Raw genomic sequence first — 72,089 nt, 5'->3', positions numbered from 1 at the left:
AACTGCATCTGAATTCATTTTAAAAGTAGTTCGTGTTAACACTTTCTTTCTAAGAAGGTCTGTTTTTCACTTCAAAAGTCATAGTAACAGTTTATTGCAGCTATGTTTGTATGTAAGAAGAAAGGCAACCGAAAAGTACATGTAACTAGTGATGGGACGGTATTTCAGGAACGGTATTTTGGAGCGGTATTTTTGAGGAGCGTACCGCTTCCACGCGATTTTAAAATACCCGTTACAGAACGTTACTGATATAAACTAAAGTAATTTATTGGGATACACGACCAACACGACAAAGGCTAGATAATTGAAAAGAGGCTTCCTTTTATCTTTACCGAGCTTTCGGAAATTTTATTTTTCCTTCTTCAGAGGTAACTACAATATTGAGAAAACAAAAGTTACAATAGTTAACAAACAAACAATTGAACAACTTACAAAAATGGATTGCATAAAGGAACTGAACCAAAGCTAAACATGAGGTCGCAAACTTTGAGCACTAGACATATCTTACAAAAACTATACTTCTAATAATTCACTAAAGATGAGTAATTAAAGATCAAAAGATACTAAAAATCATTACAAAGTTAATTTTGAAACCATTAAAATAAGTATTACTTACAATGAGAACACGTTAAAATTTTTCGTTAAAAGTTAAGACGCAATAAGTCACGTAAGTTTTTTATACCACAAAAACTGGAAAGAAACAGGGCTGGCCAACCGTCGTCACGGCAAAATACCAAATACACTAAAAGTAACCGCTAGGTGGCGTTGAGAGGGGGAATAAAATTGAAAATATGAAAAAGGAAACAAAAACCGAAAAAGAACTAGAAAACCAAAGAATCACCCTCAATCGATGTTTGATCCCTTCTACCCCAGTCCTTCATAACAAGGTAATTGTAAATAGAACTAAGGTTCTGGGTGTCAGTTCTGAAGTTTAAGGAATTAACCTCTTTATTGATGTAAAACATCTCTAAGAACAATCTCTTTGAATAAATTGATTCCTTATCAACAATCTGAGAATTCTCAAAATTAAAATGGTGACCACTGAGAACATGGTGATGAACCAACGCACTCTTGTTTTCATCTCTAGATTGACAATCACGTTTATGTTGTTTGATCCTAGCATCAAAATACTGACTGGTAGTGCCTATGTAGGTTTTTTCGCAATTATTGCAAGGAACCCTATAAATAACATTAGATTGTAAACGTTTAGGAACCAGATCCTTAGTCCTTGAAAAACAGGTGGATAAAGGCAAAGAATTGCATTTAGCAAACCTAACCGAGTCAAACCTCAGAACTGAAACAAGTTTATCAGTCAGCCTGGGGACGAAGGGAATCTTAACAAAGTGGGTCCGGGGGCTAGGGAGGCTAGATATGTCGTGTTGGTCGTCACCCTCAGAAGGTTGACTAATATTACGATGGTAAGTACCATTATGATAAAGAATTCTATTAACTAGACCTATCGGATACCCGTTGTTGACAAATATATCCCGGAGCTTTTTTAGGTTAGAGTCAAGAAAGCGGACATCAGAGATGGATCTGACACGGTTGACCATAGCAACCACAGTGTTCAGTTTCTGATTGAGAGGATGGTTTGAATGAAAGTTGATATATCTCCCCGAATATGTTGGCTTAGTATACCAATTTAAACTAATTTAAACTAACACTGTGGTTGCTATGGTCAACCGTGTCAGATCCATCTCTGATGTCCGCTTTCTTGACTCTAACCTAAAAAAGCTCCGGGATATATTTGTCAACAACGGGTATCCGATAGGTCTAGTTAATAGAATTCTTTATCATAATGGTACTTACCATCGTAATATTAGTCAACCTTCTGAGGGTGACGACCAACACGACATATCTAGCCTCCCTAGCCCCCGGACCCACTTTGTTAAGATTCCCTTCGTCCCCAGGCTGACTGATAAACTTGTTTCAGTTCTGAGGTTTGACTCGGTTAGGTTTGCTAAATGCAATTCTTTGCCTTTATCCACCTGTTTTTCAAGGACTAAGGATCTGGTTCCTAAACGTTTACAATCTAATGTTATTTATAGGGTTCCTTGCAATAATTGCGAAAAAACCTACATAGGCACTACCAGTCAGTATTTTGATGCTAGGATCAAACAACATAAACGTGATTGTCAATCTAGAGATGAAAACAAGAGTGCGTTGGTTCATCACCATGTTCTCAGTGGTCACCATTTTAATTTTGAGAATTCTCAGATTGTTGATAAGGAATCAATTTATTCAAAGAGATTGTTCTTAGAGATGTTTTACATCAATAAAGAGGTTAATTCCTTAAACTTCAGAACTGACACCCAGAACCTTAGTTCTATTTACAGTTACCTTGTTATGAAGGACTGGGGTAGAAGGGATCAAACATCGATTGAGGGTGATTCTTTGGTTTTCTAGTTCTTTTTCGGTTTTTGTTTCCTTTTTCATATTTTCAATTTTATTCCCCCTCTCAACGCCACCTAGTGGTTACTTTTAGTGTATTTGGTATTTTGCCGTGACGACGGTTGGCCAGCCCTGTTTCTTTCCAGTTTTTGTGGTTTAAAAAACTTACGTGACTTATTGCGTCTTAACTTTTAACGAAAAATTTTAACGTGTTCTCATTGTAAGTAATACTTATTTTAATGGTTTCAAAATTAACTTTGTAATGATTTTTAGTATCTTTTGATCTTTAATTACTCACCTTTAGTGAATTATTAGAAGTATAGTTTTTGTAAGATATGTCTAGTGCTCAAAGTTTGCGACCTCATGTTTAGCTTTGGTTCAGTTCCTTTATGCAATCCATTTTTGTAAGTTGTTCAATTGTTTGTTTGTTAACTATTGTAACTTTTGTTTTCTCAATATTGTAGTTACCTCTGAAGAAGGAAAAATAAAATTTCCGAAAGCTCGGTAAAGATAAAAGGAAGCCTCTTTTCAATTATCTAGCCTTTGTCGTGTTGGTCGTGTATCCCAATAAATTACTTTAGTTCCTAACAGTAACGACCGTTACTACTCCGAAAGTTACTGATATACTTACATATTTCGAGAAACGATATTTTGGAGCATTATCCTAATGGAACATACCATTCCTGCGCGATTTTTAAACTACCCGATTCTGGGGTAGGGAATATATTATTTTTTCTAACTCGCTATGAAACCAGCTATGTTTTTGCTCAAGGTCACGGTATTTTGGAACGGTATTTTTGTGTAGCGACCGTTCCTGGAGCGCGACACGGTTATGAGCGGTATTCCCATCACTACATGTAACACTTTGTACGCCACAGTCAAGCTCTGTTTCTGCAGATGGATCATGACCTATCAAGATGGATAGTTCATGACTAAAACGGTAAATATATAAATGAGTTAAATAAATTACAATTAATAAATATTAATAAAATAAATAATAAAATATAAATTATAATAAAGAAATTATAATTCATGCTCACGAAAGAAAATTGTTGGATTTTACACATATTGGTTATGAATCTTGTGAATTGATACGCAAATTAGTAAATAATTTTCAAAAGCCCTTTAGATCACTTTACACTTTTGGACAATAGATAGATATATGAGGTACTCTATTAATTTATTTAATTACTTTTCAAATTGAGTCAAAAACGAATGAGAAACATTAATAAAAACATCCTACAATCCAACATTACTTGGAAATGTATTCTAATAGATCTAATTCGATTGCATGTGTGATAACTAATAAACAGAATTGCTGTTGTGTTAAGGAAATCATTTCATACTTCAATGTACAAAACTTTTAAACTTACAAACAAATGAAAAGGCAAAGGCTTTAAATATTTGTATCATTTCTCCAGTTACTAAAACATAGCCACATCAGCTATAACTGCAAATCAAGATCCAAATCCATTTAGAAATAATGAAACGGAAATTTTAAAAATTATAATAAGGCAAGTAGGTTAAGTAGATAGAATAATTTTATGAAGGAGTACAAACAATTTGTACATATCACTGTAACTCGGCATTCTACAACATAAATGGTAATTATTTACCGTAATACTATCAAACTTCGGGTAGTCTCCAATGTCTCTCTAAAAACATCCCCTTATTAAATAACGTATTGAAAAAGGATCTAGTAGTTAAGGATAATTTAATATCTATAATACTCCGGTTTAGGTTATACAAGTTTGTTCTCAGAGATAATCTTGAAAAAAAGTATCACCAGATTAGAATACATTATAGTTTAACATAGTTTCTTATAATGAAATAAAAAGCGTAATTTACGATGATGATTGTTTATTTAATTATTTCGGTGCGACAATTGTTTCGACCAATATGGTCTTCTTCATAAGCACGACGTCAATGGAGAGATTAAATGTTGAGACCGAGAAAAAATGTTGAATTAACAAACGAGTTACAATAACTGTCGCAAAAAGGGATGTACATTTCAAACAATATATTTTCTCGAATTGAAATGAAACTGTTGTGTAAATTAAAGTTTGTAGGGGAAAATATATACATAAAATATATATACGCTTCACGGAAAAGCACCGTTTTATTTGTCAAATTTCTTTTTTCATTCATTTTTTCACAATTTTTGTTGATTTTTTCAATTAACTGTTTCTTTTTGTTTAATTAATTTGTTTGTTTCCTTTTTACGATGATCCTTGTTTAGAAAAATTCATAACCTCACTTTTCAACGTGTTTTTACAATTTATTCCCCCACAAACTTTAATTTACACAACAGTTTCATTTCAATTCGAGAAAATATATTGTTTGAAATGTACATCCCTTTTTGCGACAGTTATTGTAACTCGTTTGTTAATTCAACATTTTTTCTCCGTCTCAACATTTAATCTCTCCATTGACGTCGTGCTTATGAAGAAGACCATATTGGTCCAAACAATTGTCGCACCGAAATAATTAAATAAACAATCATCATCGTAAATTACGCTTTTTATTTCATTATCTAAATTGCGATGAAACTGGAATCCCAAATCGCTAAATAATTTCTTATGGCACCGCTACAGCGTCATTTTTAAGTACTAGTTGTCTGAAACAATTTATTATTATTATTATTGACGGGTTGAATGGAGCTAACCCCCTTACAGTGTACCTCAAGAACTTTACACAGGACAAAAACGTGTAGAAACATTCATCCTTAGTGTAAGCATATCCATTTGCCTAATACAAAATCCTATTTAAGTACTTTTATTGTTATGTTTTTCTTTATTTGATTACAATTGAAACTTGGCGGTTTCAAAGCCGGCGGTGTGTATATCGGTTTATGTTTTATCTTACTTTTCCTTTCAATTTAATACCGTGCTAAAAAGTTAACCTAACTTCCAGTTGACTTACTAAGTGGTTGACGAATTTAGCCCAAAAGTTGATACAGCTCTATGTCTATCTATAATTTCATCATCACAGTTTATTGAATTTTTGAATTATCGTATTCACATACAAGTAGACCTAACGCTAAAAATAGTCAAAAAGCCCGCAACACGTAAAGATCCATCAAAATCTCAATGTCGAATTTTGCATGATTTGGTTTGTGGTAAAAATCGTTTACGGAAGTGAAATATTTCATTCTTCTTAATCTTAATGCCATCACTAATTGTTCTTCTTCACTAGACTACTTCACAAGAATATAACACACGCTATACTTCGTTAACATTTATGAAACTCGACATTTTATACAGATTTTCTTTATCCACCTATACTTATTGCTCATTATTTTCACAAATTTATTGTAACTCTAAACTTAATTGCACTTCAATCCTTCTCAATATAAACCTTGACATCACTAAAAATTTTAATTCAAAGCGAATACTCTCAGTAAAAAATAACCTTTCAGGTTAAAGACACCTGAATTAATGATGATTTATCATATCCATTCATCGATAAATTTAATTCTCCTCAGATCGACGTTCTATAATCCATACATAATTTTCTACGAATACATATGCATATTTTAATTTTCTATAAATAATTTATTTGTACATAAAGACGTTTTATTTGTGCGAACGTAAATTGTTCTCATTTTAATTCACATATGCGTCAAGAATTCTGTTAAAACTGAACTTAAAATAATATAATTTTCAACATTGTTCTGTTTTTGGATATCTTTGCTATATTCCCACATATTACGCAGAGAGAGAGGTAACGAGTCGTAACCACAGAGAAAAGAAAAGAGTAATAAAAGATGAGTTCCTCATCTCGACAATTATTACGCGCGTATCTCTCGCAGTAGCAACGTAATGGCCTCTTCTGCGATACAATTAATGCTGTCTAAGCGGCGACTCCAACCTAAAATATGCCCGTACATTACTCGTTAAAAGCATTCTGTCTTTTCCCTTAACGTGCGACATCCACTGAAACGATTCACGGAGCCGCATCCGCTCGCTTTTATTAATTTCGATAGCTTCTACTGGTCACTTTGTTTCCGTCTAGATGGAATTAAACTTGTAATGTGCGAGATTGCGACCGGGACATCGCTTGATTCAAATGTAAAAGTAACGTCTCTACAAGATATCTAAGGTTGCTAAGACGACGAAGACTCTCCGAGATAAATTACATCGGGAGTCGGGTCGTTCCATCACGGACGTGCGCCTACTTGTTCGCTACGTTAATGGCAAGAGTCATGCAAGCTTGTCAGAGGTTTTGCTGAAAGACTTGGCCATATTTCATAGTCTACCTTAACGTTTTTATCATAGCGGATTCTTGTTCACATTAATACTTCTAATTGTCCCGCAGAGGCCTCTTCTCGGTGTTAGGTAATGTACGAGTACTACGATTGAAGAAAAAGAAAAACTTATACCGCGTGATGTATTAGAGTGGTGTGTGCCGCCAAGAGTGGAGAATAATTGTTCCAGTTAAATTAAATGCAACTTCCAGTAAGTAATATCAACTCAAAATCTGGTATAGTGTATTGTACATGTAACAACTATAGTCCAAGTTTAGTATAACAAAGATGAGGGCGTGGAAATGTCAGCACGTTGAATGGCGCTTTGGCAGTAGGTATCATTCACCAAGTTGGGTAACAACGACGTCCGCATTATATCGGTACACGAACTCATATTTTGACTGTTAGTTTCTACGTCGGTTTCTACTATAAATCTTTATAGTGTAATTACGGTGAAATTTTGCAATAGCAAGGTTTAATAAAATAAGAAAATATCCTAAGGAAATATGTTGGATTTTTGGTTATACTTGTATATTTAACAAGAGTTTGGTTATTCATGAGATAATAAGATTATTATAGTAGCGAATTCATTAGTAATTTAAGATTTTATCTATAATCAGTAGTTTTTGACGTTTTATTTATCATTTATTTTGTAGATCATCTGTTAAGTTTAATATAAAATATTCATTGTGGTGATAGACATTATCTTTTCACTTAATATTACAAATATGTTTTTAATTCTACATGTACATATAGAAAAACACTTATAATTATAAAATAATAATAAATACTGATTACATACTATTATTATTTGTATACTAGTTAAAGACGGGATTATAGAAAATATGCCTATGCAATTATTTTTTATGGTTCTTTTCTTTTTGGGCTTTTTACAAAATTTATTTAATTGCGAAAAAAGTTTTTCCTACCACACTGCATATTTGTTTCGTAAATGAATTTGTGCTTTATAATTCTTCGTTATGCCGTGACGTGGGATTCCCGTGTTTTCTGTGATTCTGAGTCGATTGAGTTGAGTCGGATTTGAACTTTGTAGTTTTGAACTCCGTTGTGCTGCCTAAAAATAAAAAGTATCAAAAATATTAAAAAAAATATTATTGGATATAATGTTTATGATATCGCACCTGACATAATATGGCGCAACTCAAAAATTGAATATTTTAGTTTTAATCATAAAATACCATAAAAAGGTGCCCTCTATCAATTGCCGCTTGTTTTCCTAGAAACTTTAGTGTTAAATGTGCGATGTATGTATGTGGACGATATGTAGCAAATTTAATAGTCATGAAATTAATTATTAACACATTTAAGCTGCATATATATAAAAGCTGCATCCGACATGAAGATTTTTTATCCGAATGTAACTCATTTCAGTTGCTTAGGGCACGTACTTAATAAAATAGCTGAAATTATAAGGTTGCAGTTCCCGTTAGTAAATAAATTAATGAAATGTGGCAAACAAATACATATAATATGTTAAAACTCCTTTAACGGTAGAATTGTTTAAAGACAGGTTACCACATACCCCATTACCTCCATAACCAGTTCTATATACCTTTGATAGTGTCAAAACATTAATAAATAAATTTCAAACTACAGCTAGTAATACAATACAAGATTGTCAGGCTGTACTTAAAGAAGTGGAATTACAAAATAATTTGCCGTTTATAAAAACCAATTATAGTTATATAAATGACTATAAAATCACTTGAGAAACAGGATTTACCTTTAGTTAGTGCAGTACAGATGATTAAACATTTTCGAGTCATTACGTATATTGTACCAGGGCATATTGGTATAAATAATTATATAGTTATTTACATCATAAGTCCGGTAGGCGACTCGTTTGATATTCCAGACTCGGCTCCTTCGTCGCCTCGTCGGTAATATCTGACTCGTACTGTTACAAGACCTACCGGACGTGTATCGTGTAACATTTTGTTTCATACTGTCGAGTCCGGTTAAACAGCAATTACGCTGTAAAACAGCTACTTATTTTAAGAGTTAAAAATGACGTTATATTTTGAAACCACTTTTCTATGACAACGTTGATGCAACAGTTTGTTGTTATATTGAATTTGTATTGGAACTGTCCGGTATGTGTTTCTTAGTAACACTTACCGACTGGATTCGGGGTAAGTTATAGTGGTAGACAAGAAGGTGGATTTGGAGGAAGATATGGTGGTAGTCAAGAAGGTGGCTGTGTAGGAGGCCGTTGTGGTAGTCAAGGAGGTGGATTCGGAGGAGGTTACGGTTTTGGCGGAGGAGGTGTAGACGGGAAGATTTAAGATATCGTGGAGGTTACAAAACCCGTATATACTAAAATCTTTTAAATCAACTGAGATTTTTATTTGTATACTTAAAATTATGTTAGCTTTATTTAGAAATGACAATTAAAACATTATAAATATTACTTACTATTTGTGCATTTTTTAAACAAATACATACATATACAGAAAAATATTTTTGACGTTTAAATGTCAGTGTTTTTCTTACTTTATTATTGTTTTATTTAAAACTTTGAAACGTCGAGTGAACGAGCGTTAATGCGATAGAACTTTATTCAAAAATTAATTCGAAAAGTCGTATGTAGTTCGAGAAGAGAACAACGAACTAAATGTTTTATTAAGTTTGTAAGAAAATCCGCATGTGAGTACACGACAGATGACTAGAGCAACAGATATGATTAGAAGCTCACTAAACTGAACTATAAGGCCTCACAACTACCATCAAGAATTTCATGGAGATGATTTTGCTAACAGAGTAACAATCTGTACGACAACTTAAGATGAAACAAATGAAAACCCTCTCTTCGTATCATCAATTCTATTTACTGATGAAGCTACTTTTAAAAGCAACGGGTTAGTAAACCGACATAATAATAATGCATATTATGCAACCGAAAATCCTCCATGGCTAAGGCGCGTGAATAATCAAAATGTATGGTCATTAAATGTTTGGGGCGAAATATTTAACCGTAAAATAATTAGGCATACTGGCGCAAATTTGCAAAACTTTTTTAGAAGAAGAGTTGCCAGAGTTTCTAGAAGATGTAGATTTAGAAACTAGACAAAAAATGATATTTCAACACGACGGGGCACCTGCACGTTATTTCAGGGATGTTTTTCAAAAGTTTTTAAATATTGTATATGGAAGACATTCGATTGGTCGTGGAGGTCCAATACCGTGGCCAGCAAAATTACCTGATCTAACTCCCCGCGACTTCTTCCTTTGGGGATATGTCAAAACCCAAGTGCTACGCTAACATTCCAACGACGAAAGAAGATATGATAAATAGAATAAGGGAAAGCTTTAGAAATATCTCTGCTGAAACACTAGATAATTTGCAAGCCGAATTCGTAAATCGGCTTCATCTATACATAAAGCACAGATAGCAGATATTTGAACACTTATAAAGTTTGGTTGAAAATTATTTATCATCTTATATCATGGCCTACTAATGAAAAAATGAACAGTATCTGCCATACTTTGCATCATATTGATTAATTTCACAATATCTCAAAAACTACAACTAGGTATAGGGACATATAGAGAAGATTTGTACAGAATTAAATTCTGTATCTAATTAACTAGTCAAATATGGGGTGTTCCATTTAAAATGTTCGATTTTTTTGCAATTGCATATGGTAAAACAGTAGTTACATTTTTGTACAAGCTGTATAAGGTAGACCGATGTAGTCAATGTCGCTCTATTTAAGGATATCCAAGCAGCAACTGTCACAAATTTTAACTTTCTAGCTCGATCAATCGCCAGGAAATTCAGATTTGAAGGGCACAGTATTAATTGCTAAAAAAAGCTTCTAATTAAAATAACTCAAAAACTAAAAGCACTAGGTATCAACATGTCTTATCAACGTCAACTTAGTTTTGTGTGTAGAATCAGAATACGCAATAAAAACTATATCATTCCGTTTAAAATAACATATGTTTATTCCAGTATGTCGTTATGGAACAGCCTGTATGTATAAAAATATTTTTCGTTGATAGTGTGCTAAATTTCCTACAACTTTTGTCTAAGGAAGAACTACGTATCTCGGCTCCTTAAGGCTCCTTACATAATGCCATTTATGTACTTTGTTGCTTACGTGGGACAGCCTGTATATACAGGCTGGTCCATTTAACGTGAGACAAGCGATTATCTTGACAACGGTTCATTTTACATAAAAATGAACCAAATGAAAGTTGTTCTGTGCGAAGGGGGAAACCATATGACGATAACATTTTTGACTTTGACCTTATTTTCAAGATTATATGAAGGTCACAACCAATTTTTTAAATGGCACCCTATATATTGTATTGTAAAATCTAAATCTGTGGATAAAAGTGAAGTAATTAAAAAAAAAAATTAAAAAATTTTACGGCAAAACATCTTTTGAAAAGCAAGAACAAATAAGATTTATGAATTTTTAAACATTTTCCTACCCGCTTCGATATATTGTTCTTAATTCTTAGAATACTATTTAAGAATGCTCAACAAAAAAAAAATCCAGAAGCGGTACATCGGGTGACCTGGCTCGTCGGAAATACCTTTGGAAAGAGGTCTAAAAGGTTCCGACATTTCTCCGCCTTTGTCAATTTGATAATAGAATAACGCATAAAAAACAAGAGTTCGTGGAACTGCTTATGTCGGCATTTTCAGAATATCGCTTTCAGAGACTTAATTGGTTGAATTGTTTTAAAATGTAACAGGTAAAACTAAATTTGCATAAAAACTGCTTGGCAACAAATTCTGAATTCATTCCATCGTTTTACATTAAGGCAAAGTGTTTAAACTAAGTCATTAAATCATGAATACTCTAAGTATGGCAGAAAAAGTCGAAATGATTTTTATTTATGGAGAAAGTGACAGAAAAGTTGCTGATAGTATAGCTTTGTACCGAGAACAATGGAAATGTGGAATCAAGAAAAAAAACTCGGCGGGCAACCGTAACTACGGAAGAAAAGGAAATTGCGGTATTAGCTAGCGTTGTGGTAAATCCTCAAGTTAGCACTCGACGATTTGCAATTGACACCGGAATATCGAAGACCAGCATTTTAAGAATATTAAAGCACAACAAGTATCACCCATACCATATTTCATTGCATCAACAGCTTTATTGAGGTGATTTTGAAAATCGATTAATATTTTGTCAATGGGCACAAGAACGAATGCGGTTGGACGTCAATTTCTTTGGTAACGTGCTATTCTCGGATGAGTCTACTTTTATAAACAAAGAACAAGTCAATACACATAACATGCACTATTGGAGCGTTGAAAATCCGAGTTGGTTGCGTGAAGTAGAACATCAACGACGTTGGTCGGTTAATGTTTGGTGTGGCATAATTGGTGATAAATTGATCGGTCCATACTTTATTGATGGTATGCTGAATGGGGAGAAGTACCAAAATTTGTTAGATGACATCTTACCAACGTTACTTGCAGATTTGAGCAGGGAAGAAAGACAAAATATGTGGCTGCAAAATGGTGGGTGTCCAGAACATTTTTCACATATTCCACGTGAAGGTTTAGATCGGGATTATGCTGGGCGAGGGATTGGAAGGGGAGGTCCAATTTCCTGGCCTGCCAGATCACCTGATTTAACACCTCTTGATTTTTTTTTGTGGGGCGTCCTTAAGGATAACGTTTATCGCGAAGTATCGACTACGCCAGAAAACATGAAAGAGCGGTTAAGAAATGCATACAGAAATAGAAGCCAAGAAAACCTTTTAAGATGTAAAGAAAGTTTTAGTAGAAGGGTTAATAAATGTATTGAAGTGGGTGGGGAAATATTTGAACATTTATTATAAATTTTATACCTGTTGTTGATTAATAGTATAGTTTAATCATTTTTTCGATTTTGCAGTCAAAAACATAGGGCGCCATTTAAAAAATTGGTCGTGACCTTCATATCACCTTAAATATAAGGTCAAGGTTAAAAAATGTTATCGTCATATGGTTTCCCCCTTCGCACAGAATAACTTTCATTTGATTCATTTTTATGTAAAATGAACCGTTTTCGAGATAATCGCTTGTCTTACGTTAATTGGACCACCCTGTATTGTGAAACAGAATTTTTTAGAAGGGATTGCTTATTCCTCTTTAATATAAAGATTTAATTAACTGTTCTTAACTAAGTTCCAAACCAAAATGTTTTTTAACATATCAATTAATTTCGCTTCAATAACCTTTTTACCTTAAAGCAACGAAAAGATAAAATGTTAATTTCTCGGTATTGATTATAAATTCTAACGTTACATGCAATTTGAATGCCTGTTCTTATGTTTATCGTTATTATTTCGTAATATTTATATAAATTATTAATTGATAAGCATTTTATTGTTTTTTAATATTCACAATTTTCCCTTTAATACATTCTAATCTATATTATTAATATATTATTTTCACCCTCTACCCTCTTCCTCCATTTCCACACCCTCGGCTCCTCGGCCCAATCATCCCCTCATCCTATTAAAGTAATCGCTTAATCTTTGCTCCAAACATCTTCTTTTAATTCCTTGTGATTTATTAGATGGGGCATTTTATTCTCGTCTAACTTTTCAACTTGTTTTAAAAAATAAAGAGTAGGTGAGAAAGAAATTATAAAAGCGATGGCTTCTGGATAATTAAAAACTTATAAATTATTTATCGAAAATTTTGGTTTAATTTTTTTTTCTCAAAAACCATAAACGCTAGGAAAATGAAATTTGGAGAATATGTTTAAGTCATAATAGGGCACGTTTTGACCCTATTTGTACTTTCAACCTACCCTTCTTATAAACCGAAAGTCCATAAATTCTTGGTGGTACCGGTGCCTGCACAAACAAACCTTTTGCAGGTACTTATACTAGTAAATTGTTGATATATATTCCACCCCAAACATTGATGCTGAAATGTTGTTGAAATTTCCTTGGTCTAATCGCATGTGGGTTTTGTAATGCCCAGATATGTTCATTATGGTAATTATTTATACCATCTCGTGTAAAACATGATTCATCTGTCCAGAGAACATTTGAAATGAAGTTATTATTTTGGGCATGTTGCTGCAATAACCATTTACAAAATGCTAACCGTTGCTGATTGTCTCCTGGCTGTAGAGCTTGAACATTTTGTTTACGACACGGATGAAAGACTTCGCGGTTCAATACGTGCCATGCAAAATTTTGACTTACATATATGTTGTGTACTATTCTTCGAGTGCTGATGGAAGGATTATCAATGACAGCATTAATTACAGCTTCTTCGTCCTCTACATTAACTACATGCGGTTGAATAGCTTTTGCTGGAGCGGGATTACCTGTTTCTCTAAATCTACTGAAAGAATCGCTAAAAATTGAATAGTATGGCAAATGACGCTGTGGAAATCTTTCTTGATATTCTCGTACTGATTGTCGAGCATTTTCATTGCAAAAACCATACACGAAAATTATATTAGTATACTCTTCAGTGCTGTAAGCATACATTGTGAGTTTCTTCTTGTATGTAATAATTAAACCTTACAGCAAACTGACATGTTGCAATGACAACTTTGTTTTTGTTGAATGCTTGATTTTACTGACTATTAATAAATTCGCTGCAGAAATCTTTAAAGTGTTATAATTTCGTAAATAATTGAAATAGGACATAAATATGTTCATTAATATTTTTTTTGGTAATTGGATTAGCTATCATATGTCAAAGTTTGATGGTGAGCTAATAAATCATCCTGTATATGGAGGCCAAAATAAAAACACACATGTAACAGCGATGTTCATAATGCTTTTGCAACTAAACAAATTCTTAGTTTCGGATGTTGCCCTTGTACTTGCCCTTGCTTTTTATCTATACATTCCATAATTTTTACCAAAGCATGTCAGTTTATAATGGTCATTGGTCCTATATTGGTGGTATGTTGGTCCTAATATCGAAAAAAAGTGAGATAAGGAAGTAGATATGTGCGTAATATTTCAATTAAATAATATTTTACAGTTTGGTAGGTTAATTTTGTTAAAGTACATTTATTTGTAATTATTTATTGTATACAGGTGAGTTTTTCTCCATGTTTAGTATAAAGATCTCGAAAACTAGCGGAGATAGAGAGAAGATTAAATAGGGAAAGAATTGCAGTTTCATGAACTCAATTTAATGAGCTTTTTGTTTTTTGGATAAAATGCATGGCTAACTAGATATCTCGAAGAAACCGTTTTTTTGTTATATCGTTAGATACCTATGGCTCCGCTGTTATTGATTTTAGGAAAAATGTGTAAAGGAAAAATTTGTAGGGTATTACATGTTTAATAAACCAGTCTAACTGATTTTTTTTATTTAAGCAATAATTTTTGAGTTATGACACAAACTTGTAATTTTTCTAATGGAAACCATAGTTGGCTATGACTTTATAAAAAAGGTCTTTTCTCAACGATTTTAATGATATACCACTTGACGTAGATATTTTTATTAATAAATAAATTATAGCCATTTATTCTTTTAATTTGCAAACTATTCAGGTAGTATGCTATGGAAACAATTGATAGATACGTTTGGTTATGACAGCTTAAGGCAAACGTATGTTTCGTTTAATTTCTAATTAACGTTAATTGAGGTTTTGTAAATTATAATCAATATGAATTTTTCTAATCAATAAAAGCGTGATATCATTGAGTGTTACATTTTATGTTATAAAAATGCAATACATGCTGCAGAACAGTGTTTTGATCGTCGCCAGACTTCTCTACCTATTTTGAAGAGGCTGATAATTTGGGCGAGTATGGTTCTTTCTGTAAACAAACTAAAGATGCAACACAGAAGTAAATGTATTAGCACGAATCCATCAAGATGCATCGGTATCAACACAAGTTGCATCTGAAGTAGGCACATCACAACGTACTGTGGTAAGAGAATTAGAAAAGTATCGATTTTATTCAGATAAGATGGCAGTTTCACAAACGTGCTTTATTAACATGTGTGAAGCTGATCACAGCTTCGATTAAAGTTTTGTGGTACAGATGAAACACGATTTACAAACTGCGGCATGTTTAATAGACATAATCAACATTTATGGATGCAGGAAAATCCGCACCATGTTCAAGAGAGGAGACCTCAAGTTAAGTTTGGATTTAATGTTTGGTGCGGTGTTATTTGTTCAAGAATTCTTTTCCGTACATTTTTTTTGATACGTTAAACGGAGATCGTTATTTTCACTTTCTACAGAACGAGTTCGATAATATGTTGGATGAATTGCTCCTGCAGACACGTCATTTGCTTAAATGGTTTCAACACGATGGGGCATCACCACTTAATAAGCTAGCGGTACGAAATCATGGAAACTTACGTTTGCAAACGTATCTAACAATTGTTTCCATAGCATACTGTCTGAATAGTTTGCAAATTAAAAGAATAAATGGCTATAATTTATTTATTAATAAAAATATCCATGTCAACTGGTATATTATTAGAATCGTTGAGAAACGGCCTTTTTTATAAAGTCATGGCCAACTATGGTTTCCATTAGAAAAATTACAAGTTTGTGTCATAACTCAAAAATTATTGCTGAAATAAAAAATCAGTTAGACTGCTTTATTAAACATGTAATACCCTACAAATTTTTCCTTTACATGATATAACAAAAAAACGGTTTTTTCGAGATATCTATTTAGCCATGCATTTCATTCAAAAAACAAAAAGCTCATTAATTTGAGTTCATGAAACTGCAATTCTTTCCCTATTTAATCGTCTCTGTATCTCCGCTAGTTTTCGAGATTTCCACACTAAACATGGTAAAAAACTCACCTGTATACATGGTGATTCATTAGCTTTATGACAAACTTTGGCAGATGAAAGGTGATGCGATTCTAAGGAAAAAATGTTATATGAATATGAGTCCGATTCATTTTGAGAGTTACCAGCCTTTAAAAATTTTACACAGTTTAATAGGCAAATGAAAATGTAACATAAAAAATAAGTTTAAAAATTACAAAAATTGTTCGGAATGTCCGCCTTCAGCTTGAATGCACGCCTCATATCGACGAAGTAAAGATTCTATCACACGACGTATGATATTTGGATCATTCCGTATGCTATTAGCTGCATCTTGAATTCTGTCCAGTAGTTGCTGACGGGTAGTAATTTCTACATGGTACACAAGCTGCTTCATGCGTCTCCAGAAATAATAATCCAGCGGATTTAGATCTGGGGATCGTGGTGGCCAGACTACTGGACCTCCATTGCCAATCCATTTGTTTGGAAAATGTTCATGTAACCAAGCGATGACTTCTCTTCCTCGATGTGGTGGTGCAATACACCAAATATCAAGTAGCGCTAGACACAAAAGAAACAATTAAACTTTATTTTCTAATACACATCTACTTATTTATTTATTTGTACAAAAATAACATCGAGTGTAAAACATTCATGCGCTACTAAATTAAAATGTTAGGTAGCTTTTTGATGGGGAAAGAAATGAATTTTTAAGAAAAACAAAATACTGTCGTAAAAAGAATGTTTTTAGGATCTCAATAATAAAAAAAAAATGTTGGCATTCCATTTAAAAAAAAAGTTGACAGTCACAAATTTTAAAGTGTTGGGTCGAAATTGTTTAGACTTTAATATCTAATTTTATATATTTTTCTTAGTAACGTTAAGTAAATTTTGATAACAACTTTTTAAAAATAGTCAAAATCAAAAGTAGTTGTTTACAACAATTTTGATGCAAGTAACTATTGCTAACGTTAATATGATTGATAATACCATATAAAATTAATATCATGAACAGCTCGGAAATGATACATTTTTATTCACAAATTTATTATTAGGCTTTTTGCTTGTTATGATGTAATTGTAACTGGTGAAGTATTATGTAATTGAAATACTTATTTTGGAATGATTTGAAGCAATTTAAAATATTTGAACTAACTTGTAATATTATAAAACAGTTACATTAAATATTTGAGAATTATTAGATAGTAGCAATAGATACTGATTTAATGTAAAAAAGAGATATTTTCTCAGTGGATTGTAAAGAGAAATAGAGTTTGTATGTGCAGTAGTCCATTTACTCGCAGTATTACTAATATAATTGTCGGAATATTTTACGGCTGGCGGTAAATGTATATTCGTGTGTAAGAGTGTAAGGATGTTTAGTATAGGAGCTCGATATTTGCGGCTTCGACCTTAGTAGACGGCTCGTGTTGTTCTGTTTCTTCACGACCGGACGCATACAATGGAGCCGCGTCTTTCCGTCTCTCTTGGCGGCGTTTTGTCTTATTGTGGCACACGAGGCCCCCGATAATAAATACCATTTTTATCATATTGATTTTATAGCCTCTTTATTTTGTCTCGCGCGGCTCGCGTCCGCTCCGGTGACATTTGAATAGCAACAATGGCCAAGGACGCCGTCCTTGAGACACAAAGGTAGCGCGAGGGGGCACGGGTCGCGGTCGGCCCGCGGGCCGCAGAAATGTTAAACAGATAGCGACCAACAAGGCATGTTGCTCGCAATAATTGGTCAATGGCGGGTTGGACCGCGAGGACGGACTGCCTTTAACGGGCACTATTTACGAGCTCGCCATCGCCGGGCATCGGCATTCATAAATTCGGCCATCGAGCCAAAGACCTTTCTTTAAACATCCATGCCCTATGTCCATTTATTGAAGCCTATTCTACTATTTTATTAAAAAAATTCCTCAAGACATCACAGTTTATAAAAAAATAACCAAGTACGTACATACGTATTTACGTAAGTAAATTCTCATTTGGTCTTTTAACGATCATCTGACAGTTGACCTTTAGAGAACGTCCGAATTTTACAAGGATACAACGATATCTTAAACTGGCTTTGGTAGATCGAGGATGGCAATTCGACCCTATGTTATTCTACCCACGCCAATTCGCAATCCTCGGACGGAACAATTATTCTAATGCGATGCTTTAAAATAACTTGGAGGCTTTTTTAAGTCCCGACAGCACGACAAGCTGTAGGGTGATTTATTTCTTTCGAAGTTGTGTCCGGTAATTTTTTCTAACACCGTCTAAAGGAAGCGGTTCGCCCCCGCGCTTCTGCTCTATTAAAGATGCTAATGAATGACATGGCGACCATACAGGATAGGACATGACATTATACAGGGCCCAGCCCTTAGATCTCCGGGTGTTGTAGCCGTAGACACTTTCGTATTTCAAGGTCAGCAATTACCGGATAATACACATAAGATTAATGCTAGAAATTTTAGGTTTCTATTATTATATCTGTTATATTGCAGATCTGAAGATGCCGAAATTGTTGGAGATCTAAACCAGCAGAAAATATTGTAATGGTCGAATTTGTTCCGGAAGATTAGGTATAAACTTAACAAGTTGTTATGACGCCGAACGGATAATTATCGGAGCCGCATGATCACGAAGAGATGTTCCTCGACAATAACACCCAACTACCCGTGACGGACATAAAAAATGCCGTCCGTTCGAAATTTACAACGTGAACGTGTACCGACCTTTCTCGAAGCCTACGTCCTCTTTCCATTCACCTCCTTATTACGTTTTTTAAGTTGGTATCACGCTTACATAAAAACAATCAACTTCTGACAGTCCGCGACTTATAAATCAACTCTATCTTTTCACCATCTCTAAATCGTAATTAGGAGCTTAACGCGCCCGTTCGTTGCTAATTTATATAAATAACACGGTGCTAAATCCACCATGCCGTGTTGTCGACTAATTAATATTAATTAGCAAGCAGAACTTTTAGGCGCGCGAATAATGACGGTTCTATGGCCGATAAATCAAACCGTATTGACAATTATAGAGGAATCTGTTCTCGCCAACTCGGAACACGAGTAAGCTAATTTGCGACGAGCTATAGGCCCTGGAAACGAGCAATTCCTGCGTCATATTGGAATGTCGCAGTTGTGGCTCTCTTCGATTGCGTAATATCGAAGAATGCGACATTGGAAATTATATCGAAGGTATTTCCGACAATGTCAAGTGATGTCTGGATATTTTTAAAATACCTCATATGTACATATTTAAATTTGAAAGCACTTTTTAGTGCAGTAAACATATTTACTTATGGTAAATGTTGCTGATTAATTCTCGATTAACTAAACCTAATCATACAAGTGTTCATTAAGTATGGAATAATATCTCCAAAAGTACTTGTCGGATCAACATGAAATTTGAAATGTGAATTTGGCTAAACAAAATCTTTTGTTAACAAAATTTTCAACTGTTTAGCTGTCAAACTTCTACTTCTATTGTTTCTACTGAATCTAGTTAATAATCTAGTTAAAATAAGTAATAGTATCGCAAGTAACAGAACTAGAAAAAAATATCCGGTTTTTAATAGAAAAATAATAACAACATTACTTATAGACAAACATGGCACAAAAATGTATAACCATTTGTTCTTGCCCTAATTAATGTTGAAAGTACAATCAAAGTTTTTAAAATTGGTGTTCTTTTAGTTTAGTTTATTTTTATTTTTACTAACTTTTTTTTATTAAGTTGAATGCTGTGCGAAGTTTAAAATAACGTAATCGCGCTGGTGTTAATGTTGACAATTTTTCTGCTGTTCAGCTGCTATTTAAACATTACCAACGTTTTCAAAATCAGGACCTGAACACTAAATAAGGTGTTTAAAGTGCCGTTCATAAACTTCCTGATAGAGTAGAACCGTTGGATAAAATTTTCCTCAAGAGAAAATCAAGTGGAGTCCTGTGTGCCCGATCCATCTGCCTAGAAAAACGCCGACCAGTAATTGTTGAACTTCACGACCAAAATGCGGTGGTGCTACATCTTATTGCAGCCAAACAGTGTCACGTACTAGCTGTGGATTATTGTAGTTGGGAAACAGTTCGCTTAGTCTGGATAAAACATTTTCTTGGAGAAGTTGGATGTACAGATCTGCAGTTCTGGATCATTCTGGACAATGATGCCTGCCCAAACATTATTTTTTTGTGGACGTTGGGTGTGTATCTATTCCATCCAATGTGAATTACTATCAGACCAGTATCTGCAATTATGTCGATTCACTTGGCCGGTTAATCAAAATGTAGACTTATCCAAAACATGATGGAGGATAAAAAGTTACCATTTTGATTTAAGAATTGCGACATTTTCTTCGCAGAATTCGAGTCTACGATCAAAATCGACTTCGCTCAGTTCTTGCAGCAATTTAATCTTGTATGGATGAAATTTTGCTTGCTTTAGAATTGTATGTACAGATCCTACACTCATATCGTGATTTAAAGATACTTGACACACGGACGTTTTTGGATTTTCAACAATATCCAGCATAAGGTTTAAAGATCTTTCATCATTTACTACAGTTTTACGTAGCGTTAAAGAGGACACATACTTCGGCATGAGCTCGCCTTCAATTACCATAATCTATCATCATAAGAAGTTCTATTCTTTCTTTTTCACTTAATTTTACCATTTTGATAACTGATATGATGAATGATAAATTTTGACATTTTTAATAATTGATCCGATAAGTACTTTTGGAGATATTAAGCCGGTTCCATACTTAATGAACACCTTGTATAAAATATTTCATAGATTTTAATAAATATAAGTTCTGAATTGTTTTCTCTTTTAATTCAATTGTATAAAATACTTCTTGATCTAATCTTAATTCAACTTGCTCAGGTATATTTTTGGTTTTTTAAAAACAACATCACCATGTATAATAACTTTTTGTTCTTCATTATCTCACAATCTATAACCATTTAACGCATATCCTACAAAGTACATATAACTTTGTCTGCTTCTTTCATCTAATTTCTTTAAGTATCCTACTTTTGCATATGCTTCACATCCAAATATTTGTAATCCAGATAAATCAGGTTTCTTATAGTTCCAGATTTTGTAGGGAGTTTTCGTTATAGCTTCACTTCGGCTTCTATTCAGTATATAACGAGATGTTCTTACTGCTTCTCCCCAGAATGAATTTTTTATTCTAGAGTCAAAAATTAATGATCTAGCTTTAACCATAATTGTTCGATTTAAACGTTCAGCCTTTCCATTTAGTTGTGGTATTATCCATTATAATACCCTTCTTTTTATACCACTCGATGGCTTCTTTATTTAGGTGTTCTTTTCCGTTGACACTTCTTATTTTGGAAACTTGAACGTTTTTACTTGTTTCCATTTCTTCTACATATTCTTTTAAATAAACCAGAGCATCATTTCTATGTTTTAGTAGATACATAACGGTATACTAACTATAATCATCAAGAATGGTCATAAAAAATTTCTTCCGTTTTTAAAATTCTTGTTGTACCTGTTCTCTGATTTTTAAACGGTAATCTCGTCTGTGTAGCTTTCAGACACACCTCACAAAATGTTTCACTTATCAAATCCTTATTGCTTATGTTTATTTCTGTAACCATGTTCTCGTTGATTAATTTCATTAAACTGTTAATATTAATGTGTCCCATTTTCTGGTGCCACTCTTTTAATTTTATCAGGGGTTGAGTTGTTAGTAAACTTTATATATTTTCTCCTGCACTATTTATTATTTATCATTTATTATTATTATAACATTCATTTATATTAACCCTGTTGATAAAGTTAGCCCTCTAGATTTATTTTCAGTACTAGTTTGGATATACCTAATGTGGGCTAAAAGTTAACTATTGTTAGTATTAGAAGTCAATCAGTTAAAGTATTGCCTTAATTATTCAAATGATACCCTCAATAGGTATTTTTAATTCGATTAATAACGGGCATTTTCAGGTGAACACCATCTGAACGCCTTTTGGCCTTCAAAATGCATCACAAACGTTTCAAAGGTTCATCAATGAAGTGCTTTCAAGCCTAACCTTCATTTTTGTGTATTTAGACGATATCCTTGTAGCAAGTCGAAATGAAGAAGTACACATACTACATTTAAAACATCTATTTCATAAATTAAGTTCCTACAATATCAATAGCAAACCCAAAAAATGCGCAAAATGGACTTTCTTAGTCATCATATTTCAGCCGATGGTATTCAACTATCCCAATCAAGAATCACAGCGATAACACATTTTCCAAAACCAACGGCTCTAAAAGAGTTAGAAAGAGTTTTGGGAATGTTAAACTTCTACCACAGATTCTTACCTAACATTTCAAATACCTTATACACATTAAACTAAAATTAGAACTAAAACTAGAACTAACACTAGTAACTTTCCGGTTTTGCCGTGCGTCGTGCGCCGTGCGTCTTTTAATAAAAGTTTAAAACCTTTTACGCACTACAAAAATAACATCGATTGTAAAACATTCATGCGCTACTAGATTAAAATGTTAGGTTGATTTTTGATGGGGAAAGAAATGAATTTTTAAGAAAAACAAAAATTACTGTCGTAAAAAGAATGTTTTTAGGATCTCAATAATAAAAAAAAATTTTGGCATTCCTTTAAAAAAAAAAGTTGACAGTCGCCATTTTGAAATAATTCGTCCAATTGAAAATCTGGTATCACCATCGTGTAGAGAATGTCCTAAAACATATTATTGCCAAATATTTTGAAAGTAGTACCCATAGTGTGGCTAAAGGCGCTTACTCTGAATCAGGCTGTACACACTTTCAAAATCACTTCACTATCAAAAACAAAAAAACGATGTCATCAACTTCTTGGACACGACAACACTTTTTCTTCAGCCAAAGATCTTCTGTCAAAATCCATCTTTCTAGGACATCCCTCTTCACATGCTACCCTATCACTCAACTGTCGTCATCAGTCAACTGATGCATCTAACACAGGTATGGGAGTTGTTTTAACACAAACCATCAATGGAAAATCTCAACCGTTACCATTCTTTTCCAAAGAAATTACTTCATGCTAAATCAAATATTCAACTTTTGATAGAGGACTATTAGCAATCTACTCTGTCATCAAAATTTTCAAACATTCCTTACATGGAAATCAATTTACAGTATATACAGATCACAAACCCATTGACACAATTTTTTTCGTCCACACACAAAACTCCTCGTCAAACCCGATATCTAAGGACACTCAACCCGACATCATCTTATCCAGAAATGAATTTAGCCAATAAGTAACTGGTTTGTTTTTTGACTTTATTATCATCATCTCTGTTTTATTGTACAACCGGGATTATAATTCATTACTAATGTAGTAATAGTATGAAAATGTACCTGTTTGTATAGATGACTGCATAAAATGAATTACATTAAACAACTTTATCGTAACAAACCAGTCATTCCAAAACTGTAACATTTATAATCCTAATATTTATATCTACGTAAAGTTTATACGAGATCCTACTGTTAAATAATATTTCAGTTTAAATGCCAATAATAATGTAAGTTAATTATTTGCAAAAATAGCAAAGATATCAACTTTATTCATTTTGAACGTAACAAAATAATTCCAAATAACTAAAAACAATAATTTTTATTACCATTCGAAACACGTTTTATTAAATTCCCGTCATATTCGCTTGCTGCAATTTGTTGTATAAGAGGTTTTTCTCATGAAATGACGTGGCCTAATACGTTAAAAGACTTCTTCAACATCGGCGGCAATAAGCAAATTATTAACTGTTTTAAAATTGTCATTATCGAAGAGAGAAAATATATCTTTATTCGGCTATGGACCTACATTTGTATATAGGTCTTTCCGCCGTAGAACATTATTACAAGCTACATACATATTTATAATTTTTATATACATAAGGCATTATTTTTCATTATAAGTCACTATGTTTTTCTAATAGTGTAGTCATCTGTCCGGGATTTTTGTCGTTGTTTCTAGATAAGCACATATATAATTCAATAAATGTCTGTTCAATGTTCTGTTGATAAATTTTTGTCGTAGCAGTTCGTGTCTTTCTATTATTGGTGTGATGTTTGTCCGTTCGTATAGCTTTTTAGTTTGAAGGTTGTGTAGTGGGTTATTCGGATGGCGCATCTTTATTATTGAAGATGCTTAAGGATAAGCATCTTCTTTCCGCTTTATTAATAATTTCAAGTGTTTGTTTCTGTGTACTGGTAGTTAGGACATGTCCATAATCCATCAAAGGTCTCACTATTGCTTTGTAGATGTGTACAGCCATTAAAGAGGACTCCTCTTTAATGTTGTGGTAAGGTAGTAAGAGCTGGAATTTGGAAGGGTTGGGTTGTTCACAGTTCACAGTCTCCATTTGAATAGTCAGGCAAGTGTCTCGTTGTAGAATGTTTGCATTTCTTTTGTTGTGTCAATTAGGGTTTTTGCGTGGGTGACTAATGTCGTGTCGTCCGTATATTGTAGGGATATATCGATTTGGGTCGAATAGGTAATGGTTTTGAGAAAAAATGTCGAAACAGTAAATATTGTATAGTGTCGGTGATAGAGGAGAGCCTTAAGGAACGCCTTGTAAAGGACAAAACCTTTCATTTTGTAAGTGTGCTGTCTCGATGATGTTGAATACGATTGAAACAGGAAGGGAGGTAGAGTTTTGCGGTTTGAATGCGAATTGGTATGTAGGGATTTTTGAATCAACGATGTTTAGGATTCTTGCGTTGATTTGAGTGGTCGGTATTAGATTTGGATAAATCTGAAATTTTGGCAATCTGGAACCATCATTATTGTAATGATGGTTCCACGCGGAAGGGAATATTTGTGCCTGTAGGTAGTAATTAAAGAGTCTACGTATACAGTTATGAATCTCTGGATCTAGTTTTCTTAGAGTAAGTTTTGTTATCAGGTCATGCCCTGGTGCGGTGTTTTTTCCTTTATGAATATGTATATTGTATTCATCTTCGCTAATATCTGGGATAGACTTATTGTGTATTGGTGCTGTTAGATACCCTGCGTACCAGTTATCGATAAAATTCTGGTGGTCTTTGTCGAACCGTGAGTTTTCTCTCGGTGTGAATGCGTCTAGAAAATGTTTTGCCATAGAGTTGCATTTCTGTACGTCAGATACCCACTCGGTATTGTTGTACATTACTGTTGGGATCGACCAGGATCTCTTGTATTTGGTGATTTTTTTAATCTTGTTCCAGTATGAGCGCCCGTTGTCTTCCTTGATTTCTGAACACACTTTCTGATCAAACATTGGTTAGTTTGGTATACTTTTACTTCTTTATGTATTTGCTTATTGAGTCGGTTAAATTCTATTTACAAATTTATGTCCTCTTAGCATGTATTAGATTCAATATATCTTTGGAAAGTTTGTAAACGAAATGGTTATATGTTACTGTTGGAGAGTGTTTCATGATGTGTTTCTGTGTGAATTGTTGCTGAAGCTTATTAATGGTTTCACCGTTAATTGGTGTCGCTGTGTTATTTGTGACAAACATCATCAAGTCATTATTCACTCTTTCAATGTTTGTCTTCTTTAGGTCGTATTTAGTTTTATTTTTAGGTTGATCTGGAATTATGTTTGTTTGCGGGATATGCTGAGATGATCTGAGCATAGGTCTCCCGTCTTGAGGTCTTCGTTCTTGAAGGTAAATTTAAAATGTAGGCATTCATTAAAGGGATTATTGACGGATGGCGAGTTGTCTTTAACAATTTTTATGGACGGATTGGCTAGTACCAGTGATCTACCTCTAGTTTTATCTGTTTTGTGTCCATTCTTTTGTATTACGTGCCAGTCTTGATATTCTATTTTTTGATAAGATTTTGTTTTCGTCTCCACAAATAACGCCAAATCTATATCTTGTTGTTGGATGTAATTGAAAATTAATATTTTCTTGTTATTAAGGCTGCAAATGTTGCTATATACTATGTTTATGTGCTGTTTCGATTTTTTGTAGTCAGTCGCGACAAATGGTCTCATATGTGTCATACTTGTTAGGTGTGGTTGCTGCAGGTATCCTAAGGTTGGTTGCTGTATATAATCTGGTTCGGTTATAATGTCGAGTTCATCGGAATTTTGGTCGGGATCGGTTGTATCCGTGATATCCATAGGGATGCAGCCCTGAGATCCACTGTGTGAAGCTGTTGCTAAAAGTGCTTCTGGATATAGGCGGTCCAACATGATGAGGTATGCTCTGTTTCCAGATATGTTTACAAACGTGTCAATTTGGAATTGTTGACGATTTATGTTTTTAGCTTTATTTAATTGATGTATAAACGTGTCAATTATGTAGTCATGAATGGCCACAGATTTATGTATTTTTGAATTTTAGAGTAGGCCTTTGATGAGTGTCAATGGACGTTTTTTACATTTGAAAGACCAGGCTTGGTGATCAGGTTCTCCACAGGCTTTGCAGGTTTCTGGTAGAGACGTATTACATTTTGAGGTTTGGTGGTGTTGTTTACATTTACCGCAAATTATCTTGAATCTACGATCTTCGCTTTGTGTAAACTCTAAGCATTTACTACAAGATATATGTGCTGGTGGTGGTGCATCGCTTTCAATGACAAAATAGTAGTTGTGTAGGTAATATAAGCTGTTTTTGATTAATTTTTGGTACGAATCAACGTGGCTGGTAATGATTCTTATCTTGCGTGTTGGTTTGTTTGTTGCCCTTGAGATAATTCGTTTGCAATACCGATGAGCCATACTTTCGTCTTTTAGGAATGTACTTACCTCTTCTTCTTTGATATCCAATACCACATTGCATATAATTGCAGAGTAAGAGATGACTGGAATTTTAGTATGTTTTTGTGGATTTGGTCCAATTTCTGTGTAGTTTTGGATCGTTCCATCGCTTTTCAATACTTCTAAAGTTTTTGTATTGTTTGCTTATTTTCCTTGCTTTTGAGAATGAATCCATTTCTTGAAGTAATGATTACATCGTTGTTTTGTATTTGGTTTTCCTTTTGTATTTTACTCCATTCCGTGGATAGTTGACTTAGTGTGAGTAGTGTGTTTTTTGGAAATATTTCAAATGCCGTATTTAAGATTTTGTTTATTTGTTATTTTTTGTCTTGGTGTGTATGTGTGTTGCGTTTGATGTTTGTGTTTGGTTGGTTATTTGGTATATTTGTAAAGAGTGTTTTGGAAGTAGCGGTTTTGGTAGTACACTTAGTTGCAGTTAATTGTGCAGAGCGACCATCAGAGGGTTCCGTATCAGGCTGCGGTGGCATTGGCTTTAAAAATTGTAGTTTCTGTTTGGACGAGTTTCTGTTGTCCGCTTTTTTGCGAGACTGGGCTGGTTAGAAGGATCATTGCGTTTTGGGCGACCACGTTTTCGCGACTGTTGTGATGTCGCGAACGAAACGGAACTATCCGTTTCGCTCATTTTACACTTTGATACTTAAGTTTTCACTTGATATTAATTTTAATGTCTTCAAATTGTTTTTGCTTTTATAAAACAACTATTTATATCGGACCAGGTTACACACGTGCGTATCGTACGGAGAACTTGTTTCGGGTGTCATTCTCGGATTTTACGAATAGCGTTTCAGCAGAATATTAAGGAATCATTATTTTATTGAAAAACTTTGCGTTTTTATAATGAATATTTTGTTGTACCAGTTGATTTTAATTTAATAAAAACTTTAGAAAACTGGATAGGGCAATGGTTACAAGATTTTTAATATTTGTTCTAAGATTTACCACTTACTATTGCCGTAAAGTTTGAGCCATGCTGTATATTTAAAATAGATTAAAAATGTTATAAAGAACGAATGGTTTGAACCATTTTTCTATATTATAATTTTTATTTGGCTCAAGAAAAACTCGTAAAATCTGTCAAAATTCTTATTTATGTATCGCTCATATAACCCCCGCGGATTCAATTACTATACTCTGTAACGGTCAAAAAATATCGCGTCTGCAATAATAAGGTTGGAAGCTTTATTTATTTAAATTTATTCAAGCGATCCGAGGAAAGTGCCGGGTCCCCAGTGCGACAATAAACAATGTCCCTTGTTTGGTCGGACCATAGTGAATTATTCTCGGCTAATTTACGTTCCTGCACCACCCCGTGAAGATAAACACGGTTTTCCGAAGAGAGCTTGTGGAAGAAGAACTGGCCAGAAATCCTTGAAGAAAAACGCCTTCGGGTTTTGCTTTGTATTTCAATTCAACTCTAAGCGTCACAGTTAGACTGAGAAGACTTGGAAGCAAAAATGGTCTGCGGAGGTCGTGGAGGCGATAAATCCGACGATAAAATTCGCAGCCTTCTAGCGAGGATTTAAAGTGCGATAATTTATTGGTAAACAGGATCGTGAACCCTCACGCGCCCAATTTAAATTCTTGCAGGACGCGCTCAACTAATATAATTGGACACCTGTCTAGGATCAATATTATTTTCAGCATCCACTAGCGATACGATTGCCCTGAGGGGAAATTAAATACACGAGTGAAACCGCAGTAAAAACCATTTTTGGACCGAAACAAAATTCCAACGTTTCAACTTCCACATTTATCAGTAAATTTGCTTTATTTTTTTAAAGATACCGGCTATTCCTTTTTTTCATTGCATTAATAACGCTGAATAAAAAAATTTAACAGTTACAAATATTATTATATTAAGAGACTGAGTCCACAATGTACACTTATAAAATTTTTATTAAAAAAATATTTAACAACACATTGTCTCATTATACCGTATTCAAAAATGTGACAATCGTCTTGGAAGTATATTTGAATCATTATAATAATAAAATTATTAATGTAGGTATTTGAGATCATATTAAACGAAATCATCGATCGGTATTTATTCTTTTGTCCCATTTATAGGCGATTATCTTCATAATAAGCTTCTAGGAGCTTTCATGCTCCCTCGATTCCGTTTACGACGCGTGTGGTCCACGTCGTTGTCGTTTGTGATGCTTAGATCGTCATTGTAAAGTGAAGGCTGGCATCAGCGCAAACCGACTGAATGGTCTAGTAGTTCAATTCGCAATTCCAATAGCGTAATACCGTCGGATCATACATACTTTTAATAAAAATTATATTGAATAACGACAAAGATAATAATCTTCGTAAGTTCGTACCCGTTTTATCGTTTCGTGGAATTGTGCAAAACTAACTCCGACCGCCCGAAATGGTATAATACAATATAATGGTCGTGAAAAAATTTGCGACGGTTTCTGTATATAAGGTAAAATCGAGGAACGAGTACCGTCTAACGGTCACGACGAAGGTACGCCGTTTAGGCAGTGTTACAGTTTACCCACGACTCTGACCTTTACTACGGTGTTCTTCGACTGATGTGCAGAGAATGCTCTGGCAATCGGGAAATTATTGCGATCAATTAGCTTTGTCCACCGGTCTGGGAAACATTCAGCTTTCTATCGGAAAACATGAACTTAAAATCGACATACTCATTCTTTAACAGAAGTATACATGACTTTCCTATAGTTATTTTAATTCCTAGTATCAAAGTTTATTTAACTCAGTTAGGATACTCACTTAGGATACTTTTATGATCAGAATTAAAACGAAATGAATTGCCTCTTATTATAGACATAATTATTATACAGAATGTCCAGAAACTCAACGTCAAGCGTTTCCGTACGTCATATCTTTAGGTACTACGGTCAGAAATGTTCGCAATTTAATAGTGATTTTTTTAATAATGTATTCCTTATGAACCATGCTACTATAGAAGTTACAAATCAAACAACAAAAGTCGTTAGTTTTGCAAAAAGAAAATTACTTTGATTGAGTTAATTGTTGTTTATTGTTGAAAGAATTTATGTCTATTAAGTTTGACATACGATTTCTAAAAAAAGGAGTAGTACAACACCCTTGGCAAGTTATTTTAAAAAATGGCTTATTTAGTCAAGATTCCAAAATGGTGTAACACTTGCCATTTTTCTTTTCCTAAAACATATTATTGCCTGTTTTTCTGCAAAAAAAACGCGTTATTTAATGAATTCATACTTTTGTATGTTATTTGTATTTCCTCCAAAATAATTTAACAACTTTGTTAGAAGATGTGCCACTCAGTATCTAAAGAGATATGTGGTTTCTACAAGATGATGCTTGTCCTGTACGGGATTGCAGGAAATCCAGAAAGATGGATTGGGCTCGATTACGTGACCTCCTCATTCTCTGGGCCCAAATCCCCTTGATTTTTTCTATTAAGATTGCATAACAGTGTATTAAAAACCAATTGAAAATCTTGACGTAGTGCGCTACAATATTTATACAGCAGCAGAAGAAATAATTGCGAAGACATTTGCACAACTAGTAAACAGATCTTTTCTGAGACGATGCAGAGCTTGTATTAGTGCCGACGGCAAACAATTTGAGTATTTGCTTTAGTTTTAAGAAAATAATGCAATAAAATTAATAATAAACAAATTAATAATTCCTTTTGTTTAATTTTGTCTTTAGGTCAACCTTATTCGAAACAGTCCTTTTGCAAGACATAAGGGCAACCATCTTGTTGTACATCTTCTAACAATTTTACGAGGAAATAAAGAGTAAATACAAACAGCATACGAAAGTATGAATTTTTTAAATAACAATATTTTTTATGAAAAGAAAAATAGCAAGTGTTGTACTATTTTAGAAACTTGACTAAACAGGCCATTTTTTAAAATAACTTGCCAGAGGTGTTGTAGGTACTACTCCTTTTTTTAGAAATCGTGTGTCAAACTTAATAGACATAAATTCTTTCAACCTTAACTCAATCATAATGTAAATAAAAATCTTAAATACGATGAAAATGTTTGATTTTATTTATATATCGGTGCTAGAAATTGTTTCGAAAACCGACAGTTTCCTTCTTCAGGCACGACTAAAGGAGTATACGAAAAAAGAAAGAGAAATGTTAAGCTATCTTTTAACAAAAGAAATGTGTGAAAAATATAAACTATACCGTCTGCAAATCTCAGATTTAGCCATATTTCCGTGGACTAAAAACATTATTATTAGAAAAACCCGTTACGTATTCAAAGGACGTCACTCACTTAGCGTTCTCAATGTAAAAATTTCCTTAAAAATTCCAATTACTTTAAAGAAACAAAAAGTCAAGGAAAAACAATCCTACTATGTGTCGTAAAAATTAAAATTAAAAAGAACTTGGGTCAATCTAAACAATTGTACGGTATTGGAAATTGTTTAGGACTGGACTGGAGAAGGATGAGAGAGTAAAGAAACATTTTCGTGGTGGAACATGCGCAAGCGTATCAGCGGACAGGGTTGGATTATAAAATCTTACAAACGTCAAAAATTGTTGACATCACGAAAATCACATATAGAACATTTCACCTATTAAATTCAGGATTGGATTAACCAGTAGCTCAGGGCCCTGCACCTCCAGGTCCGGTTCTGGTTTGATATTGCATAGGCATATAACAGGGGTGGGCAAGCTCCTTGATAGCCCGAGCAATTTTTCTAAATTTGAAATTTTTCGCGAGCTGCAATTAAGAACAGCCTGATTCAGAGTAAGCGCCTTATTTTTTTAGCCACCTATGGATACTACTTTCAAAATATTTGGCAGTAATATATTTTAGGAGATTCTCTACACGATGGTGATATTATATTTTCAATTGAACGTCAATTTTTTTTTTATTTTTGAGATCCTAAAAACATTCTTTTTACGATAGTATTTTGCTTTTCTTAAAAATTCATTTCTTTCCCCATCAAAAAGCAACTAACATTTTAATCTAATAGCGTATGAATGTTTTACACTCGATGTTATTTTTGTCCAAATAAATAAGTATATGTTTATTACAAAATAAAGTTTAATTGTTTCTTTTGTGTCTAGCGCGAAGAGCCGTATGTGGCTCGCGAGCCGCAGTTTGGCCACCGGTGACATATAATATAAGTAATACTTAATGGTAATATTAGACTTTTTTTGGGGTCCAAAAATATAGAGCGCCTCGGGCCCACAAAAGGTGTGATCCGGGCCTGATTAAATTTATTTCAATCTTAATAAATGTCTAAAAGTATGGTTAAAATCTCTGTCCATTGTTTTACCTAGATGGATAAAGTATTCATCGTATATGTCTAGCTCCTTGGACTTTTTTATGTTTTTAAGGAGTTTAACATTTTCAGTACTTGATTTGTGTTTTTCTGAATCTAGATGTTTAAAGAATGCCGAATTGTGTTTCGTGAGGTGTTCTTTTACTCTAGTTTGCAAGTTACAATCTGTTTGACCTATATAAAATTTAGGGCAGTTTTGACATTCAAGTCTGTAGACACCACTTACAAGGGAAGTATCAGAACTGTCCCTAACCGATTTTGTTGAAATTTGGTACAGCGATAGTATGGCCAAAAATAAGGTTTACGTATTTTTTTATACGTGCTAATAAAGCCCCTGGGGTGAGTTATAAGGGTTGGAAATCGGGGCGAAATATATATATTCGCTTATAGGCTGAAAACGAAAATAGCTCTCGAAATGTGGTAAATGTAAACTGATATTCATTTTCATACAGCTTTCCATTGATATATCACACATATATCTGAGGGCTTCAGGGGATAAACAACCCTTATTTTTTTGGAATATTTTAAAAGCTACCCTGTCGATTTTGGTGATAATATTATGTGTCCTTATAGTACGTTTAAAAATATTAATGACGTGTTTTTTCTTATTTGCCTCTGACCATCCCCTACAATGTTATGGGGTATGATATATAACCCCTTTCCTTAAGAATAATGTGATAAACTGTTACACTGTTGAACAATATTTTGAAAAAAAGCATAAATTAGATGTAAATTAAGATTTACGTAGTAAAATAATCGCTATACGACATTTAGGGGTGGCTGGGGTTAACTACCCTAACCACCCCAAAAATTAATTTTTTTTGTGAAAAGATCGATTTTGGTGCAATTTACGACGATGATTTTTTTATACGTTAGGTAGTACTTTTGAAAGAACTTACAAGGGTTAGAAGTTTGGGGTAGAAAATACATTTTCGCTAATAATTTTCATAATCCTACAGAAAACGTTTTTTATCCTTACTCTATTTAAATAACACAAAAGTTAGTGTAGTTATATAAATATTTATTAATAATGAGTTTAAAAGTAACTGGCAAAGAAGTGGTTGACTATTACAAATTATATTCTACATTATTAATTTAAATTCTTTCTTTTTACTTTTTTTATTCAATGTATTGTTGGCATAATGAAAATCATGGAAAAAATGTTTTAAACACAACGATTGTTTACACCATGCATAAGTTATAACAGCTATTTCTCCACAGATATCGCACGTAGGTTTTTCATTGGAAAAGCAAACCTCCACGAAATTTTCAAACTGTTCTGGTCTCTCCTCTATATATCCAGACGCAAGCAACGCGGATTTAAAAACATTAATAAATCGTGGGGAAGACAACTGGTTATGCGTTAGGAATTGCAATTTTAAAATATTATCTCGCTGATGCAAATTGACATCGTACTGGTAGAGAATAACTTGATCAGAAAATCTTCTAATGAAATTATTCCATATTCTAAAACCAAATACATCCAGGGGTTGAATTTGACCTGTTGTCCTTCAGGTATAGACAAATATTTAAACTTAACATCCGATGGAGTTACTTTACTAATAATTTCAAGGCAGTGGCCACACCAAGAATCCAGGGTCCGGTGTTTGGGAAATAGACATTTTGTAGCCAATTTTTCATAAGAGTAGAAGTCAGTTTACCAAACTTTGATGCCAAAACGAATATGTTATCTGGTTTGATCATTGTATTTATTACCCTCGGTCCAAACGTACCAGAGGATTCTAACAATGTAGAATACAATTTATGATATTTAACCATTTTTTTTCAGTTGCTTTTTAACTCATTATTAATAAATATTTATATAATTATCCTAACTTTTGTGTTATTTAAAGAGAATAAGGATAAAAAAGCTTTTTCTGTAGGAGTATGAAAGTTAGCGAAAATATATTTTCTACCCCAAACTTCTAGCCCTTGTAAGCTCTTACAATAGTACTATCGTATAAAAAAATCAGCGTGGTAAATTGCTCCAAAATCGACAAACAATTTTCGCAAAAAAAATTTATTTGGGGTGGTTAGGGTAGTTAACCCCCGCCACCCCTTAATGTCGTATAGGGTTTATTTTATTGCGTAAATCTTAATTTACATCTAATTAATGGTTTTCTTCAAAATATTGTTCAAAAGTATAACTATTTATCACATTATTCTTAAGGAAAGGGGTTATCTATCATACCCCGTAACATGGCAGGGGATGGTCAGAGACAAATAAGAAAAAACACGTCATTAATATTTTTAAACGTACTATAAGGATACATTATATCGCCAAAATCGACAGGGTAGTTTTTAAAATATTCCAAAAAACTAGGGGTAGTTTACCCCCTGAAGCCCTCAGATATTTGTGTGATATATCAATAGAAAGCTCATTGAAAATGGATATAAGTTTACATTTACCACATTTCAATAGCTATTTTCGTTTTCAGCCTATAAGCGAATATATATATTTCGCCCCGATTTCCAACCCTTATAACTCGCCCCAGGGGCTTTATTAGCATGTATAAAAAATACGTAAACCTTATTTTTGGCCATACTATCGCTGTACCAAATTCCAACAAAATCGGTGAGGGACAGTTCTGATACTTCCCTTGTTAGTTCAGTATGAGGGAATTTGTGTTTATTATTGGTAATAATTTGACAAAGTTTCAGACCCGTAGAGAAAATTGGCGTGAGATTATGTTTTAATAGATTTTTACGAAGTGTAAATTGCAGATTGTGCTGAAACATCTAAATAATACCTAAATAAAACCTTGTCGTCAAATAACTTTATAACCTATTTGTCAAGTTTGACGTACAATTTCATAGCCGACTACTTAATTTTCGTTTAATTTAAGTAACATTACGAAAAACGTGTCTTTTCGAAAAAAATCTAGGCATAAATTGAACGGGGGTGGTTACGCCTAGTAGTTTAGAAGGGTAGATTGAAAGTACAAATAGGGTCACAACGTGCTCTATTATGAGTTAAACATATTCCCCAAATTTCATATTCCTAGCGTTTATGGTTTATGAGAAAAAAAAATTAAACCAAAATTTTCCGCCATTTTTGAAGGGGTTGGGTTGGGTTGGGTTGCTCCTTAGGGGAGCCGAAGTCGCCCATTGTTCATATATCAAAGTACACTTAAAATTCACTAAAGACCCCTTGAAGTTTGTTCAGTCATTCAGATACACCTGTATAAATAAATACAAACATTGTCATCGTATTTAAGATTTTTATTTACATTATGAAACTTACGATGAACCTGGATTCTACCATTGCTAAATTAACTCAATCAAACTAATATTTTTATTTGCAAAACTAACTACTTTTGTTGTTTGATTTGTGACTTCTATGCCTTCTATGCATTGTTCATAAGGAATACATTATTAAAAAAATCACTATTAAACTGCGAATATTTCTGACCCTAGTACCTAAAGATATGATGTACGGGAACAATTTTTAATTTTTAAATGACATGGAATTTTTTTCTTATTAGCCCGGTACCCGCTTGACGTTGATTTTCGGGACATCTTGTATAGAAAATAAATTTCCGCAGTTAAACATGCACACAAATTCGGACAGCAATCCACTTCGTAGCGTTCAATCTACGTAGCTTTATATGTATACCAAGCACGTTAAAATCTAAGAGAACTGCTACATCTCGGGAACATGCATACAGCTCGAAGGCCCGTTTGTAACGTCAACGCTGAATAACAATTAAAACTAGAACTAACACAAGACCTAGAACTAGAATCATTCGGGTTTAGCCGTCTTGAGAGACGTGAGGCTAAATCCGAATGTTTCTAGATCTAGGTCTTGTGTTAGTTCTAGTTTTGCACTAGCACTTTCAATTGAGTGAGCTAACACAAGACCTAGAACTAGAGTCATTCGGGTTTAGCCGTCTTAAGTGACGTGCGGCTAAATCTGAATGTTTCTAGGTCTAGTGTTAGTTCTAGTTTTGCACTAGCACTATCACTTGAACTAACACAAGACCTGGAACTAGAATCATTCGGGTATAGCCGTCTAGAGAGACGTGCGGATATTGTTTCTGTTTAACGACGGTATGCATAAATGCGGGGGTACTTTGTTAACATTAAATGCCGAAACGATTCCATTCTGATACTTCTTCACGTTCATCCGGGCGATTTAGAACGATTCCGCACCTATAAATTGCGCGAAGAAACCTAGTCTCTCATATAAATTTACACGTATTTACGGTGATCATTATTCATCGCGAATATTGAGCTTTTTGGCTCGTTATTCACGCCGTTACTATGGAAATACCGTATCGTTCGTTCGAGACGATTCAATTTCGTAACGGCCGGCCATTGGTGGCGCCTACAGCCGTGCTCGAGGTGGGTGGAAACACTATAAATTAGTAGATTAAACTTCATATTTTTCATTCAAGTGATAAACTAGTGTTTTATATGTGAATATACTTTGTTGTATTCATTATTGTTAATATAAATAAGAAATATAAAATCTGTAAACTTAATTCACTTTGTAGAAAGAATCGGAGAAAGGAAAATAAGATCGCAAAGTCTGTGGGAGTCATGACAAACCCGGAAGAAATCGTGTTCAGAGGTTAAGATGAAATGCAAACGACCGTTTGTACGTCCGGAAAGGAATTTGTTTCTTTTCTGTTATGAATTTGTATTTCGCAAGGAGTTATTTCGATGGGAAAGTGATATGATTTATTAATGTTTTTTACTAATAATTTTGAAGATGCTACATATTCTAAGCATCTTGTAGGAGCGCTTATAGGACTGGTTCTCTATAGGACTATCCGACACGAAGATCAATTTACGTTAGATTTATACGCACTACGATGCTGGCACGGGCCAACAGCGGTTTTCGTTTTAATTGTTACGATAAATCACGAAGACAGCATCGACACGATAGCGGCCCAGACCGAATATGGAGAATTAGTGCGATTGTTCTCTCGGACGCGATAATCGTCGACTGCTCGTAATAAATTCCGCCACGTAACGACCGCGGACATCTTAATTAGTTCATTGTAGAGTGAGTTACGACTATCGAAATGCACAAAACGATTCCCTATCTTCCGGCCGAGCTTCAATAATATACTGAGATAACCAGCCGATTCCTCATGAGTAGATTAAATGCCAATACTAGACTTTTTTATTTCTAGTCTTTTACTATTCCTTCCCTGCCCGGCGCTCGGGCTTCGTCGAAGTCGTTACCGCCGACATCCTTATTGCGAGAGCGCAATAAATACGCGCTGCGTCGAAGCGGAGGCAGGAGAAAAAGGTCGCGAAAGGAATAGGGCTGTAATAATAATAAATTCCGTCGGGACACGGCTTAATAATATAAAGAATGAGGTATCGCGTATTTCCCCCTCATAGTTTCATGCAAATTCGAGCTTTTCATCTCGCCGCCGCTGAATATACGACCTCCTTGTTACCGTTCGTTCCGCGCCTCGCCGCAGGACTGATTGCAAGTTCTTCTCCAATGTTTATGTACACGATTTTACAAACCGAACCAGAACCCCGCTATAGACGAAAATATAGGTAGACAAAAAAATTTTCCTATATTACCAATAAATCTTATATGTCTTATAGAATCTTATGTTAGTTGCATACAAAAATATGATCTCTATGGTCTAGTTTGTAACAAGGTATTCAAACATATTTCTACTCCGTACAATTGCTTTAATTTTATAATTGCTTTAAAAAATACTGGTTATATTTGTGTGCTCACTTTTTCACAATTCCATGTGACGTATCATAACTTCAAAGGTAAATTTGAGTCACATCACTGATGGTCTTTCACATATTGCCTGAAACAAGGGTGTATGTTACTATATGTAAAATTTGAATTTTCATTGAAACAAATTTCTACGGTTTATAAGCTGCATATAGATCCGATAAAGATTAAGAATATATTCCAGCCAAATGAAGATCAAAAGAGAGTCAAAAGAGTGTAAGGTAAGATTTATACTTTTTTATGTTAGATCAACGATTTATAGAATATATCTAAGAAAAATCGCTTTTAGTGTAAGAATCAGTGTAAAACTGTGTTGAACTTTTTAAACGTGCAATATTAGTAGTGCCATGACTTCTGAAAAAAATGTTTTGTTATTTAATGTTTATAATTTAAAATAATTATGTTTAGTCTGTTATGTTTATATAGTTATGTTATAACAAAAGCATGTTACAACACAACAACAAACTATTTTATACAAAAAAAATCATATTTCTTTCAGAATACCAATTGATGAGAAAAAATAGATCTTCGGGGAGCAAAATTGAATACAATATATTTTTATTATTTCATATACTGGGTGTTTCGGTGACTCGGGGAACAAATGTAACCACATATACTAGAGTGAAAATGATGATAATTCATGTAAAAAAGAATTAGTAAAAGTCCTCAAATTGCAAAGATACAGACCATCAAAGTTAGGAAATTTTAACACGTTTTTCTAAATATCTTAAACATTATTTATGGTAAAGCGTTGAATTTCAAAAACTTACATTTCTTTTGTTTTAGTGCTATTATTGAAATCGGAACAGAACATTTTTGCATTTAACACGAAAATGGTGATTTTTATCAATATTATCTAAGAGTAATAAACGTTTCTAAACTAAATTCATTAGAAACTGCAAACATAAATGTAGGGTTATGACAGAATAAAAAAGTTCTGGGCAAACAAACTTTAGGAACAGCCTGTATAGCATTGTTCCCGTGGACCGATCCAACTCATAAATTGCTTCACAAATTTTATATGACATTGATTTATACTGTACCAAATTTCAGCGCTTTACTGTAAATAGTGTTTAAGATATTTGGAAAAATGTGTTAAAATGTCCTTACTTTGATGGCCTGTATCTTTGAAATTTGAAGACTTTTACTATTTTTTTTACATGAATCGTCATCATTTTCACTCTAGTATATGTGGCTAAATTTATTCTCCGTGTCACCGAAACACCCTGTAGAAGCCATATAGAATTCTCTATGCACAGAAACCATTAATTAATGATCAAATTGACAAAATGTTAAAAGACAATATAATTGAAGAAGCAATATCAGTGGTCATCGCCAGTTTTAATTGTCCCTAAAAAAGCAAATAATTTAGGTAACAACAAATGAAGAGTAGTAATCGACTACAAACTCGTAAATAAACAAATTGAAGACTATAAATTTCCCCTTCCAAATATTTCTGATCTTATTTTAGATTCAACGTATTTCACTCATCTCGATCTATCCCAGGGATACTATCAGGTTGAATGGAAACCCAAAAGTAGACTTATTACACCTTTTTCGGCAGACAAAAGCCAATACCAAATGACTCGCTTATCAATGCGTTTAAAAATTAGCCCGAGTGCTTTTTCAAGAATTATGACGATTGCTATGGTAGGTTTAAATTATGATTTATTTACGGGATTAAGTTTGCAAGTAACGGTTGTTGTGTTTCAGGATAAGTATCCAGAGAGGCCACTACCAAATTCGTCAACAGTATCTATCAAGCTTAGTTTCAAAATTTAAAAATGAAGGGAACAAGTAATCGGAAACGTAGGCCAAATACCGCACGATCTGATGAACATATATTAATCGAAATTATCGAAATTAATAATCGATTGTCTACCAAGCAATTGGCAAAGCTATTAGGGATAAGTAAATCCAGTGTATTAACCGTCCGCATACGAGGTGGGGTACCACATACCTCAGCTTCAGGAAAACTGAAAAAATTGAAAAACAAAATGACGCGCAAGATCGTGTTCTATGTAAAATTTTATAGAAATAATATTTTATTTTCGGGGTATGTCATACCCCACCTAGTATTGCATGTGAGATTAATTCACCTCGCATGCGGAGAGTTAAGACTCTCGAAAAGTGAAATCACAAAGCAGTTATACTCACAAAAAGGAGTATCAGTGCTTCAGATTTGAAAATCATCAAGAACTAAAGTCGGTGACGACGAGAACAGAAATATTTTCTGTGAGCGGCTAATTGAAGCGAATGCTTTATAGAAGAATTCTCGGCCTTCAAACGACTTTCACCAACCTATGATACTTTCTAGGATAGGTCAACTCATTAAACAAAGACAGGGCAGAGAAATAGGGTACTTTAGTGATAATAGATGGAAAGATTTTACGATAACGTTTTAGTGAGAAATTATATGGTTATGTTGTCATGTTTACTATTCTGTTGTTTCGGTTTACGTCTTTTTACATGGTAATGTTTGTGATACATTGTGTATTTTCCAATGTATTTATCATCTTCATAAAAAATCTAGGCGTAAATTGAACGGGGATGGTTACGTTTAGTAACATAGAAGCAAATATTGAAAGTTTTGAAATTTTCACACAAACAAAATGTTAAACACAATGGTATAGTATCCATAACAAAACCTGCGAACATGTTAGGTGAGCAGAACTTGGTAAGAACGTTAGGTATTTTTCATCAAAATGTCAGGTCTCTGCGGAATAAAGTGGGTGTCATAGAGACTCTTCTGTGTGAGTTTATTCAATATGATGTGGTATGTTTTACGGAACACTGGTTGACAGCTATAAGATTTGTTCTGCCTTTGCTAGAGTTTCAAAAAAAGAAAATCGCTGTGGTTGAACTTATTGATTATAATATAGTTGTTGTTAGTATATATAGACCCCCACGAGCTGACTTTAATACATTTATTAACACTTTAAATGCGGTTTTGATCCGATTGTGTGTGAATGATCGAATGATCGGTTATAAATGGTGACTTTAATGTAAAATTCAATATTATTTCTGATAAAGAAAGAATAGAATTGCTAAATCTCCTGTCTAGTTGCGGCCTGGACAGTAAAATTACAGTACCGACTAGAAACCAGAATTCCCTAGATAATATTTTCACAAATGCACAGATCCCTTCCAATGCTTACGCAGTTGATTATCACATTTCTGGTCATAAAGCGGTAGTTATTGAGTTTAGGGTAAAATTTTCTGCAACAAAAAAGAGCGACCAAAATGCAGTCTATAGACCGCTAACTCAACAGGGATTGGCAACTTTTTATAAGCATGTAGAGGGTCTGGATTGGCACTTTGTATCAGACTCGACGCTTGATGTCGAAACAAAATTTAATAAGTTTAGCAAAATTCTGTATGCATTAATAAACTACAATTTCCCCTTAAAACAAAAACCAAAAACATAAAAATGTAAAATCGTACTTGACGTTAATCTAGATAACGCTCGTGAAACTGTAAACTTTTAAGGGAATGGTGTACTATGTATCCCAGTTACACTAACAAACAGCTATTAAAAAAACACCGTAATATCTATAGTACGGCTATTAATAATAAACTACAAAGACAGAATGTTGAAAGGATCTTGTTGGCCGATACAAGTCAAAAGTGTCTTGGGAAATTATAAATAAATATACAAAAAAAGCAGAAGTTAATACGCCTTGTCTTATTTCAGCAAATGATTTTAATAATAATTTTTAAGTACCGCTCGAGGCATCATCAACGCTATACCACATACAGATAAATCCCCCACGGAGTATATAAGCCTGGAAATAAGATACAAAACCTTTACTTTTAGAGATGTAACCTTTATAGAGGTTCGAGATGCAATATTGGGATTGAAAAATAAAAACAACAAAGACGCCTACAATCTAAACACAAAAATTTTAAAATCAATAATTAATTTAATATATACATCCGGCTTACAAAATTATTTAATCTATGTTTAAAAGAAGGTGTCTATCCATCATCCTTAAAGGTATCGCGGGTTGTACCCGTATTCAAAAAAGGAGATAGAAGGGATGTTGGTAATTATAGACTGATTTCTCTCGTACCAGTGTTATCAAAGGTGTTTGAGTTTCTGTTGGCGAAAATGATATATCAACATTTTTAGGACGACCGGACGTTTACAGACAGCCAATTTGGATATAGAGCAGGATTATTTACGTCAGCTGCTATACTTGAGTTGTTCAATGCTACTGCAGATGCCTTTCACGGCGGAGCATATGCGGGAGCTTGTGATGACATCTCTACAAAAAAACAACAACACAATCGAACCCTTAAAAAAATACACAGATCTGCAACACCTCGGCTTCCCAATGAAAAAACAAATTGCAAATTCGTATTTCTTATGCTCGAAAACATATAACTACCAAATTTTATTTCAAGCTTAAAAATTATCAAGAAATTTCGAAATAAGAATTTAACTTTCAACACCCTGTGCCTTGAAAACCACCGTCATTTGTATAAGAGATGTTAGGTTAAATCGTCATATTTAGGTGTGTAGTGTCTCCGGTATTCGGATTTCCCATTCTTTCTGGCTCACCCTGTATATATAAAAACAAACCAAAAGAAAATATCGAAATAATTCGACAAAATGGTAAAAAAATAATAAGAATAGTCCCGAATAATTAGGGGAAGTAAAAAGCAAAACAAAACTAAAAATGTAATCATAGAAATTAAAAAAACTGTAAAAGCTTAGTACGGGTCGCGACAGGTTCCCGAATGACACGAGCGCTCGATCAGGTGAACGGAAAAGAAAATCAAAATCAACGTATTCAAAACTGAAATTAATAACTCCCCTAATAGACTGATCTACCGTTACAAAAAAAATAATTAATTACGTGACAAAATTCAAAACTTAACAAAAAAATTAACAATCACTAAATAATTGTGTTCCGGAGAAATTGTTTTACGGGGTACGTGATGTTAATGAAATTAAATCGGTAAGTATATAAAAAAAAAATCTAATTTATATAGTACAAAAAAAATATGTAGCTTCACAGAATTTACTTCCTCCTAACAGCAAAAAAAAAGGAAAACTCTGACCTTTACTCCAAACTCTTCATATACGAAGAAACGACGAATAATACCAAAAAAAGTTCAGCAAACCTTCTTCGGAAACACTGGTCTGGTCAAAGGTAATATAGGAAATTTGGTTCTGACGAAATAACTTAACGTCTTTATTCCAGGATTGTTTCCAGGGTAGGAGTATAAAGTACAAAAAAAAACCTCAAGATGGTATGAGGTTTTTAATCAGTAAAATGATATAATTTCGTAAACGTGCGTATAAATCCGGTAGAACCGTGATCGTCGGAGCCAATTCCGTACGAAAATTAAACTGAATGAATAACTCAAATCCTGATAAAATCAGATATAGCTCGACCCAATAATTCAACTTCGTCAATAAATTTTCAAGAAGTCGACGACTATAAAATTATTAACAATCTTAGCACTACGAATGTTGGCTACAAAAGAGGAAGAATAAAATCGCGCACGGGTATAAATTCCCCAAAATTTTATCCAAATAACTCGCTATGAAATCGCGCAGTACCAAAAATTCAAAATCACTCTCTCCCTCTATTATTGAAAGTATGAACTTAAAAATGTAAACAAAATTTATTACAAAATGAAGAAGAGAAAAAGAAGTTTATGGTTAAGGTTTTATTGCGTGGTAATGGGTGGTAAAAAGAGAGAATTTTTAATGTGCGTAGAAAGAAAAGGATTTTTAATGTCAGTAAAAAGAAAAGGCTTTTTAGATGTTGCGAAAAGAAAAGGATTTTTAAGTGTTTCCAAATTTGGCTTGCTGTAAAAAAAACCAAAAATGTTAACAAGGTAAATAAACAAAATTGGTATATAAATTCTCCGATTTCTGAACAATTACCGACAAATCACAATAATACAAAAATGGACGTTACAAGCTTTATTTTGTGATCTTAGTAAAGCGTTTGACTCGGTTGCGTTCGACATCCTAATTGAACAATTAAATGTTATCAAGTTTGTAGTAGTCATAGACTTGATTCATGGCTATCTGAATGTAATATATGTAATATACAATAGAATAATATGTTACATGCGACGGGGAGGACTCGAGTATGGCAAGTCTGAGCTGTAGTATCCCTCGGGGGTCAGTCCTGGGTCCTCTTTTGTTTTTGATTTATATAAATGTTGCCCCAATACCCCAATACGTATATGTAAGGATCTAAATGTGTTATTTACGCTGACGATTCAACGGTTATTATTCAAGAGAAAGTACTTCAAAAATTAATTTTAAAGCTTGAATCTTCTCAAACGCTTTTATCTGAATGGTTTTGTACAAATAAATTAAAATTAAATGCAGAAAAGACAGAGAAACTCATATTTACATTGAAAAATCTGCCAGTATCTAAAAGCATTTATAAAACTGAAGTGAAGTTCCTAGGAGTTTATCTTGATTCCACATTAGTTTGGGACAAACATATAGAACATATTTTGGGACAATTGTGCAAGACCATTTATCTCCTAAGAAATCTATTTAGTAAATTCAGTACAAAACTGATGTTGCTGATTTATTTTTCTTTATGTCACTCTGTTGCATCGTATCATGGGGTCATTCTTACCACATGCACAGAATCTTTAAATTGCAACGACGCGACGGGCTATACGTATTGTCATGGGATTGCAGTATAGAGATGATGTGAGGGATTTTTTTGTAAGTCACAATATAATGACAGTTTCATGTCTATATATGTATATATAGAACTTTAATATATTTAAAAAGTAATCTCTCAAGGTACCAAACAGTTCAGAGTGTGCATAATCACGCCATACGATCGCACCAAAATATCAGAACCCCTTTTACAAGAGTGGATAGAGGTCGAAATGCTGTCAAATATTTTGGGTCGTCACTTTATAATAAATTGCCACAAGATGTACAGGATCTGCCAGTGAAACATTTTAACACTAGAATAAAAGACTACTTGGTTAGACGTGCCTTTTATTCCGTAGAAGATTATGACTTTACATAACTAATTAAGATTTGTTTAGCTTGTGCAAAGACAATTGTATTTTAATTTTATTATACATATGTGTATGTTATTGTTGTATATTTTGTTTGTATTTTATGTGACTTGTGTAATGAATGTAATGTTCTGTGACACCAGTAAATCTGAATCTGAAGTACAAATAAGCTAAAAACGTGCCCTATTATGAGCTTAACTTATTCCCCAAATTTCATTTTCCTGGTGTTTATGGGTCATTCTCAGAAAGGGTGGAAAAATCATCTATTTATAGAAGAAAACATATTAGTATAACAAAAGTTTTGTACTTTGAGAATATAATTAAATAATGAAAATAATGTTAAGTTTAGAGGTAACGGAGTTGACAAATAATAATTTAATTCCAAGTTTTGTTCCTAACATCTTAGCTTATTGCGTACTAAACTCAATGGCATATCATCATTCAATGATGATGAATCTGTATATACAACGCTATAACGTAGAGCTCCATTCTATACTCCAGAGATCCAAGTTATAGTGTGAGCAAAGCTGGCCGGGTTCACAACATAGACATGTCAGTTCTCTGAAAGTAATTCTATTCATTAGTTTATTGATCCAGGCTACTTTCATCGTACCTTTAAACGTAGGAATATTTTCGGGGATCAGTTCGTCGATAATAGGGATTAGTTTTTCTACGATACGAAAAATCTTGATCCCTTTTATTGAGTTTTGTAAGATTTTTACTAATGTGTTGTGATCTGGCGTGGATGCTTTTAATATACAACTAAGGTATGAAAAGTGTGGTAAGGTTGCTTGACAGACTTTACCATGCTTTTCGGTATATTTACAGAAGTAATTTTTAGAAAAATTCATATGGATCAAGATTTCATCAACAGACAGATTCTTTTTCACTACATTTATACACCAATACTGATGGGATATATTCCTGAGGTGCAACATATATGTATCTCGGAATACTGTAACTACTTGGTGTTTTTCTAGCTGCCTTGTTTGCTTGGTAAGTTTTTTACTATGTTCCGTCCATTCTTTCCTTTTACGTCTTTTATCTGGATCTGTTAACATTGATATCTTTTTTATTTTATCGCAATTAACTCTGCGGTGATACCGCTCTCTTTCCTTCAATTTAGCAATTTCATACGCCTCATTATCTTCTTTTCGTTGCGCAGTCTTCTCAAAGCATCCCTCTTCTGTTGATTGTATATTTTTGCTAAATATACCGAAGTATCCCACCTGTCGAATAGCGTGGCCAGATTTTCTTGCTATGACTTCCTAAGGGCTCTTTTATTCACCCCCATATTAAACAAATTCGCCCTGTGTTAACGACGGCAGTCCCCAAAGATCTGATAGTTGCAAAATATACCAAAAGTTAACAACGAATAGCATTAATGCTCAGCATAAAAACATAAAGCATAAAAACATGGGATGTTTTAATATATAATTTTTTTAATATGGGGGTGATTAAAAGAGCTCTTAGAAACTCAGAGCAAGTAAATCTGGCCGCGCTATTCGACATGTGGGATATTTCGGTATATTTAGCAACTATCAGATCTTTGGGGACTGCCGTCGTTAACACAGGGCGAATTGTTATAAAATGGGGGTGGATAAAAGAGCCCTTAGGAAGTCAGAGCAAGTAAATCTGGCCACGCTATTCGACAGGCGGGATGTTTAGGTATATTTAGCAACTATCAGATCTGTGGGGACTGCGGTCGTTAACACAGGGCGAATTTTTGTAATATGGGGGTGAATGAAAGAGTCCTTAGGAAGATAGAGCAAATAAATGTGGCGATATTTTAGTGAATTTAGCAACAATCAGATTTTTGGAGACTGCCGTCGTTAACACAGGGCGAATTTTTTTAATATGGGTGTGAACAAAAGAGCCCTTAGGAAGTCAAAGCAAGTAAATCTGGCCAGGCTATTCGACAGGTGGGATGTTTTAGTATATTTAGCAACTATCAGATCTTTGGGGCTGCCGTCGTTAACACAGGGCTATAATATTTAATATGAGGGTAAGACAGCCTTTACGAAATCGGAGCAAGACAATTTATTTACGCTAATTTTTCAAATGTATTTATTGCTCTGTTTCAAATTGATCGACCTTTGGAATCAATATAACAGTCGAATTTTCTGTAGTTTTATTGTTTACAATAATGGTGATCTCGCTGAAATGGCGTGCTATGTTTGGCGTGCTGTTTTCACACCGGTCATTTTTGGAGGGTCGTAGCTCGCCAGGGGAAACAAACTCGCTCATAGTTCATATAAGAAAATACCCTTAAAATTCGTTAAAGAATCGCCCCCTGAAGTTTGGGAACGTCATTCAGATACACTTGTACATCCTAGATAATATAATCTAAGTTCAATTAATCGATATTTTGAATACTATCAATAATATGTAAACCATTAGTAAACCATATTAATTATCCAATAGAGAACCATGGAATGTCGCATGTTATTATTTAATAAATACTTTATAATGTAAAATTAAAAAAAAACAAACAAGAATGATTCTATAAACTATCCCATTTTAGTTAGTTTGCTCCAATATTTATGTAGGAGATTATCTCATTAAATATTTTGTAACGTTGACTTGAGTCCAATGTAAAGTGTTAACTCGACAACATCCATCTAATAACCGGCCGCTCCTCGTTTCGCGTCAATCGTTAATTTCACGCGACCATAATCTGTTTTCATTAGGAGTAGATTTGCAACTAGAGCTCGAAATGTGGAGATCAAACAAGGAACGGGCGGCCTCCAAACAATTGTATACGTGACAAAACACCACGCTGTAACGGCCGCTTGTACCCATTAATCCCTCGATTTCCTAGCAAACACCGTGCCCGTTTGGATAAAATGTAATGCCCGGTAGCGAACTAGTCCGTTAATGACTTTCATTGGAATTTCAACCTGACGAAAATCGTGAATTTGTAGCTTTTCACAATAGACCTCACACAGATACAGCAAAGAAGATACAAAGAACAAAGGAGCGAAATCGATTTGAAGTGAAAACTGAGTGCCAGAGGATGTTCCTATGTATCCGGATCCAACCACCGGATAATTTAGTGGAACACGTTCCATATGGGTTTGAATCATGACTTTATTATTTGCGAGGGTCATCGAGAATAGCGTATTGCATCGCATACAACAAACAACCAACAATATAAGGCGAGTGAGATGTGTCCATTTCCCATATTAATGCTCAGCACTCCATTAAGAGATAATAGTTCACATATCCTTGATATGCGCCCATCGATACCGCTTTAAATCATATAGTCTTTGAGTAGATATCGATTTATAGGTCGTGCCTATTACCGTATAGGTTCTCCATAACAGTTGGGTTCGTTTTCGACGTCGTATATCTGATTGGTTCCGCGCTACCTTTCTTGTAGACACTACTGCCACGAGAACCACCAATATGACATCAAACATCGATAAGATACATCGATAGCTTAAATCCACAATGAACATACTACAATCCATTCATTAAATTTTGGATAATATCTTTTGAAGTTTAAATTGGATGAAAAGAAGAAAATTGTATATTGAGAAGAATAAATAATATTATTATGATATTACTTCTTGTCGTTAATTTTATATACAGGGTGATTTATAACATACGGAACAGGCTAAAAGGAGGAACTAGAGGTAAAACTGAAGAGATTTTCTAAATAACGTGTTTTTAAAAACTTAATAGTTACATAAATATCGCATGTTAATTTTTTAAATAATTTAACGTCCATTTTTGAGAACCGCTGATATTCAGTAAAGAATAATTAAAATACTTGTCGGTTGCTAAGTAACCAAATCAACTGGATTGGCAGCAATAAAAACATGATATCAGCGGTTCTCAATAAACAAACACCACCGTTTGAACGTTTTAACAAATTTTTAAAGAGCCGTAACTGCTATATTATAAAGATTTTATTATTTTTGTTAATTATGCATTGTTTAAGTAACCCCGAAATATTCGCAGTTTGAATTTAAACATAGTGTAATTGTGTATGGTAAGAAATGCTCGGCCATTAATTCAACTTTAACATTCTATATCTTTGTGATTATTAAGTTGTGGTCAAAACATTATTAAGAAAATATCTTCAATTTGGCTCCTAGTACCTACTCTTTTAGTCTGCTCCGTATGTTATAAATCACCTGTATTTTCCGCCATTTTGAAACGACTTATGACGTCAGAGATATATTTTTCAAATAGCAAACCCACATTTTTATTACGGAATATAAAAGAGGTTTTTTCCGAATTTAGCACAGTCCAAATTAATATTAGTTTAAATTAATATTCGAGGAAAATTACCTTAAAGTTTCATAATTTACTATTTATTTGAGATAGAAAAATAGCAGTAAAGATGCGTAACCATGGTAACCAACTGTTTCAGATATTTTATTAAGACAATGATTCATTTTTGATATCTGAAACAGTTGGTTGCCATGATTATGCATAGCTACTGCTATTTTTCTATCTCAATTAAATGGTAAATTATGAAACTATAAGGTAGTTTTTCTCGAAAATTTTTATATTTAGCTAATACTACTTTTAACTGTACCAAATTCAGAAAAATACCTTTTTCATATTCCGTAATAAAAATGAGTGATTGCTAATTGAAAAAAATGTCGATGACGTCATAACCCGTTTAAAAATGGATATACGCTTTACTGTTCGCTAACGACAAAGTTTGTAAGAAAAATAAGAAAATTAATGCTGATGTTACCCGATCACTTATGTTTTAGCCACTGATTTATGATTTTAAACTATTTGTCAATCTGTTCTTGTCTTAATTTTAATTAATCGATTCAATTTTCTATAATTTTAAATCTTAAGTTTAAATTTAGGCGGCTTCACCGCAAAAGATATGATGCTTGCGCAGTTCGCAGTTCGGCTCACAATTTTTGGTTGGTATCAATGCTTAAAAAAGTTTTTTCAAGTCTTAAACAACACATGTTATTTTTATATTAAAGAGGTTTTACCTGTCAGACATCTTGTACGCACGTTGATTCATCCAGTTTTGTTAATGGTTTCGCTCAGTTTTTGATCCTTTAACTTTGATAATGGTTTTCGGTTATTCTACAATTCTTAGTTTCAAAAAACAAGTAAGTGTTAATTACATTAAGAAAATTTTTAACTTCAATTTTTGTTAATCTATTGTAGCGCTAAAAAATGCTCTGAGGAAGGTTACAATAAATAACCGAAATATTAGCTTTTTAAATAGTTGTTTCTTTAATTAAAACCTGGACCGTACGCCTCGAATAGTCGCATTTACTTGTTGCTCACTTGTATCGGTCGTAGATAGTACTTTTCTGCATCTATATTATGAAACACCCTGTATAGTGCAAAAAAATAACTCTAAATATATTGGACCGATCAGAACCATGTTTAGAGGAGTGCGGGAAGTTAGCCCCCCATTTTTAAATTTTTAAATTTTTTATTGTTGTTCTAGATTGTTCTAGAGTTGTTCTAGAGTTGTTCTACATTGTTCCAAAGCGACAAATCGAAAAAATAAAAACTCCCCGAGAAAACCGAAAAAACAGGTTTTTTGACTAGCCCCCCATTTTTGGAAAAATCAAATTTTCTTTGTTGTTCTGGGTTGTTCTAGTTGTTCTAGTTATTGTTCTAGATTATCAAAATTATGGGATACAGCATTACGAAGTTATAACTAAAAATAGGTTAGGCCGCCGAAATGTCTAGTTGACTGCTGTGACCATAGTTTTTCTATTATCAATTCCATATTACAAATATATACTTATTATAGCTAACGCAATCTGGAACAGCTATTATTTTCACTAGAACAATTTTCTAAAGGGCACTTTACTCTTTGAAAATTAAAGTTTTTGGAAGTTTGAGTCAGTAATTCTTGTGTCACCGGTTTTATATTACACAATAAGAATTAAAAAACATAGAACAATCTAAAATAACTCAACCTTTGCCGATTCAAATTATTCTAGATGTGTTTTACGTTTAACATGGACATTAATTTTGCAAAATCACACATTTTATGTTGCTTTAAATTGTTCTTGTTGTTCTAGGTACTTAAAATGTTTATTTAATCACTGCGGCTTTAGTTCTTTTAAAGTTTCGTATTAAAAATTAGTACTTACAACAATTAAAACAATTCAGAACAGCTGTTATTTTCACTAGAAAAACCTTAAATTTGAGTTGTTGTGATATCGGACAGGTTTTGTTGAATCAGTGAACCCAACCTTTAATATAATAATAGTTTTAAAAAATTAACAATATGGAATAATCTGACCATCTAATATCCTAAAAATCACCTTTCTCTTTAAAGTTATAATAATAAAACATAAGTTGCGATTTAAAGTGTATTTTATTTTGCAAAACTAAGTAATAAATTAATAAATAAACTAAACTAACAAAAGTAGGTTGGGCTGCCAAAATGTCTAGTTGATTGCTGTGACCATAGTTTTTCTATTTTCAGTTCCATATCACAAATATATACTTATTATACCTAAGCAATCTGGAACAGCTAATGTTTTCACTAGAACAACTCCATAAATAACACTTTTCTCTTTGAAAATTAAAATTTTTGGAAGTGTCAAGTAGTAATTCTTTCATAAGTTCATAAGTAAGTTTCATTAATATCTATTTCAATAAAAAATATATTGTTCAAAATACTTGCGGATTCGACAGCATATTTCATAGTTTAGCATTTGCCCGTACACACAATTCATTTAGAAATCATGTTGAGAATGTTTGCACAGATTGCTTTAGTTTCCTAAAATTATTTTTAAAAACCGGTTCTAGTAAAGTAACAAACAAAAAAAGAACTGAACTATTAACAGGAATAAATTATTTTGGAAGCCAGAGAATTGGCGGCGTGATAATAATGAATGCTATTTCAAATATTGCGTTTCTTTGCACACAACTGTTTAAAGAACAATTTAGTTATTGTAGGACTAAAAACTTCAATAATAGTTTAAACGTTACTTTCCATAAAAACATAATTTTACCAATCGATATTGACATCGTAACAATATTTGGCTATGCACAGCTAAAGCAAGTAATAGAAAACTACATGCAAACTCTAAGTAACAATTGCAAAAAAATGTGGTCTGTTTATAGAAACAACGAATGGAGAGAACAATAAAACAAAATTGAGTGATTACGCACGCAATTTGTTACTCCACAACAAATTCTATATCCCCGCAGGTATCATCAGTTACGAAGGTACTCAATCTTTGAATGATGTAGGACAGTACCCAAACGAAAAAAAATCCATACAAGTTGAAGAAGCTACTGAAATAAATGCACAAATGTGCATATATGTTTATAAATGAGGAAAGTGATGTAACCGTATTATTCCATGATATTAGTTTATTTACATAATTTAGTTTATTTAGTTATAGTTTACCTTAGAATAAGTTATTGTACTGATATAGTAATACTGATCGAATAGTTATTGTCTTATTTGTTAGTTTATTTATTAATTTATTACTTAGTTTATACAAAATAAAATACACTTTAAATCGCAACTTATGTTTTACTATTATAAGTTTAAAGAGAAAGGTGAAACTTGTGATTTTTAGAAAATTAGGATGGTCAGATTATTCCATATTTTTTTAGTTTTTTAAAACTATTATTATATTAAAGGTTGGGTTCACTGATTCAACACAACTTGTCCGATATCACAACAACTCAAATTTAAGGTTTTTCTAGTGAAAATAACAGCTGTTCTGAATTGTTTTAATTGTTGTAAGTACTAATTTTTAATACGAAACTTTAAAAGAACTAAAGCCGCAGTGATTAAATAAACATTTTAAGTACCTAGAACAACAAGAACAATTTAGAGCAATAAAAAATATGTGATTTTGCAAAATTAATGTCCATGTTAAACATAAAACACATTTAGAACAATTTGAATCGGCAAAGATTGAGTTATTTTAGATTGTTCTATGTTTTTTAATTCATATTGTGTAATATAAAACCGCTGACACAAGAATTACTGACTGAAACTTCCAAAAACTTTAATTTTCAAAGAGTAAAGTGCCCTTTAGAAAGTTGTTCTAGTGAAAATAATAGCTGTTCCAGATTGCGTTAGCTATAATAAGTATATATTTGTAATATGGAATTGATAATAGAAAGACTATGGTCACAGCAATCAACTAGACATTTCGGCGGCCAAACGTATTTTTAGTTATAACTTCGTAATGCTGCATCCCATAATTTTGATTTTCTAGAACAATAACTAGAACAACTAGAACAACCCAGAACAACAAAGAAAAATTGATTTTTCCAAAAATGGGGGGCTAGTCAAAAAACCTGTTTTTTCGGTTTTCTCGCGGAGTTTTTATTTTTTCGATTTGCCGCTTTGGAACAATGTAGAACAACTCTAGAACAATCTAGAACAACAATAAAAAATTTAAAAATCAAAAAATGGGGGGCTAACTTCCCGCACTCTGTTTAGAGTTGATTTTTACTCTATATTTTTTCCTGTGTATGAACCTTGTGATGTTTTACCTAAATTATCATATCCTCTCGTTATATTTTGAAGTGTAATATGTTTCTGGTTAATTTTTCTTTCTTGTTAGTCCCAAAACCTATAAATAGGATTTGCTTATATTTATAATTTTTTAAATTTACTTTTATGTTTAAATTCTATTATAACCTATAATCTATCAAAATGCCAGCCCAATTCTATAATTTTTTTACTGGCTGTCAAAGGTCAACTTTTCGATGCCATCTCAAATTTAAAATGGCTCAAAGCATTCGTAAAGTCAAAATACAACAGAATATCTATCTCCAATCAAAAAGATTTGAAAGTTTTGGCGATCCTAAACCGAACATTAAATCCACCAACGCCAACGACCACTTTGTACCTATTTTTAACTGGGAAGAAGAATTGAGAGCAGTAGTAGTAGGTTCTGGTCATCGTGCGGCAAAAGCCAACTGCAAAACCGGAGGCGTCGTCGATACACCATTGTGATTTATACAGGTCGGCGGGACCGAGGAGGTCGGGGAGAGCCAGTGACCTTCCCAAGGACTCGCCGAAGGCATAGCGGGGAACACCGACGGGTGTCCGCCTGGAGGAGACCGAGCGAGAATGGGAGAGGGAAAGATGGAAAGAAAGACTCGCGAATGCAGCTGCACGACCGAACCGGTTCGCGATAAAGACGTATGAAAAGGGCGTACGAATAAATGCTACGGACAACTGTACGACAATCCGGTCGATTTTTTATGCTCTCCGCAAATGGACGCCGAACGAGTCGACCCAAAAGTAGTGCGTCTGCCACGGTCGAAGAATGAAACGTCGCCATTCAGAGGTCGTATTAAGTAGGAGGTGCTCTTCTCACAACGATAACCAACAACTTAACGTAACAAATACCACAGCATAGTTTAGACTAATTTAAAAATTCGCGCGTTCTTTTCAACTGTTTCTCAATTTCAAATTATTCAAAAACAAAACCACCCATACAGTTTAATGTCATAATTGTAGCGCACCGAAGGGTGATGGTAGTCTACATAAGAGGTTCGTCATCTAATTTAGCGTCGAAATCAGCAAGGAGGCGTCGATGTGCTCGTTAAGCCGACGGAGGGCCAATTATGGGTTCAAGGATGCGTCCTGAACAACGACGACGACGCTAATTCGCTTAAACTTTAACAGCGCAGCCTGCTTAAGTGCGCCATCACGACGGCCAGCGCCTTTTCCGTCCGCGGCCGGCCGCAATTTTCAAACCGACAGGCGTGAAGAGCTCTCCAAGACCGCGAGACAAAGGAGCTTGGAAGAGTCTTTTCTGTCTGCGTGCTAATGTGGAAGGAGCAAATGTACACTTTTAAATGGTCCTTAAGGTTTGTTAATTACCTGTGAATTATTATCTTGTAAATGCGTTTGTTTTAGCTACAGGTATTCCTCACTTAACGACTGAGATAGGTTCGTACAATTCGGACGTTAAACGAACAATACCTAACATAGTAAACATTCGAACATACTATATAACGTTAAACAAGTAGGTTATTAAGTGAAGAATGCCGGTAATAATCCTACAGCCTACCTAGGTAGGTATTTCTCCAGTGTGCAGCGGAACAAACCGATTAAATATATTTATTTTGAAATTTAACTTTTTTTTTTAATTAACACTATTCTGATTTATTGATAACGTCTGATTCTACCAGCATTACTTGACGAAACATTAAGAAAAGAAATTTTCTAAACAAACCTTTTAACATTTGCTTAGTGATTATCATCAATATTTCACTATGACTAACAAAAATTGTTAGTAAGCATATAATTTTACCAGTAAAGAAATGATAATGTGAATGCTGTAGGATGGTGTGGGACTTTAAAGAGCAACGAAAGAAAAGAAAAAAGCAAAAGATTTTGCAGGTCCATAAATACCGCCTACAAAGCGAGCAATAACGCACTCGGACAACTCAAATACCGCAATTTTACAAATACGTCGACATGGCGGCACGTAAATTACGACTGAAAGTATAAGTTGAAGTTTTTTGGAGCTCGAAGAACGACCACTTTTGTACGCGGTTATTTATTTCCTGGTGTGCGACTTAATGGTCGGACTGCTCGTCCTCATCGTTCTTTCGATGAAGGGCGAGTGTACCGTTACGAAAAAAAAAAAAATACGTTTAAATTCTTTACAATATGCTATTTGTGGTTTAAGTTTAAAATGTTTATTTTACTATTGTTATCCTCATTTATATTAAAATTTTGAAACTGTTGTTTTGTCATTCATTAGTTGATCTTTTAAGTAAATTGAGCGATTTATATAAAGAAGAGATTTACCGCAATTTCAGCGTAAATTTAGCGTATTAAAGGTTGAAATTATAGATCGATTGAAAGTTCACAATCGACCAATAAATCCCTAGCACACCGACGTATGAACTAATTTTCTATTCACCGTTTAAATAATGACCGTAAATACATCAGTTAATTTTACAACGAATCTAGAGCATTTCGACCGGTCCTTCTATGGTCAAAATGTCAAGGCATTTAAAGGTTAGTTCCTTGCGAATTCTCAACCTTGTTTGTGAACATAATAATGTGGAAATCTTAATGCAACCCACCAGACTGTCTTCCTCGTAATAAACGATCCATTCTAAAAAAGCAAGGAGTAATTGAGGACATTACTTTTCTGTGAATATCCGGGCTTCACGACCGAACAGGCGATTCTAATTACGACAGCGCCCCCTCTAATGGTTTCTAGTTTGCAGTTACGCCAGGTAGATGATGTTAGACGCGCGCTCCAGCCTATTATTCCTTCGAGCTTAATGCTACGATTTTAGTTTGAGAAATTAGGTTCGTTCTGTACTTGATGGAGTAAAATCGCTTCACTAGTTAATTGGAATGCTGTGGATATATTAGAATTCTTCAATTACCAGAGATAGTTATAACGCCTATTTGATAAAAACGCCTTTTTGATATACAGGTGTCTCACGTAACTGGTTCCTTAGCACTTAATTGGTTTTAACCTTTTTTTGGTAAATTTCAACATGCTCTTTAAAACCCCATATCTCAGCCAACGTTCATTCAAAAAAGATCTACATGAGCACTATTACTCTTCAGATGTTATCAAACAGATTGTTACTTGTTGTATCGGAGTATCTTATACAGGTGGTCAAAAATTGAATTACTGATTCTCTATATTCAATAGCGAGAAAGTCGAAAATTTTAAATAGAGCACCCATTATTCTTTTAGCCTATCAGAAAGGGAATTTAATCCTCTACAAATTATCTATAAACATTCCAATACCTATTTATTGTAGTTTGCCTCGTATTGGGAAATTTATTAAAACTTGCATTTCCTGCATGTTTTGATAAATTACCCAATATGAGAGAAACGGCCACTTCCGGTCTACCTGTATTATTTACATAGATTAACTATTTCAATTCCGTGAACGTAAAGAAATTTTGTAGGTATTATTCCTTATATTTTTTATCGATAATACAAGTGCGTTTATACTTTTGTCCTATATAGTATAGTCTTTACAAGAATTCGGATATTGATTTATTATTTAATAAGTATAATAGACATGGTAATAACTGTTTGACAAAAAACATGTACAATGGCAGATGATGACCCCAATGCCCGTTTTCTTCGATAAAGACCGCTCAGTTTACGGTAACGGTACCATACCGCCCGCTTCAGGTCGGGAGATGTGATCACGCCGATAAACAAAGACACTGGAAGACGAAAAAACAGTAAAACACTTTGTGACCGAGATTTGGATCCCGAGGTATGGGAACTGTACAATTTTATATAAGATATAAAATGATCCATACACGTAAAGAGGAAACGCATGCGCCAGAAATAAAACTAAAACTAGAAACTTCCTGGTTATGTTGTGCATCTATTGAAATATTGAATGACGTTTCGAATGCCATGTTGTAACCTGAATTTGCATCCGAAGATAGACTTTTGAAATGCAATGAGAATTGGTTAATACAAAGAGCAAGGTTAATGCGAGGTTAATGCAAAGAGGCGATGCCGAAAAAAGATAGAAAGATCAAGGAATCCTTTCGCGGGTGTGCGTTAAAGCTCAAAACAGAAATACAACAGAAACAATACGTACGTGGTTCTATAGTTGGGTTTGCAGGTATTTTTGTTTCTTTTTGTATGCTATAAGCTTTACAATACCGAAAAACCGTATAAGGTGCAAGTACTTAAAAACTTCCACGAAGCGAAGCATTGCTTTGTTTGTAGATGCCAGAGATAAGTGTAGTACCTAGTGTTTCTTATAAAGAAATTCACTTAGAAAAGATGGAATGCACCTTAAGACTATATAATTGTTTATGAAAGAATGACAGACGCGACAGAACATATTTTGGAAATGAAAGAAATCTATTGCAATCAAAAGACGGAGAATTTTGATTAATTGCTACCTGGTGATTTGATCGTCTCAAGTACAATACTTTACAATACAAACTAAAATATTATGAAACCAGTCAACATTATTCCATCCACCGCAAAATCATCAAAATAAAACTCGCGTCCTTTTTTCTTGTATGGTCCGACAATGCGAGTCCAGTCAATAAGATTGGTAGGTATCCTACCACGAACAGCTCCAAAATACTGAAAAAACGAATATCTAGTGCTATCGTCTAGTTTAGATTCCATGACATTAAACATATTGTTATTAATTCGAAAATAGTAGAAGTTGCTGCTTTAGTTGCCGCTTGTACTTTCAACAAAGGTATCTCAGCTCTGATTTTATTGCACGGCATGTATATAAAACATGGCCGAAATAGCCACAAGTACGCGCAGAAAGAGGATGAACATCGCCTACTCATAGCTAAGAAAAGAGCTCAGGCTACAACTCAAGAAGCAAGAATTCGTCCCAGGCAGGAACAAAAGGATGCCCTGGACTTTGCAGCTGCAGCAGGATCTATGCATTGCAGAGCTGGAATCGACGATTCTATTTAAACGCCGAAAGTTCGAATGATAGTGCTACTGTTTCAGTGTAAGTGCGAGTATTAGTTAGAGTGCTGGTGCTAATGCTAGTACTAGTTCTTGTGTTAGTTTGAGTGATAGTGCTAGTGTTAGTTAGACTGTTAGCTGTAGTGCTAGTATTAGTTCTTATTTAGAACCGACGTTGAAAGTCGGTATCCTTCATAATAATATATCTCTACGTAAAAAAAATTCTATTCGGTTTATTCTTACCTTTTACCTAACTTTCTTCTAAAGGCGTTTCCCTTGTTTTTGAAGTCGGCTGACACGATTACTTGCATACTTCTTCAAAATAAGATTGACTAGTGACTTAAAACTTTATTTTTGAAATCGGTAGACACGATTTCTCAGAAACTAATGCATTGATCTTATCGAAACTCTGTACACTTGTTCACATTAATATTAGCTAGATATTTTAATTTCTTTGGTTACAACTGATTTTACAAGGCTTTACGTGGTGAAAATTGTATCTAAAATTAAACCTTTTTTTTAGAACTTTGCCAAAAATTTAATTTTGAATATCCACCGGATAATATCTAGCTATACTTACCTGCTAACAAAAAAAGGGTTTTTTGAATTAAGATTAACCGTTTCTGAATAAACATGTCTACCGCAAACCACATCTTTTTGAGGAGTCGTAGAAAACCAGGTCCCACTATAATAAATATAATAACTTATTTATTATATTAAAAAAAAAAATAGAAAACATGCTTTTTCGAAACCTCCGAAAAAGATGCAAACTAAACATTCAAATATATTTTTTTTAAACAACAATCAAAACGTTATTAGAAAAAACGTAAAGTAAAGAGCAACATATAGAGTATTTAGACAATATATTAGAAAATTTTAGTTCGAAAGTTTTTCAAAATTCAGCCAGTGGGATCTGGTTTTCTACGACTCCTCAAAAAAATATGGTTCAATTTTTGATACAATTTCCACCACGTAAAGTCTTGTAAAATCAGTTGTAACCAAAGAAATTAACAAGCCTTCCATTAATAAACCACTAAAAAAACTTTCTACTTTACTTCTTCCACCTAAAAAAATATGACTTTTTTTCTGGATTAAAAACAAATTGAAGTTTTTAATTAACCGTTTTCTAGATAAAGCAAAGGTTAATATGATGACGAAGTAAATTTTTTAAGCAACCATTCTAGTGAAAGTAAGAATACAGAAAGTAAATGTCGTACACTTAAATCCCTTAACCTTATAATATCCTAAGGAAAGAAGATGAACAAATTCCTAAAATCTCTCCCTTGTAACTATGGATTTGTGTAATCCATTTTTTTATAGTTTAGGTTTTAATATCATACACAATTATCAAATACATATTGTTCTGCAGTTGTTTTATCAGACTTACACTTTTTGTGGAATTGTATGCAGAGCGCCCTTGTAGGAATTTGTACGAGATCTACTCTTACTGTCGTTATTACATCCTCACAGACGAGTCGTAAACCAGGTTGAGCATGCACGTACATTAATTCTTTAACTGAAAAGTGGAAAGTTCTAATACTCAACTACTATTTCTTTAAATCGTAAGTACCTGTTAATTACAAAGAATGCGCTATGAATTATGTATTTCAATGATTGCATTGCAAGATAAGTTTTAGCAAATGGTTTTTTGCTCTCGTTGATATTGTACAACTTGTTAGAGTTTGTCCACGTAAAGCAATATAACGTGACTGACTGGTGCTGGTAGATAGCAATCGAAATAGTGAACGGGCGTCTTTTGTAGATGGTGACGTTTATTGCACAGCTTTATGACTGAATAAATAATATTATGATTGATTTCCACGAATGATTGATACCGTTTCACGTTGCGCATAAAATTAACACCATTATTAATAGTTGTAATAAACGTTATTTTTGTACTAAAAATTGTTGTATTCGTATTATACAGGATTGATATGTATGGAAACCATCAATAATTTCTTAACCCTTATGATACCAGATTTTTTTCTAATTTGAAAGCGGTTATGTGTCAAAACATATCAATTTTTATTTTATATTAGCATAAATATCCGCAAAAGATGTTTGGAGCGAAATAGTACGGAATACGGTCCTGGGTCCTTACTTTTTTGAGGATACCTTAACTGGAGAGAGATATTTAGATTTTTTCAAAGCGATACTATTCCTTCCATAACGGCCTCATCCCGATAATGTTGAGTTGGGTCAACCTCATTTCCAACGGCTGTTATTCCAACAAGATGGCGCACCACCACACTTCAACAAGCTTTACTAAATCAGTTTTTGACACTTAGAAAATTGAACTAAAATAAGAACTAAAACTAGAACTAACACTAGAAACTTTCGGGTTTTGCCGTGCGTCTTTTAAGAAAACGACGAAAACTGGTTTCGAAGTGACTTCGAATCAGTTTCTGAAGAAAGTTGCAACATGGCATCCGAAACGTCAAACATTTTCTTAAAAGACGCACGGAAAAACCCGAAAGTTTGTAGTGTTAGTTCTAGTTTTATTCAATTAACACCGGCCGTGAAAGCCTTCGTACTTCTACTTAGAAAATTGTTTAAAAAAATTGGTTACCGTAGTTACTCATGGCTACTGCTTTGGAATAATTCAAGAATCACCATGATGCTTTTAAAAATCGACGATTTTTTATTGACGTTACGTTTTGTGACGTCACAAGCGTTATTAATTTTTCAAAAAATTAAGTAAATAATTTAGTAATTACATTAAATTTAGAATTAATAAATTAAAAAATAACATTAATTATAACAGAAGTAAATTTTTAAATAAAAGTGATTAAAAAGAAATTTAAGGATTTGTTTACTTTTTTAGGTTATTCTGCAAAAGGAATTATCACTCGAATTATTGACAAAAAGTTGTCGAAATATTAACAGACAAAGCAGAAATGCTCTCGGAAAGTTTTAAGATGCAAATATTAAAAGCTTACCATTATTAATAGAAAATTATCTTTTCGATATGATCGGCTTACCAGTTTATATTCCCCGATTAGCTTCCGAAGTAAATTGGGGGCTTAAAAATCGACGATTTTTTTTTTATCGATGCGAAATGACCCAAAAAACACGTTAAAAATAATAAAAAAGGGCGGAAAAGTGTAGAACACACCGAAAAATCACTTTAAAGTTTCGATGAACACTAGCAATGTTAACAATGCATTTTCGTATTAAACCGATCAACACCTAATCTACAAATTGTTTATTTTATAGCCACGCACATTATCAGATCAGATAAACTTAAACGTGAACTGATTTTCACTAAACCTGTCGTTAGATAGACGGTGTATCAATAGACTGTGTGTTAATACACTCTGTGTTAACCCTACAGTGAATACGTTGGGCCTGACAGGCCTATGACTTATGTGTTTTCCTGTAACATTAAAATCACTTATTCTCTGTAGGGTTAATAGACTGTGTGTCAATTGATACAGAAACCCACATCGACTGTAATGTCTTTATTTACCATCTACCCACTCGCGTGGATGTGAATGTTATCGTCTTTTTGTCAACAAACCCAACCCAACCCGAAATTCACAACCCATATTGGATACCTTGCTCCATATCCAACCCGACATTTGGAAAATTCGCGTTATTATTCTAGTTATTATTAAACTAACTCAAAATCGAATTTCTCTATAAATTTCTGACATAAATCAGTAAATTAGGTGGATCCGAATATAACTTTTTTTTTCAACAAACCCAACCCAATTTGCAACCTACCGATTTCCTAAAAATATGCGTTTTAACCAAAAATAAATTGTTAATTATTTCATCATTTTAATTTTTATTCTTTTTAAATGCATGGTTAACATTTTCTTTAAAGTGATTTTTCGATAAGTTTTACACTTTTCCGCATTTTTTTTTATTTGTAACGGCTTATTTGAGTGATTTTCCGTCGATTAAAAAAAGAATTGTCGATTTTTAAGCGACATGATGATTCTTGAATTAAGTATACCTTAATATATCGACTTTACTAGATTCAGAAAAAAATCCTCTTTCATATTCCGCAATAGAAATAGGGATTGTCATTTAAAAAAAATAACGATGACGTCATAACTCGTTTTAAAATGGCGGAAAAAATTTAAAATCTACACCAAAAAAATTAAATCTTTAGACCCGTTTCAGGGATTTTTCCATAAACTGTTTATCATTATTTTATCGCTTATATTCGCTAGTTTACGAACACATTGTATAGTTAATATAGTAAGTTGTTGTTTCATTGACTTTTTTTATATGTATAAATACAGGTAGCTTATTCTTTGTTGCAATATTATTAAAATAGCTTCACAGATGAAAAAGTAGGCGACTAAGGAAATGGTCGCCCACCTTTTTACGCTGGACAGGCTCTTTCGTTCTACACAGGTTCTTTTGCCTGTGTAGAACGTGTCGAAAGGATTGGGCCACTGGAGTATGACACAATTACATATCGTCACCTCTTCAACAGCGAGTCCATTGGTAATCTCACCTGCCCACTGATAGTTAAAAACAAACTGTTATCTATCAACATAGATTGTAAAAGGCTTACCTTCAATTTTGAAATTTGCAACAAAGTCCGCGGATAGTTTTATGGCGATGATTACTACACCTGTTGGACAACGGTACTTTTTGAACCATCAGTGTTTATCATTAGATTTTTGATTGTTCTACATATCTATTGTAGTGTGACGTGTATATTGACATGTATATATGTGAGCTACTTGAAAACATATTTCATTGATATGGTACCCTATATCTCTTATATTTCAGAAAGGTTGTGTAACCACGCACATCTTCCAGAGTGCGCACCTTATGTCAATACTCTCAACTTCAGAAAATTCTAACTACTGCATGTAGTTGAAGTACGGTAATTATCACCACATCCAGAATATACAAACGGAAAGAAGTGTGACCTGTTTCCAATATGTTTTCCATTACCGCCGGTGGCGGTAGTAAATCTCTGGATTGTAGAAAGTGCAGCATGTGTCATGAGAATTGGAACTTGAGGTGAGGTTTTAGATCACCAAATTACTTCATTATACGCGAGTAGAGTCGAATTATAGCTATGTAAAAAATTCATCAGTGACATAGAGCGATTTTATTTACGTATTCGTTAAGTGTGATATACTAAATGATTTTCATCTTATTAAGGTTAACGGAGAGGTGTTGTTGTATTTCTCTTACCTGTAACGTAATCTCCAGCGATAAAATACGCTCTCAAAAATTTTATAGTAAAATGGGGAAAGCTAATTGGCATTTTATCAGATATACGTGAAAAATTCCGAACCTGATAATTGTACATACATTAAGAAATAAAGATTTGTGTAAAGGTTTATGATGCAAAAACCGTCACACCGTTTTAGTAGGATGCCTGGTCTTTTGTAGACGACATTGTCCTCTCATGTTTCTTTTTTTCTTTGTAAAATGATCTTGCAATTTCTTTTTATAAAGATTTCAGTGGGTAACCAAATTTGAATTTTTGGCTGTATTAAACGCTGTTCCCCCCCTTTTAAGGGTACCATGAATTAGTCTCTACTCCGAAGGGATTTTTTTAGAGACCTTTTTAAAAGAATCAATTAAGAAGTCACTAATAGATTTCGTGTACTTTTCAATTTCACAGTTTCCAATGGTTTATGTTACCAAATATTGGTCTGACAATATTTACATCTGCAAAATCAAAAATTTGACCCTTGTCCGAAAGCTTTCAGTTATGGATCGAATCAAAAACAAGGGTTTAGCTAAGGTGATATCAATAACCGATTAACTTGTAGTTCAACTTTGGGTTGAAAGCAGAAGGTTGTTAGATCAGTGCAGTATTGCATATCTCTAACTTCCATAGGTGAGATGCTGATTTTGAAGGGATGTGTACGATGATCTAAATGCGCGTCTGGATTGACTACTGTTATTTTATGGTTGTGTTTAGATTCTTTGTTATCATCGTATATGTTAAGGTGTATTAATATAAATAATGATCGCCGTACTTAACGATAGAATAATTTAATTTTTATTTTTTGATTTTGACCGGTTTCGGCTTATATTACCATCTGCAGGAAACCATGTTATTGCGATTTACGTTTTTCTCTTCTCTTCCCACTTCATTTCTTTTTTCTATTATTTGTATTTATTTTACAATATTTCTTGTCTTTATTTAACAAAACTTGTATGTAATCCAACTTATTATTATAAACCTTCACCTTTTATGTTATAACTTTTAGGCGCAATTTCTCCTTATTTTTAGGTTATGTTCTTGAATGATTTCGTATACTAATAATGTAGTTATTGAATGATTTTAGGTAAATTGCATCAACATTTTCTCATATTTTTTTAATCAGTATGAACTCCTCCTTTAAGTTAATGTTAATTTGAGACAGAAAATACACGTGTAAATAACTCAATGTGAAGAAATGGATAGACGGAATATGATACCCTGTTCGATTGTTCAGCGACCGGTAATTTCGCAATTACGACGACGTCTATCCGTCAATAGCGCTTACGCTGCTAAATTAGTGTAAAATAATCAGAAGAAATCGCGAGCAATATCCCTAGACTTAATAGAGGAATGCTGCTAATTTTTATTGGTTAAAGTTTAAAAACCAAAAGCCAGTAAAAATTATTGAAAAGTTTAGAAGCGTAAGTGACTAAAAAATGGACAGGCAGTTCGTGCGGCAACTTAATAGTGATCACTTGGCTCATCTTGGCTCATCTTTTCTCAACTTTCCAGTTGGTTTTATACCTCAGCAAAGGGGTATAAATCTACGATCGCTTTCAGGTTTCCTGACCGGCCATGCCCTCCTAAAATACCACCTCTTCCATATTGGACAAGCTGAGGGTCAAACTTGTCAACTTTGCAACGACGAGTCTGCTGAACATATACTGTGTGAATAGATCGCCAAAGGCCGCCTAAGACACAATATTTTCGGTAAAGTTCGCCTGACACCGACATAAAGGAACAAGACCTTAGAGCAATACTAAGGTTAATAAAGGACCTACATTTGCCCTAAACTTTTGAAGGGCTTAAGTTACAATAGATCTTATAGGTCGATGTGACGAGTAGGGCTGATCCCCTCAGCCCGGCAGCTATAATAATAATCAGGTTCCAGTTTGGCCTTTGGTTACCAGGACCTTCCTTCCAGACGAACTTTTGAGCTCACAAAAAAAGTTAAAGGCAATGAAAGCAGCCCACCACGTGAAAAAATTATGAAATTTAATTAAATGATTTCTCTCCTTGTGCTATATAAAGAACTTGAAAAAGAATTAAAAAAGAAAGCGATTCAGCCGATTCTATTTTTATTCGTATACTCTAAGTAGTGAGCCGTTAATACATCAACAACCGACATATGAGATATCAGAAATTTCCGCACCGGAATGTGAACAATCAAGTGGTTATAAAATTTATTATTATTAGTGGTTACATTACTTTTTGAATGAAGTATTATTTTCTACTACAACATTAAACTATACGTTAAGTGGTTAAGGAACCGAATCCTCGCGGATACGCCGTATGTCTCTTAAGACGCCTAAACTCAATGCTTTGTAGTTCTAGGTCTATATAGTGTTAGTTATTTTTCATTGAACTAAAACTAGAACTAACACTAGTCCTAGAACTAGCAACATTCGGGTTTAGCCGTGTTAAGAAACGTACGGTGTGTGAAATATTTGAAGATTTATTGTAAAAATAAATGATATTTATAAGAAGTTTAGTAATTTTAATCATACAATAATGGTTATCCCGATGAAGAGAAATGTGTATATCAAAATTTATGCAGAATTTCATTCTCTTCAGTTTATTATTTAACTTTTTTTCGTAGAATCAGTCATCGAAACGGAGGTAATCCCTTTATAGTTTCAGGCGCCATCTTTCCAAGACGCCTGTAACTACCCAATGCATGGACAGTGCAAGTGCTTAGTAGTTTCGTGATTATGGTTACTGTATTCATATATTGCGAGTTATATGAAATTCACGGTATAAACAAAGTGTATTAATATTAAGAAAAATTGAAAGTTATTCAATTATTAAAAATGAAATTGTTCAATTCTTAATGTTCAAGAAATATTTAACGTACTTTTTAATTTTGTCTAATTTAATCAATTTAACATTTATTATCGTATATTATTTACCCATACTGGATCGATGAGATACCTGTATAATATCGACATACAAGTAGGATCAGCACTTACATCTATCATTCATATCAAAGTGTTGAAAGAAGAAAATAAATTTTTAAAACAAAAAATGTGCAAGAAACATTTTTCTTTACAAAATGTGTAAGAAAATTCTTCTTGGAAAGCTATGCAATAGAACAATATGGCTGTATATTACCAATAAACAACTACTTCGTTACGAGCCAGAAATATCTAACGTTGCGTTTGCTATGGTTTCAAGAAAAAGCTAACGGATTTCGACTTTACGTTATGTCGTCGCGAAGTAAATTGAACCAAGTCGGCAATAAGCAATAATATAAGGTTGCGTTCCTATCCGCATAATAAGAATTCTACTTGCGGTGTGGGTGCTATTCTACACAAGAATTTTTCTTGTGCATTAGAACCTAAATTCCAGTGTTGCGTAACAGTAAATCACAATAAATCTATCGCAAATCTATCGAAAACAGGTTCTCATTAGCTTGTGTATATTGGTGTCTTAAAAGCGAGAATAGGAATCCACTTATCGTCTCATAGCACTCTTCTTGGCGAAACATCGTCACGTATGCAATCAAAGCAATGACAAAGCTGCTTTTGCCACAATTGCAGAACGTTATTGCTGAACGACCGTTAAAGGAAGGGCGATTAATGCGATTATTTGATTACCTCTCGGGTTCGCTTATTAGACCACACAAGGAAGGCGGTCTACTCAAGAAACCATATCTGGCGGCAAAATCGGACGTTGTGACAGCCTGACAAGCGTACATTCACAAATCCATTCGGACACTTTTTAAAAGGCCTGTTTATTGAACGAAGATAAGAAAATAGATTGCACTAATTTACTATATTATACATATACTTTAATTATATTGTACTAAAAATGCAGTTATGTAACCTAATGGAATATTAAAACATACACAGTTTCTAGTACAATATTTTCCTTCCTTCAATTTCAAACCACAATGATTCTTAAATATGCAAAGGCGACGACTTTCGTGTTCCACTTGTCGTAATTTTTAATATATATTCACGATAGATCGAGATAGAACCTTAATGGACTCGATGACATAAATTATACGCTATGAAAGAACTTCGAACTATTACCGTGAGTGGATAACATGTGCGGACAATTGCATATTTCGGGTTGATCGCATTTTCTTTTAATAGATAAAGTGGTTTAGCATGGTAAGCCACTCTCTTTTGATAGATGTTCACCTACATTTCTATTAGGACTCGATTGTTTTTAACTGCAGCAACTTTAATTGTATATAATTCAATTGTGGTCGCGGACAATGTCCAGGATCTATTCAATAATTCATGCTGGGAATCCAATACGATTTCGTGTGAAAGTCTATAATTGTACTGGTTTTGATTCGGATCTTTATAAAATCTGAAATCTTTTTAAATTTAGAAAATTTCTTGTGATGTGATTGACAAATAAATTAAATGGCATTTTAAATATAAAACAACGTGGAATAAAATCTATTGAATTAAAATTAGAACTAAAACTAGAACTAACACTAGAAACTTTCGGGTTTTGCCGTGCGCCTTGTAAGAAAAGGTTTGACGTTTCGGATGTCATGTTACAACCTTCTTCAGAAACTGGTTCGAACCTGTTTCAAGAGAGTTTTAGTTCAATTAACACCGGCCGTGAAAACCTTCGTACTTAGAATAAAATCTAATTACAATAGTATACGTACAAACAACTATATTACATAAACCGCGGATTAATCTAGTTTAGTACCCAAAATTTGAGTTATATGATATTTGAGTATAATTTTGGAATGCTATTTGTAGTTAAATTAATCATTTTGCGTCATGTCGCGTCTCCTTAATACACTCTCCATCGGTTGCCCGAGTTCACCATTAAAATCATATCTACGCTGCCATTTCCATAAAGCGCTCGTAAAATATTATAATTGCTGTGTGGCAAAAAACGCGAGAGAGTGAGCGCTTGGGCCGCTTAAATCGTTAAAATGAATGAAACACAGAGTAGTACACTTAATGACCTTTCAGCCAGATTTATAAAGAGATACTTTTGCCAGACGTTTCGATACGTCTTTTTTGTTAATACTATCCGTGCCAAAAGTGAAGACTTTAGAGCTCGATATCTTCGCAGCCTTTTATCGCGAGGTAAATGAAAAAGTACCCGATTTTTTACGGTGCCGGCAACTTTGTTCACTTTACAATTTATTTTCTCAAAAACTATAGGACAAAAAAATTCAATTTTGAACAGGTGCTAGAATAATGGCACGGATAATAGTGGTTAAACATAGAAAACTTAAGTTACATTTTCCTAATAGATAATTATTCGCGTCATTAACAAAATAAAATAATTTGATTTATTTAATTTTATGTGATTTTTGAAGTAAGAGTTGTGATATGAAGCAAGTAGATATTATATACTAGTGTTTTCTTTACAGTGTATTTGTTAATTTTAGAAGTAATCAAATTCATATGGTATAATATTTATTGTTGATATCTAAACGATTTTCTGAACGAACTTTTTTGGCAATATTCTCACCTTTTGAAAATCCTACTGCATGTAGTTGAAGCACGGTAATCATTACCACCTCCAGAATATATAAACGTAAAGATGTGTCTTCAACATGTTTTCCATTGTTGCCAGTGGGGGTTGTTCTTGTAAACATGTATACACAAGTCACAGAATTCTAGAAGTTGCACAAAGAGCGATGATAAACTACATCATCAAAACATGCGATATTGGGGTGACATACAGCATCATGAGACAAATACCTAATATTCAAAAAGTAAAATAACCGCTTGAATGAACCCATGAAGGCCTGACAGGGTCATCATATTTGCGATAATTCGATAATGAAATAATTTCATGAACGACAAGAATTGTAGAAAAACATCTAGGGGAATTTCAAATACATGTTGTCTTGTAGCGGGTTAGAGCTCAGCCACATTATGCGGCTATGGTAAGAACGTACCTTAATATCAAAGTTAATGTACGGTAGAACTTGGTAGAAGACTGCTGTGGACCTATTGAATAACCAACTCGATCTCCAATGTGCGGGACATTCTTTAAAAGGTAGGCGCGTTGCATTTTACCCAAATTTTTATTTATTGGTATAATAAAAAATAATTAACTAATATGTATGTAATCTTACATGAACCTTAATAACCATGACAATATACTATACACATAAAACTTTATTGATATCACGTGGCTGAAACGGTGATTTTTCTGAGAACCTATATAATTTTCCCTATATAATTTGGCACTTTAAATTGCCATAAATGAATGATATGTTCTGTATGTCTTTATAATCATAAAAACCCGGAATCTTTACCTAAATGTGATGATCATAATATCTGACTTCCATAAAAATTGCAACACCTAGAATTTGTTGAGCGATTTTATTGAAATTTTCGTCAACGATGTCTTTCATTAGAACAAACAAACGATTAAAATTTGAACAATATCTAGCTAGTAGTTTGCTTCTTTTTTTGTTTTTTCCTTTAACTTAGTAACAATAAATTTGAAGAAATAAACAAATCAGTGTGTAATTAACTGTCAATTTTTCTTTAACTGGCAAAACATTATACAGAAACTTGGGAACAATGGCAAGAGTACGTCAACATCAACATTTTTCCCAATTGACTGATTTTGAACGTGGTCGTATTATTGGCATGAGAGAGGCCGGACTTTCGCTAAGAGAAATTGCTCATCATGTAAACCGAAATGTTACAACAGTATTGAGATGTTGGTCCAAATGGTCCTAGGAAGGAATACAACAACGTCGCCCTGGATCTGAACGTCCCCGCATGACTACAGATTGCGAAAAACGTCGTTTAAGTCTTTTGACCACAAGAGACAGATCTTCAACAATTCGATCGACTGCAAATGATTGGATGAGAGGTGTAGGACCCAGAATGTCAATTCCATCTGTTTATCGCCAGAAAAGGTCTTATGGGCTGCGTTCATATCGTCCATTTTTGTCTTCCTCTGACACCATTTCACCATCCACGCAGGCTAGGATGGTGCAACGAAAGAGCAAATTGGGCGCAAGAATGGCATCGAATTGTGTTTAGTGACGAGTCCCGACTTTGCTTGAGGTGCCACGATGGTCGTAGAAGGGTCAGACGGATGCGTGGAGAACGTAAAAATCCAACATTTTTTGTAGAATGCCACACAGTCCTCACACAAGGAGTGATGATATGGGGTGCAATATATTACGGTAGCAGGTCACCCTTGGTCTTTATTGATGGCAACTTAAAAGCCTTATATTGCCAATGTGCTAGAACTCGTTGCGCTTCCATATCTTCAGGGGCTGAAAAATCCCATTTTCCAACAGGATAATGCGCGCCCTCATACGGCAAGGGCTACAATACTTTTTTTTGGAAGAAGTTAACATTGCCGTCTTCCCATAGTCTGCTCGGTCACCTGATTTGTCGCTCACTGAACATCTATGGGATGAGATCGGTAGGCGACTGGGTAATTTACCACACCCTATAGTTCGTGCATCGAACAGATTCAGCGATTTGAAATTACAGCTCCTCCCACAAATACGAGCAAAATTTGAATAGAATTTTTCTATTGATAAGCCCGGTTTACCGAGGTCAACCAAGAACAGCTCTCTTTCTTATTCTTTTTCTTGTCGTCTACATTTATTTTCTTTTTATGTATGTATTTTTGTGTGTGTGAAACTGGCGATAGTGTAATAATAAGGGAAATAGGCGTGGCATCGCTCAGGTACACTGCATCTCTTCGATGAACAGATAATAATATATAACTTATACGATCTCCTGCTACGGATTCAAGAAGCTTGGGTTGATATACTACAAGCTATAGATCACTAAATGAGTGCATTACAAATCGCGGCGGAGCAACTCATTATTGAAAAAAAACCTTTTAGTTTTTGTTCTTTTGTTTTCAAATTTTAATCGTTTGTTTATTCTAATGAAAGACGTCGTTGACAAAAATTTCAATATAATCGTTTAATAAATTCTAGGTAAATTCTAATTTTTATGGAAGTCAGTATACAGTAGACCGGAGTGAAAAACAGAAAAGTTTCCGAATCGAATTGTAATAGTGCGGAAAACTTTCTACTCGTTAACACGAATTCAGAGAAAAAAATTTTTTTGAAATTGGATCCGTTTGCGCATCGCATTCAAAGTTGAGGAATTTGAACAGAAATTGGCGGGGTATACGAAAAATCGTAGGAGATGTAAATGATGTCCGATCGAGCTAATTTTTCGTACATGGCATAATTTTCAAGTACACTACAAGAAAAAAAAAATGCCAACCCCTCCTACCCCACTCCCTCTCCAAACCGTGGAGGGGGGTGAAAAGGCAATTTTTCGTTAAGAATTGCCAGAATGCTGTGTCTTTTCCACTTTTTGAGGTAGGTTCCTTACTTATTG

General features: G+C 33.8%; 3 long non-coding RNA genes across 3 annotated transcripts; 1 reads left to right on the top strand and 2 right to left on the bottom strand.

Moving 5' to 3' along the window:
• Nucleotides 1-251: 251 nt before the first annotated feature.
• Nucleotides 252-495, bottom strand: LOC139431704 (uncharacterized). The gene is made up of 2 exons (XR_011641777.1): nt 433-495; nt 252-372 (listed from the first exon to the last, which is right to left on the bottom strand). It is a non-coding gene; the product is annotated as an uncharacterized lncRNA (long non-coding RNA).
• Nucleotides 496-16,248: 15,753 nt separating this feature from the next.
• LOC139431692 (uncharacterized) lies at nt 16,249-61,140 on the bottom strand. The gene is made up of 3 exons (XR_011641753.1): nt 60,145-61,140; nt 59,962-60,090; nt 16,249-16,949 (listed from the first exon to the last, which is right to left on the bottom strand). It is a non-coding gene; the product is annotated as an uncharacterized lncRNA (long non-coding RNA).
• LOC111429442 (uncharacterized) lies at nt 53,877-55,262 on the top strand. Its single transcript, XR_002708191.2, has 2 exons — nt 53,877-54,993; nt 55,043-55,262. It is a non-coding gene; the product is annotated as an uncharacterized lncRNA (long non-coding RNA).
• Nucleotides 61,141-72,089: the final 10,949 nt, after the last annotated feature.

Source organism: Onthophagus taurus, chromosome 1 (genome assembly GCF_036711975.1).
Source record: "Onthophagus taurus isolate NC chromosome 1, IU_Otau_3.0, whole genome shotgun sequence".
NCBI lineage: Eukaryota > Metazoa > Arthropoda > Insecta > Coleoptera > Scarabaeidae > Onthophagus > Onthophagus taurus.
This window is presented reverse-complemented; position numbering and strand designations above follow the sequence as displayed.